Genomic DNA, 62,705 nt, shown 5'->3' with positions numbered 1-62,705 from the left:
TTGAAAATTTTTTCAGGAGATTTCTCCTTTTGAAGATTTGTTCAAGAGATTTTTCATTTCATGAAGATTTATTTAGGAGATTTTTCCTTTTATGAAGATGTGTTCATGGAGATTTGTCCTTTGAAGATTTGTTCAGGGATTTTTCATTTTGAAGATTTGTTCAAGAGATTTTTCCTTCCATGAAGATTTATTTAGGAAATTTTTCCTTCTATGAAGATGTATTCATGAAGATTTGTCCTTTGAAGATTAAAGTGTAGGAGATTTATCCCTTTTTGAAGATTTGATCATGGAGATTTTTCCTTTGAAGATTTTTCCTTTGAAGATTTATTCATGAGATTTTTCCTTTTATGAAGATGTGTTCATGGAGATTTATCCATTGAAGATTGAAGTGTAGAAGATTTATCCCTTTTTGAAGATTTGATCATGGAGATTTGTCCTTTGAAGATTTATTTAGGGGATTTTTCCTTTTATCAAGATGTGTTCATGGAAATTTATCCATTGAAGATTGAAGTGTAGAAGATTTATCCCTTTTCGAAGATTTTTCCTTTTTGAAAATTGTTTTAGGAGATTTATCCTTTTGAAATTTTTTAGGAGATTTGTCCTTTTAAAAATTTGTTTAGGAGATTTATCCTTTGAAAAGTTTGCTAGGAGATTTGTCCATTGAAAATTGAAGTTCAGGAGATTTTTCCTCTTCTAATTTCCTACAAGAAAAACAAAAGTTGATTTCTAGTTAGTTAATTTGTATAACTCATAAACTACCACTCTTTGATCTTTGCATTTGATGACTTTGATATGTATGGACTTATTCTTGTAAGAGCTTGATTCAGAAAAGTTTAGAGTTTACCTGATGAAGCTCTGTGGTGTAAAGGTTTGAATTTACCTGACAGGTTTTGACATGGGTGATCTTACCTGAATGAGGCATAGTTGAATGCCCCTAGTCTACAAATTGAAGCATGATTTTGAAAATCTTGACTTTTGAGGACAAAATGATTTCTTTTTTTTCAAAATTTTTAAGGCATGACCGAATGCCCCCAGTTTAGAAATGGATGCATGATTTTTGGAAATCTTGATTTTTTTTTTCTTCTGAGAAGATGATTATGATAATCTCTTTTTTTGAAAATGAATGAGGTATAGCCAAATGCCCCTAGTTTGCGAATTGATGCATGACTTTTGAAAACCTTGATATTTGAGGAAAAGACGATTTTTTTTTTTTCCCAAAATAGATGAGGTATGGTCGAATGCCCCTAGTTTAGAAAGGGATGCATGATTTTTGGAAATCTTGATTTTTTTTTTTTTTTTTTGAAAAGATGATGATGATGATCTTGATGGGCCAATGGGCTCTATTGGAGTGTCGATTGGCACATCTTGAGCCTTCTCCAATTGTTGCGTTTTCAACCTTTTTTTCTACGACATATGGTAGCATCTAAATTGAAGATTAATGGTGAACGTTGAGTATTTAAAAGATCCATGTCCACCTCCTACAAAAGATTCTTTCCATGAGCTTGTTAGTAATCGGTTATTATAAAAATGTTTTGGGCTAATGCCCCTAGTTTGGACATGCTTGCACAGAAAATTGATGATATGCTTAATGCAAAATAGATGCTCCTAGCTTAAATTCACACAAAGAAATATTTTGATTTTGAGTTTTTGAAAAAAAAAATTTTTGAGTGGTTGTGACCAGGCCTTTAGAAAGGCTACCTATGTACTTCTCTCATAGAAGATTAGGTCCAAACATAGTTTGAAAAAAAAGTTTTGAAAAATTCTTTCTTTTTTTTTTTAAATGATTTTTTTTTTTTTTTTTTTGGAAATGAGTCTCTCTCTTTCTTTCTTTTTTTTTTTTTGAAACAAGCAATTCACTTAGAATGAGATTTTTTGAAATTTTGTCTTTTTCAAATGAACAAAAGGTAATCCTTTGAACAACCTTTTTGATCAATCATAATGTTCAATTGTTAACTCGGTCTCATTGGCTAGAAAGGATTTGAAGTCATTAAAAACATGTAATCAAATTTGCTTCTTCATTTTGAAAATTTTTAGATTAAGTCTTCAAAAACAATCAAAGAAATGAAAGGCTTTGGGATCACATATGTTGGGAACAAGCAAGAATGGGAAAAATCCTAAGTTTGAAGATTTGAAAATTTTTGAGAATTTGAAAATTTGTTCTCTTGAGAGATATTTTCTGTTGGAAGCAAACAAAATGAGTGTTTGGAGCTTGTTTGGAGCTTAGAAAAAAAAAATCAGTCACTTGAGAATTTGTGAAATTTTGTCTTTTAAAGATATCAGCCAGTGGGGCTTGATAATCTTGAGCAATTTTCCTTTTTAATCCAAGAGAAAATATTATTAGAGTTAAATGTGTGCTTTCAATTAGTAGGACTTCAAGGAGGTTTTTATTCAAATGTTGTAATGTAGGCCGGGTTCAGGTTATTAAAAGGAATGATATAAAAGGTTCAAAACCCTTATGATATTTCCCCAAGTATGCAACACTTTAAATTCAAGCATTGGAAGAGTTTTCGAAATCTTTCACCATTGACTCTTGTGCTAAAATGTTTGTCATGTTTATTATCTTCTCATTGATCTTCATTGATTCCTTTCATTTGGTCTTGATTTTTTTAGCTTGACAACTTCCTCTTTTTGGGCTTCTTAGCATCTGATCTTGTGATCAGATCACTCACTCTCATTTTTGTTTTTCTCTTTCTTTTTTTTTGAATTTTTTTTGTTTTGTTTTGTTTTTGCCCTCATTTTTGCCTAGACTGCCCTTTCGGGTTTTCAGCCTAGTAGGCTCTTTTTTTTCTTTTTTTCTTTTTTGCTCTAATTTTTGCCTAGACTGCCCTTTTGGGTTTTCAGCTTAGTGAGCTTTTCTTCTTTTTTTTTTTTTTTTTGGAATTTTATTGGCATTCACTCAACTGTATTTTTTTTGTTCTTTCAATTTGACAGACTTCCATCTTTCTCGAATGAATTTGCATTTCTCCTTGATACCCTCTTATCCTTTCTAATGCACTTTCATTTTTCTTGACTTGACTGAACACACTTTTTTTTATTTATTTATTAAATATATCTTACTTTTTCTTTTCCTCATCTTCCTCAATTTGATTAAATTTCTTCTCTTGATGAATCTTCATTTTTGCCCATCCTTCTCAACTTGAATGATCTTTCGTGGAATCTCATATCTCTTGTGTCTTTTGATGAATCAATATTCTCTCACAACTTGATGAAAATTCTTGCATTCAATTCTCTCTCTTGTTTTTGTTGTTGTTGTTGTTGTTGAAGTCTTTTCTAGCTTGATGGCCTTCTCTTTTTTCTCACAGTTTGATGCTTTCTTAAAATCTTATCTCTCCTTGATGGATTTCCTTCCTTTCTAGCTTGATGGAGTGAATTATCCCTTTTTTTGATGAACTCTCTCTTTTCTGAATTTGATGAACTTTTCATCAATCTCATTGTCTTCATTGAGGACCTTACCAAGTGGTGCTGAATCCATAAGGTCAACACTTCCTCGTCTTGAGATTTAAGCATGCAAACTTAATTTTCCCACTCAAGGTTTAAGTTTTTAGTGGGTTCATTGAAAAACAGGCTAACTGTTTAAAGGCTCAAGTTGGCTAGCAATGGATAATTATTATATTAGGTGTCAAGGAATAATGTGGTTATCGAAGGTGGCCTCCTATCCCTAGTGATGCTTTCTTGTAAGCATAGTGACTTAAACTCTTTTAATAAATTATTCTTGGAATAGAAGTATAAATGCTCCAACAATGTGAAAAATTCTGTAGAGATTGGGATTGAGTGTATATGGTTTGAGAAATTTGGATGAATGGATGAATTTCTTTGATTGCCTTTTAGGACATTTTCTTCTCATATTCTAAATGTTTAGCAAAAGTCCTCACATGAATTGAATGAAGTCAAATCCCTCTTTGGAACAAATTGATTGGTAGAGCAATTAATCATCATGATTTGGAAAAAGTTTTATCAAATGGATCTTCTTGTTTTCTCTTGAAAATATGGCTTCTGAAAAAAATTTGGAGTCTTTGAAAGGGAGGCTTTGGGAAAATCTTGGTGTATTTGAAAGATCAAAAAGGGTTTTTAGAAAAAGGTTACTAAAAAAGCCCAATGCTCCCAATCTAATGAATTGAAATGATTTGAAGGCCTAATGCCCCTAGTCCAAAAGATTTTTTTTTTTTTTTTTTAATTTTTTGAAAATCCCTTCTTTTTTTTCTTTTTTTTTGAAATTTTTTTCTCTCTTTTTTTTTTTTTTTTTTGAATTTTTTATGTACATATGAACAACATGATGAATCAAATGCATCTAACACAACATGGATTTTATTGAGTAAATGACCAACTAGAAAGCAAATGCTAAATAAACAATCAAACGAAAGAGCCAATCTAAAAACTTGTAAGATGAAGTTCAAGCAAAGTCTGGATGGCTGGTCAATGATGGCGGAGTAATGACTTGTTTGTCAATCAGATTTTGAATGGCATGTCGCAGATTGATGCATTTGTCCGTCTGATGGCTAGGTTCTTGATGATATTTGCAGAACTCATGTGACTTGTAACCTTTAGACAATGGGCTTGGAGGAGATTGAGGTTTAAGTAGGCAAAGATGCCCTTCAAGTTTGGGCTTTTCAAACAATTGGCTCATAGGCATGTGGAGTTCATTGAACTTCCTTCAAGGCCTAGAATTGACAGTTGATGATGTTTGGGGAACTACAACATTGATTGCCTCCTCATTGGTGGTGTAGGTTGCAGCTTTCTCAAAAATGAAGCCTTCTTCATTCTTCAACATGCCATTATTGATAGCATCTTTTACTTGAGTACCAGCTATGACCAAGGCTTTGAAGTTCAGAAAGTATTGGGAAAAAAATGCTTGTGGAATATGGGTAACAAATTCTTCACCACCATTTGGATTTGATCTTCTTCACTAGGTCTTGTGATCATTTGGGCTGCCTTGGCTCTCCACTTGGTTATGAAAGTGGAAAAGGACTCCTTCGACTGTTGTTTAGTGGTCTCCAAGTCTCTCCTTATCACATCCGCTTCTATGTTGTACTTGTATTGATTATGAAACTCACGGCAGATGTTATCCCAACTCCTTGCTCTAGCATTGTCTAAGTTAAGGAACCACCTAAGAGCAACTCCAGTCGAAGTATTTTGAAACATTTCAGCAAAAAGTTCTTCAATTGCTCCTAGGGGCTACATGGCCCTTATGTACTTCTTTAAATGGGACTTTGGGTAGTCAATCCCATCAAACTTATCCAAGGTCAACATCTTGAACTTAGGAGGCAATCTCACATTTGGGAAAAGCGAGAGTGATTGGTAATCCAAGAGACCTTCCATCTTGCGGGCCCTTTTGATCATCTCTTCCATCTTATTTACCCTTTCATTAATCTTCTTCTTAGCCTCCAGGATAGTGGGATTTTGATTGGTCTTATTCTCTTCTTGGTCACTCTTCAAGTTTTGAAACTGTTGTACGATAAGGTTCATGTCTTCCCTTAACTGGATTTGACTTGCTACCATAGTGTTCAGTAGCTCTTGCGTGTTCATTGGCTCTTCAGTGTTTGGATGTTCTTCCCTTTTTGCCGTGGTGATAGAGTCTTCGGACTTCTTGTGGCTTGGGCTGTCTTGTAAGTTGAACAAGAATTGTAATGTTGCCACTGTGGAGTGCCTTCTATGCTGACATGCCTCAATACTGTGATGGGCTTAGAACTGGAACTGCTAGCTTGAGTGTCGTCCTTGGATTCTCTTTGAAGTCTTCCTTTTGACCAAATTATCCTCTAAGAACAGGCTTGGTTGGGTCAAACAAAGTTAGGTCCCTATCTACATCAATCTATCAACCAAAAAAACACACACAAAATGCAATGCAATTTTAACATGGACCGGCCTAAGGGTAGGTTCTAAGTCATTACATTGTAGGGTAGGTTTGTTTGTTGTTTTATTGTTTCCCATAGCTAGGACATTACACCTCTCAACTTGTAATGTAATGAACATTACCTTGGTCCAAACGGCATGGTCTATCCTTTATAGTCAACAAGAAATGATCCAGTGACTTTGGGCTATGAGTTGGTGAGTTCACCACTAGGTACCCGAATCTAATGAAGACCGGTGATCCATAGTTACTACCACCATATGTTGAGATGGGTGCATACATATTTGTTGTTTTGATGGCACACATTATGATAGTTAGGGAAAGGACTTAACAACTAACATGGCAACACAAACAAAAAAAATATTATACAAACATTTTAAAACAAAAAAAAAAAAAAAAAAAAAAAAAAAAAAAACAACAATACCATGCAAAATCATGCAAAAGACAAGGGTATATAGTTGGTCACTTAAAGTCTAACATGAAACCTAGCCTTCGACATCCCTAGTGGAGTCACCACTATGGGAGACTGCACTTCTTAAGGGGGTGCTCTCAAAAAAGAGATTTGGGTGCTTATAAGGACACCTCTCTTTTGGGTAGTGGTGTGGAGTCACCACTTATTTTTTATACTAAAAAATAAGAAAAAATAAATACAAATTACATGATCAAAATATTTCAAATGTCATTGATTGAATAAAGACAAGTACAATTTTGGTAAATTAAACCTTATATGGCTTTGGGTTCTAGTTACAATCTATGCAAAAGAATACAAAACTTTGGTTCTAGTTACAATCTACCAAAATTAAAAAGACAAAACACTAATCTACCTATCCAAAAACCCTAAGCTCGAGGGCTAGATTACGAAATAGTAAGGTATTAGGCACTCATTCCGCCCAGACAAAGCCTGGTTTTCTAAACTCTAATGACCAATATACCTTTTTTACATGATATTGAATGATATGTTGAACATACATGATAGACGCCTGACAAAAATTAAATTAAATAAACCTGTCTTGTGGATGTGCCCTCTTTTTAAAGAATATTTAGATCTGTTTTGTAAAAAAATTGATTTGGTTTGTAAAAAAAATCAGATATATTTTTATGTAAAAGAAAGAATAAAATTTTGCTAAAAAGTATCAGATCTATTTTGGTGTAAAATTAAGAAAATGTGATTTTATCAAGAAAAATCAGATTTGTTTTTATGTAAAAGAAATAATAAGATTTTGTTAAAAAGAATCAGATCTGCTTTTATTTAAAGTTAAAAATGAGTGGTTTTTTCAAGAAAAAAAAAATCAAATCTGTTTTTAGAAAAAAAAAAACCAAAAAAAAAAAAAAAGACTTTTTGAAAGAGGATTCACATTCATGAGGTGAATTTATTATGCATGCTTCACATATTAAAAAAACTATAACCTAACTTTCAATCCCTTCTTTTAAATTTCAAACTCTGCAATTGTAACAAAGAAAACTTTTTCTAAAAAAATCAGATCTGTATTTAATGAAAATACACATCAGTTTTGAGATTTTTTTTTTTAAAAAAAATCAAATCTGAAAAATATAGATCAGTTTTGGATTAAAAAAAATCAAATCTGAAAAATACAGATCAGTTTTTGTGTTAGAGGAAATCAGATCTAAAAATACAGATTGGTTTTTTGAATTTTGAAAAAAAATTCAGATCTGTTAATACAGATTAGTTTTTGAATCTTTAAAGAAATTAGATCTGAAAAATGCAAATCAGTTTTTGTTTTCATAAAAGAATTTTGTTAGTCATTGCAGATTTTGAAACTTAAGAAAAAGAATTACAATAAACAATCACCTAAGCACATGTTAAAGAAAATTCTAGCAACGTATTTAAGCATGGTAATTATATATCAAGAACAAAACACAATAAAGACATGCTAAACATATTCATGCATCAAACAATAAAAATTAATGAAAGAAGAAAAGAAAGAAAAATAGAATACCTCTTGCATAAGTGTGCTCTTCCAATGAAAGAATATTTTAGAATTCAAAGAAATTTGTTCACCTCTTTGAAGCCTAAAATACTTTACTTACAACAAAGAAGTTCCTAAAACAAGAGCCTCCGGAACATCTTTAACATAAGGGGAATTGAAAAGTCAGAAGAGAAGAGCCCCTAATTCTGATTTGTTTCCTCTATTTATAGAGGTTGGGATACTTCAATGAGATCAGATACGAATTGGGACGCGTCCTTATCTCTAAAAAATCGAAAAAGATAGGCTTTATCTCAATTAGGGAGTCCCCGGGCCGTGCCAACAATTTGGGCCAATCGGCACTTTTCATGTGCTGATTGGCACTCCAAGAGTGCCGAATGGCCCTCTTGGGTGCCAAGCCCGCATTTGAGTTTTGGTCCAATTTAAACTCATTTTTTGAAGATTTTTGAGCTGAGAATTGTACTTAGATGCATTTTTAATTCGTATTCTAAAAATTAATCCATTTTTCCGGAGATTCAGGTCTTTAAAGTGATCATTATCTTGTAGATAAACGTTCCAAAAGTCTTGACTATCCACAACTTCTTTGTTATCTGATTATCCACTTTATTCCCATGCAAGCAAGTCTATTTTTGACACTGACCAACAACCGATCACAAAATTATTTAATAAATTTTAATTTGTTAGAAAAACATAATTAATTTAAATTAATCATGGGTGGTCGGTTCCACCCAAACAAAATGCATGCAGACTGTGCAAACTTGATTATGTGATATCTTTCAATTTGACGGTCCGATTTGGAAATCGGACACATCGTCGTGACCGTTAGAAATTCAAGATCATTCTTATGATATGCAATGAATGAATTAATGCATTTAATGCAACTCTAAATTTTGGGTATGTGAATGGTCACTCTAGTCATCTTCATTGATTAAATTATAAGTGCAAAATCGAGTGTCTACACTTTAACTTTTTAATGATAAATGGAGGGTAATTTTGGAAATCTACCCTTAATCAAAATGCAAGTTACTAAACAACATTTTTAACATTAATTTAACAGAGTTTAATCAAATGAATATCAAGGGGGAAAGGTGTTTTTTCCTGTTAGGTTTGGGGGGAGTGTCATCTCCTTAAATCTAAAGGAAGGGGGTGTAATTAACCCAATAAAATTAAGTCATTAGTAATAATAAATACTTCTTTTTTAAAAATCAAAATATCAACCGTTTGTAGCTCAATGACATATCCAAGTGTTTCCCATGGAAATGACAATGGTTCAAATCCTTCCACCCCATTGTTGTAAAATTATAAAAAAAAATCAAATCTTTGTTTTTAATTAATAAAAATCTTATATAAGTATTTTGTAAAAAAGCTTGACAATTGTGGATATTTTTAATTTTTTAATAATGAAATTAAATTGATAAAATGCTTTATGCCCCAAAAAAAAAAAAAAAATTATTGGGTAATTCTTATATGCATGTTTAGTAATTATATTTGGTGTTCTTTTTATTTTAACAAATAAGGATGTAAGCTGTCATGTTCACATTCAAATCAAATTTTTTTATTTTTTATTTTTTTTAATAAGAATTGTAAGAGCGCGTTTTGGATCCTTGGCCCAAAGTATGATTGGATCCAAGCCCAATAAGCCCAATACAATGAATTTGTAGAGAGTGGGTTGGAAAAATAGGCTCTAATGAATGACTTAATAGTTAGAATGGATTTTAAAAGATAATCAAACAGAAATGGACTGGATTTGTCTAAGTAAATTTGTCCTCGACACAATCCGAGAATGTATATTTTAGTATATATTGATTGAAAATTGTTACAAATATGGTTCAAGCTGCTACAGTGCTTTCTTTTACAAATTTCCGATCCCTTTCTCTTAGGGTCTCCATTCCATTTTATGTTATCTTCCCCTAGCATCCCCACCCTCCACGTGCAGATCAGATCTCTAGGGTTGGTTCTTGTCCTATCAACACTTTCCTAAAGTCTTTGGGTAGTAGATGGAAGGCTAAAAATTATTGTTCAGGGATCACTTCATCATTAATACAACCAGAGAGTTAGTTGTGGTATATTTAATGCAGTGGTAGCAGTTTTTCCCAAGATATTTGTAGCTTTCCTCTGTCATGTCCCTTCTTGATGTTTATCCTTATCCATGGAACGGTTTGGAATGTTGCTCTTGACCGCAGTACACTTCCTCTTACCTCGACTTTACTCTGCCGAGATGACACTACTCCTCGGACCTTTGCCAGGTGATCCTGATCAGATTTTACCCCTTTACCTACTACCATTGACCCTTATGCAAGCAATTATTCGTCCTCGGATTAGTTACGTCCTCGAATTGTGCTCCTGGCCCAATACATGTGTAGAGATGTACTCCTAGGCTTTTCTCCCCCACAAGAATAATTATAAACTAAGCATTTTACAAGTGCTATATGCCGATCTTTTCTAAAAATTATAAGTAATGATAACTACTTCTACACATTTATACTCTATTAAACAATATAACATCTAAGTAATTTTTATTTTTATAAAAAATATATATAGTAATTATAAGTCGTTAATCTAATTAGGACTGTGCGGAGTTGGATTGGATGGGTTGAGGGAAAATAATTTCAATTAATTTGCCCTTGGTTGGTAGAAAAAACTTCAAATCACCATCAACCCACCAATCATAAAAAATGATGGGTCGAATGAAAATTTGGGTAGTTTTTTAACTCAGGGGATTAGGTTGGTTAATTTTAGTTATGTATCGTATACTAAACTTTAAAATTTCTTTTACCATCCATGGATAAATTTAAGAAGTTGTATTTCCTCAAAATCCTATAAACTAGTGAAGGAAACTATAGGAAGTGATCCATTTTCCCATTGATCAAAGTACACGCATCCTAAATATTTAAACTATGTGTACTTTTTAACATTTTCTAAAATAAAAAATTAAAAATAAAAATAAAAATAAACTTATGAGTACCATAATCATGTCACTGTATATGCTTACAAATATTTTGGAAAGTATCATCCATTTTTCACATTAACATGTATAAATCATGATGCCAACAATATTGAAATAAGTTTTATTTTATATATAGGCGGGTTATGTCAAGTCTAGACATTTTTTGAAATAAAAAAATTAAAAATTAAAAAACTCAACTCGCTATCCAACCTAACCCATCACTTTAATAATTGAATTTACCTAGCCCATTTAACAATCAATTCATATTTGTACGAGACAGTATAGAGCGGAGCAAGTCGAATAGTTTAGGTGAATTGAATGGATTGTCACACAGCCCTAAATCTAATTTTAAAAAATTAATAGAGAATGCAAGGATTTTAAAACCGTGGGGTTTCATCTGTTTTTCTTTTAATTTTTAAACGTGTACTAAAATTTAGGTGTTTGAAGTATACTACTATTAATTTTTCTTATTATTTGGATTTATCATTTTAAAAAAAGAAATACTTTATTGTGATTAATAAGTGGAGTATATTTTGAACCATGACACAAATATTGAGAAGAAGAAGATATATTCTCAATATTGAGAAATGACACAAATATTGAGAAAAAAAGAAAAGAATAAAAAGGGGAGAGGGTGAGTTTAATATGCGCGCACGCGCCTCGTGAGAGTGAGGAAGGTGGACCACCATTGGTAAAGGACAGCCATCTGACACGTGTACGCGAAAAAGGTTAAGGTATCGGTTTGGGATAACGTTTTTCATTCCATCAACTAAATTAAAAGGTGGGGTTCATGTCCGAATATGGCGGTTCTTTTTTACTTTTGACCGCCTCTATTAATAACACCTCCTCCTACTAATTTTGTGTTACTTTTACTTTTTTAAATTTTAAAAAATTTTAAAATTTTAAAATTTTAAACCCAAGAGAAGAGATCTTGATCTTGATTGATACGACCGTGGAGGTGAGGTGATGTTGAGTGTGGGTGACGTAAATTCACACGTGTCAATTTGACAAACCTTTATAGGGAGATCTATAATTGTTGATGTGTACGGATTATGGGATTGAGTTGTATTTTTTTTGTTGAATTGGATTCCAACACGTGTTAAACTTGTACACATGTCTGCATCTGGGCGTCGGGGTGTACGGATTATGGGATTGAGTTGTGGTTTTTTTTGAATTGGATCCAACACGTGTTAAACTTCCACACATGTCTGCATCTGGGTGTCGGGGTGTGTCCGATGCATACACTAAACATGAGGTTTGTCACCAAGTGGCAAAGAAAATGTGTAGCAGTGTAGGCAATGAAGTGGTTTTTTTTTTTTGAGAAGCCACCCCAGAAAGATGGGGTAGGCAATGAAGTGGTAAAATATGTCCATGGTTTTTACTTTTTAAACCATTGTTACGAAATAAAAATAAACCCCAAAAAATACAATAAAATAAAATAAAACTAGAGATCTTAGGTATAATCTATTATGGTCTATGAGATTTTCGAAGTGTTTCATGATTAAAAAATGAGATGGTCTAGGTAATGGTACCACTTTCTTATATTCATAATAGAGTTAGAATTTCGAGTGAAGAGATGCAAGATATACTTAAACCCAGATACTTAAAAATTTGTTAGGGCCTAAACCTTTATATTGTAACTCTAGATTAACCCATGGACAATAATGTTTTTATTAAAGCTACTTGTAAAACAATATATATATATATATATATATTAAAGCTACTCTGTCTCCACTATATATATATATATATATAGTATTATAAATTAGGATTTAGGTTTTCTAAGTTTGTCACAAAAAACCTGCTTATGAAACTATTTTGATTTGAACCTCTTGTCAAGATTATTCATTTTCATTATTCTTCTAGAGGGCGAAAAAGTGTTAATAAAATTTGGCATTTCATTTAGGTAATTAGTTTTGACTTTTTGACAATCATTTTCTCATTTTAAGCAAAACTTTCTCTCTCAAAACAAAGCTTTAAAGGATCAAGAAGAGGAGTAAAGCAATGAGCTGTGTGGGGCTAGAGAATTTGTAATCTTGGCCCACTTTACATTAGGGCCCAAGGCCCACGCCGAGGAGAGGCATTGTCGAGGACATGCAACGGAAGTCCAAATGGCCTAGATATATAACTGAGGACGATTTTGTCCTCAACATCCCAAAGCGCTCCTAGAAGAAAAGGCGAGTATGGTATAGGAGTTGTTTAAGAAAAAGCTAAACACCTCCGCATTGATGGGGAAAGGACCCATGAACAGTGTGGCGACAAAGGATAAGGGAAAGGCTGCCATTACTGCAATTAAGTACTCTGCGCCTGACAAAGTAATATTTTTCAACTTTTACAACCACCCCCAACTACTTTGGGTATGGGCTGATAGGACAAGTATCAGCTCTAGAAAACTGAACCTACACGTGGACGTTGGAGGGAGGGTAAATGCTAGTATAAAAGGAAAAGGAAGCAATCCAGAAGGGGGGGGGGATTGGGACCAGGGCCAAGAACCAGAGCCTCCCAGGCCGTGCCGAGGAGAAAGTCTTCGTGGGCAAGCACGGTTTACCTCTGTGCAATCATCATGAATACCATGACTAACCACTGTCTGGTGACCAAGGCCTAACCTTTTAGCCCACTCTCTACAAATTTATTGTTTGGGCCTTTAACGTTCGAACCCAATATACCAATTTGGGATTGTTACAAATTGAGTCCTTACAATTGGCGCCGTCTGTGGGAAGGCTTGTGCGTTGGCACAGGCAACGGTTAATCATGGTAGGATCAAGCTCCTATCAAACAAGGGTCTACGAAAGCCCCTCCATCATTTCCAGCAGCACGCAATTGTTGTCCTAACTTAGCTCCCACTCAAGGCTGCACTTCGAAGTGCCAGTCCCGCAGGCAGTTCTAGGGGCTTCCAACATCAAGTTTATGCCCCGCACACCTTTGTCGAACAAGGGGCTAATCCTCGCGGGCTCAATTCACCGAATTCCTCTAAGTTTTGGACAGAACCAAGATCTTGCATGGTCCTCGGACTCAAACCTATGGGGAAACCAACTACTTTAAGAAAATCTAAGTTTTTGATAGAACCAAGGTCTTGCATGGTCCTCGGACTCAAACCTATGGGGAAACCAACTATTTTAAGAAAATCTAAGTTTTTGACAGAACCAAGGTCTTGCATGATCCTCGGACTCAAACCTATGGGGAAACCAACTACTTTAAGAAAAACTATAAGTTTTGGACAGAACCAAGGTCTTGCATGGTTTTCGGACTCAAACCTATGGGAAAACCAACTACTTTAAGAAAATCTAAGTTTTGGACAGAACCAAGGTCTTGCATGGTCCTCGGACTCAAACCTATGGGGAAACCAACTACTTTAAGAAAAATTATAAGTTTTGGACAGAACCAAGGTCTTGCATGGTCCTCGGACTCAAACCTATAGAGAAACCAACTACTTTAAGAAAAACTATAAGTTTTGGACAGAACCAAGGTCTTGCATGGTCCTCGGACTCAAACCTATGGGGAAACCAACTACTTTAAGAACAACTATAAGTTTTGGACAGAACCAAGATCTTGCATGGTCCTCGGACTCAAACCTATGGGGAAACCAACTACTTTAAGAAAAACTATAAGTTTTGGACAGAACCAAGGTCTTGCATGGTTCTTGGACTCAAACCTATGGGGAAACCAACTACTTTAAGAACAACTATAAGTTTTGGACAAAACCAAGATCTTGCATGGTTCTCGGACTCAAACCTATGGGGAAACCAACTACTTTAAGAACAATTATAAGTTTTGGACAGAACCAAGGTCTTGTATGGTCCTCAGACTCAAACCTATGGGGAAACCAACTACTTTAAGAAAATCTAAATTTTGGACAAAACCAAGGTCTTGCATGGTCCTTAGACTCAAACTTATGGGGAAACTAGTCATTAGAAGATGGCTTAAGTCCTAGACAGAATGGAAATTCTGCGCGGTCCTTGGATCCCCAGCTCTAAAGAAACTAACACAAACTGAGTGTTTAGACCCGATACAATCATACCTCGGTCCTCGGACCGAATACCAAAAAAAGTTCAGGCTATGAATGTTGTCAGGAACGTGGCAAAGCACCCTAGTGCTCGGCGACCCTCTCAGATAGTTCATTTTAGGTTACCCATCCTCGGGTGATCACCCCATATAGAATACAGAGCATTCAGCTGTTATCTCGGTTAGTCTCATATGGTTAACCTACTTTAAGTCGGCATTATTGTATCCGTTAGTTTTAATAAGTTCAAAGTGATAGCTCTTTGTCAACAAGGGTTTCGACCCTAAGTATTGTTCAAAAGAAAAGGACACCAGCACATCCATTCACCAAATAATTATTGCAGAAAAGAAAGAACACGTAAAATGGGATAAAGTCATCTTTTATTAGACAAAGAAGTAGTACAGCGTATAATAAGGGGCTTAAACAAGCCTATACCAGAAGCTAAATACAGAAGCAAAAAGAAAAACAAAAAGAAAAAAATACAGGGGAACAATGAATCCTTCAAATTTTGCTCTAGCAGCGACTAAACACGTTAGGATGACACCAATGATGGAAGAGAAGAAGAAGCAGAGGCACCTGGGTGGCACCAGTGATGGAAGAGAAGAAGAAGCGGAGGCATCTAGGTGGCACCAGTGATGGAAGAGAGGAAGAAGCGGGGTTGCCTAATCCCCGTACCAGCTTTGACTGCAATCGAGCAAATATCATATTAGCAGCACTCGAGAGAGAGCGAACGGTACCGATGATGAGAAACCTCAGTGCTGTTGCACCAAAAATCTGATGCGACCTCCACCTACTTCGGATTTTGGTTGAAGGAAGAAGAAGCTCCTTTCTTGCCTTATCAAAGGGAAGAAGTGTCTTGAGTCTTTGTCTCCCTTACCCTGACTGGGCCATCTTGAGTCTCAGGGAAACCCAATGCTTTTGGAGAGGGTGTGGTCCCTTTGCCCTCATCCTGGACTTGACCATATCACTCCTTAGGGCTTAGTCACATTGCTAGTGGGGACTTTGAGCACAACTGGAGGGTTAGGGATTTGAAAAGCTTGAAGGGTCTATACGTAAAGGAAATGACCTCCCATCGTGCTTCTTATATGGAGGGCAAGCCTGGCGGCATTTAATCTGTACAAATCTCCAAGAAAAACTACAAACGAGATAAGTCCCGCTCAATTCCCAAAGTAGTCTTCAGCCGTTGGAATTGCGTCGCCTCGTAAAGAGAACTTATTAAAGGCGCGCCTCGTGTACCGAAACTACAGGAGCACGGCGTGGGTAAACCAAAAGAATATCTCACAACTAGGGGCGTGTCCCAGGCAAACAACGAGGCTCCGGCATTGATGAAAGACAAGTCTTGGCAAACCATGACATAGGCCCGACGTCATCAAAACCCTCCTCTCCGTCCGAGGAGCTGGATAGCAGGATTTTGAGGGGTTATTGTAGGGCCAGAGAATTTGTGATCCCGGCCCACTTTACATTAGGGTCCAAGGCCCATGCCGAGGAGAGGCGTTGCCGAGAACATGCAACGGAAGTCCAAATGGCCTAGAGATATAGCTGAGGACGATTTTGTCCTCAACATCCCAAAGCGCTCCTAGAAGAAAAGGCGAGTACGGTATAGGATCGGTTCAAGGAAAAGCTAAACACCTCCGCATTGATGGGGAAAGGACCCTTGAACAGTGTGGCGACAAAGGACAAGGGAAAGGCTGCCATTACTGCAATTAAGTATTCTGCACCTGATAGAGCAATACTTTTCAGTTTTTACAACCACCTTCAACCACTTTGGGTATGGGCTGATAGGACAAGTATCAGCTCTAGAAAGCTGAACCTATACGTGGACGTTGGAGGGAGGGTAAAGGCTAGTATAATAGGAAAAGGAAGCAATCCAGAAAAGGGGGGGGGGGGGGAATGGGACCAGGGCCAAGAACTAGAGCCTCCCAGGCCGTGCTGAGGAGAAAGTCTTCGTGGGCAAGCACGGTTCACCTCTGTGCAATCATCATGAATACTATGATTAACCACTGTCCGGTGACCAAAGCCTAACCTTTTAGCCCACTCTCTACAAATTTATTGTTTGGGCCTTTAACGTTCGAACCCAATATACCAATTTGGGATCGTTACAATTGAGTCCTTACAAGCTGCATATAGACATCAAAGAGTAGCTTAAACGAAATCCTACCCCTATAAATATATATATATATATATATCCTATTTGTTTAATGATTACCAAATTTATTTATAAATAAGTCATAGGTGAAATGTAAAATTTAATCAATGATTCCCACTTTTCTCAACTTCATTATTGCCTAGAATAAAATAAATGAATAATGGAGATGGACATAGGCTTTAGATCAAAACAATTTCATAAATTCTGAACTTTAATTGATAAATTTAAAATCTTGTGACCTAATCTGAAATATAGTGCAAAGGAAAGATTGATATGGTATTTACATTCAACATGTGTTTGCATTAACTTTTTGGTTTAGCTTATTTGTTTATATAGTTTTTAAAAGGTTACCTTTTTATTTTAGGTGCAATTACACTTTTACTCACTTTCAGCAAACCAAAATATTAGTTTTTATTTATTTATTTATTTAAAAAACACTAATCTAAAGCCTATACACACTTAAAATGCATCAACTAAGTTAGGGTTCAACATTAGTATGACGGTATTTATACTTGTCACACATTACACATATGCAGTGTGGACTCGCATGGTATTTGAGACCTATTCAGACTTTAAAAATAATAATAAAATGATGATAAAATTTAGCTACAAATTTCTAGAATATTAAAGATCAATAGCTATGTCATCAATAAATTATTTAAATTGCAAGTTTTTATAATTTACAATTATGTATAAAATATAAGCTTATAAATTATTGTTGGGGGCGTTTTTCCTTCGTTGCCCACATGATGTTAGGGGAGTGAAGACCGAGACTCAACTTTAGGCTTGGAACATGGCCCAAAGGCTATCAACGAAGTATGAAAGGCCCATTTGCTCAAGGTCTAGGTTGCATCCAACAAAGATTATAATAAGGCCCCAAAAATACCTCCTATAAACATAAGCTAGCATAAAAGATGGCCCACCACAACAAGTGCTTAAGTAATAGTCTAGCGGTAAGCAAGAGAAGCGTCCAATGGTAAATGTTTGGAAAATCAATAAATGTATTTGCATAGTAAAAAGTATGCATTTCCTCCTTAATTGATTAATATAAAAGTGGGCCCATTATAACAAGTACACAAGAGGAAAAATGGTCCAACCATGAGCATGATAAACCTCCAGCGGTAGATGCTGATAGATTAATAAGTGTGTTTACATGGTAAAAATCATATGTTTTTCTTATTACTATTAATTCAACATAAGGGAAAACTTCCATAGTATCCAAAGCATTATAGCTTTCATCATAATAACAATAAATAAGGATTAAAGGCTTTATAATTACAAATAAAAAAGGAAAAAATTAGGATGAAATGAAGGGAGAGAGAGACTCCAGCTCAGAGCAGCACATATTGAACTAAGATTTTTGGAATATCTATATACGGGGCATGAATGGTGTAGTGTAGGCTATTTTTGAGTGAGTGGGTATTTAAGCTTGTGGTGGTGTAATGGAGTTAATGTTGAGGCTAAGACTTTAATGGGTAAAGAGTTGTTTGTGACTGATTAGGAAACATTTATGAACTGTGAATAAGTAGAAAAAGAAAGGAAATGTTTGAAGTTAAGTGAGTGTGGTTAAGGGGAATGATTTATGAGCTTGGGGAGAGTTGAACCACAAGAAAATCAGAAATTTCAAATTGGTTGGTTGGTGTCTATTTTAAGGTGCTGAGATTTTTTGAGAAGATGAAATGTGATGTTTATGGGTAAGTGTATATGAGCATTTATGGACTAAATGATAGTTTCTGAACTAAGGGACTGACTTATGGGTTGAAAATGGCATGACGGGTGAGGAATTTTATGATAAGCTTTGTTTTCCTCCATGAGTTGATGGTAGTTCTCTTTTATAGTGAAGCTTAAGAGATTGATTAGCAAAAATCCAAAAATGTATTACTGATCAGAGGCAGGACAATAGACTTAATTATCCTAGGATTTGGCCTAAAATGGGAGATTTGCTTTTGGGGTTGCTATGCTTCTTTGGGCAATGTCACATATGGGTAAAAATCAGCATAATCTTGCATTAAATGCTAAGAGTTCTGAGATTGTGTTAAGCCAATGGGATTAAGGCAAGTATTAAGGAGGAATACTAGTGCTGCAACTAATATTTGAATCCTAGGAAGTAGGATTCAACACCCCAAGCCAGGTGTCAAAGTTTAAGTCCACTTCAGAGGATTCCGATGGAGATCCCTTTATGCCCTCCAAATCACATGTTCCCAAATTTTCCCTTTTAGAATTCATGAGCTTAGTTCATAAACTAATTACATACATTTTTAGTAATAAAAAAAACTATTTGGTTGAGAATTTCATGAGCTTGGAGGTCTTGGTTACGACTTCCTTGAGTTGTGACCAAAGCTTAGGGAAGAAGGGTATTTATTGCCCATTAGCCTTTAGGTGTCAGCCTCTGGTATTGTTCATATTAGAGTTGGCAATCGAACATGTGGCTAGCTCTTAATTTGGTTTGGGAGCTTAGTTGCTTCTCGAGGTGACCTTCAGCGGAAGGCAGAACTGAATGGAGTTCTCCAGTGGAGTCAGTTTGTACACATGAGCTGTTTTGGCTAAGGTTTCATGTTGGGCTTGGCCATGAGGGCTGAGTATTTTGGTGGGCCTTTGACTTGGTGGTTTTCCCCATTTGGGCCTATCATTTTGCTTTCTCATTGTGAGCCCCATAAAATGGACAAAGCTACCATATATTGCCATGAATTTTTATTCCACATAGGCTTTAGTTGTTAGTGGAAATAAAATGAATCTATGAGTTTTAATAAATATTTATGATAGATTTTGGGTATTAATTTCCATGGGCTTTAAATAACAACTTGTATAGTTTCTCATAAATTTGCTATGGATTATTTTGTAAATGATATTTTCTTTGGGGCTTTTAAATAATGACCTCCAATATTTCTTGAGAATAATATTTACCATGAGTTTTAAATAGAGGCAATATTCATGGGTTTCAAATAAAATATGGTAACAACCACTATAGTGGAACAATGTGATATTTTTATGGGTTTTTTCTATAGATAATCATAATATGCTTGTAGGGTGAATAATTATCATGAGTTTTGGAAATAGATATTATGAATGTTGTGATGTAACATAAACAATGAACATGAGTTTATAATATGATATGAAATAAATAAATGTTATGGGTCTACGATAAATAATCATAACTTTCCATGGGCTTTTATAAGATGATTGCCATGGGTTTTGAGAATAGATAATTTATAAATTCCATTAACTTGTAATATTATAGTAATAGGTTTAAGAATCTAAAGTATTGTTTATTATTGGACTTTTAGGTGAAATGAAACTGTATTTTGTCAAGTATTAAAAACCTTTGGTTTTTGATAAAATAGTACCAAGTAGTTAGCTTGGGCTTTTAATTGTGCCAACGTAAGTTGAATTTTTGATATTGTCAATGAGAATTGAGCTTTAATATTGCCAATGAGAATTAGGTTTTAAATATTGCCAGCGAGAATTGGGCTTTCATATTGCCAATGAGAATTGGTCTTTAATGTTGCCAATGAAATTGGGCTTTAAATATTGCCAATGAAAATTGGGTTTTGATGTTGCCAATGAAAATTGGGTTTTGGATAAATAAATTACCATGGGTTCAAAGCATGGACTTTGATTATGGATTTGAATTCCATTGATAAAATTGTCATGGGTTTAAATCATGAGTTTTAATTATGGATTTGAATTTCATTGATAAAATTGTTTTGCCATAGACTTGAATCATGGACTTTTTCAAATATTGCCAAGCATAAGTATTCTTGGGCTTTAAATATAATAGGATGTGTGTATTGGGCTCATAGGACCGATTTTGGGCTTGGCTAAATAATGATAATAAAATTAGATAAAATATGAGTTTTTTGGGCTTTTTGTGATAGTTTATATCATGACCCAATTTAGATAATGAGATATGAAATATTTGTGATTAACATAAGAATAGAGCAAAAAATATTTGAGAAAACCCAATAACTTATTAGTGGTATTTGAAAATAAATAGATGGTACTTTAATAAAATTAGGTGTAAAAAAAAAAAAAAAAGTACCCTAACAATCATATCTGATTGAGACAAAATTTGACATGAGTATTAAGAGCGTAAAGAATATCCAATCCAATTGTTAGATTTTCAAAATATGTATTAATATTAATAATAGTAATGTTGTAACCTTAGGATACAACCAATTTTGTAACTAAACTTTGTTCATAATGAAAAAACTAAAAACTATTCATGTCATGCTAAGATTATCTCCATGTTCTTCTTCAAAAAATAATCATCTCCATTTGCCTCTTTAAAGCTATAGCCAAATTTTAACTAGAAAAACACTTTCCCATTATAGCTAATCATTTTTTCACTTACACCTCTTAACAAAATTTTTATCTTTTCTTTATTTCCATTTTAATTTTGTTTCTTTAAATGGAATGATTTTTAAACAACAATTTGAGTCAAAACAGGTCAATTTTATTTTCTTTTCCCTCCTCATCTCTCCTCTCTCACTCTTTGGCTGTCATCTCTTTCTTTCATAGAATTTATACCAACAAAAATGGCCTTTCATTGCCCAAGTGATCTCACCCCCCCCCCCCCCCCCCCCCACCTCCCCCCCTTCACTCTTTAATCAATCTCATATCAACCAAAAGATCTTCATAGGAAAGACCTCATAATTAATTAATCAACCAATCACCCTTTCACTCAATGACCCAATTACCTAGCTAGTGTCTTAATCACATAGTTGCTTAATCACCCAATCTCTCAGTAGTATTTAGTTACCCAGTTACCCAATCACTCAATTTCTCAGTTACCCACTCATGCAGCTACTCAGTACTTTGTTTTTTTCAATTACACTTAGACCTGATCCTCTTCGTAGAGGTATGTAAGTAGCCTATTCAAGGCTCGGTCCACTTGGACATAATCCTTTTGGCAAAGGTACGTAGACAATATGTTTAAGGCTTCGTCCACACTAATGAACTACTCAATTACTTAGTTGCTCAGTACCCTATTTTCTCTAACTACGCTTGGACTTATCTCTCTTGACAGAGGTATGTCGGCAGCTTGTCTAGGTCCAGACCAATCAACTACACAGTCTCTTAGTTACTCAGGCTGTGTTTGGTTCGTGTAAAAGCATTTCCGGAAAATATTCCATTTTCTGGAAATGCTATTTTCCGGAAAGGAAAATGTTTTCGTGTGTTTGGTTGCATTTCAAAAAAATTTTCGAAAAATATTTTTTGGTGTTTGGTTGTGTTCTTGAAAATACCATAGAAAACACATTTTCTACTTGTTCACATTTTCTCACATTTTCTCGGTTGCCAAACAAATATTACAATATCATTCATTCCTCAATACAAAAACACAGACAAAACCCACAAAAAAAAATCATCAAATCCGGTCAAATTGAGAGAAGAAGGAAGAGAGAGAGGCGTGAAGGCGCGGTGCGGTGCTTCGCGATCGCGATCGGCGCGGTGCTTCGTGAGATCGCAATCGACGATGCGAAGGCATGAAGGCGACATCGCGACGGCGAGATCGACAGCGCGACGGCGTGAAGGCGCAAAGGCGAGATCGACGGCGCGATGGCGCAAGATCGTTCTTTCTCTCTCTCTTCCTCTCTCTCTCTCTGCGCGCGGCTCTTCTTCCTCTCTCCCTCTCACTCAACTCTCTCTCTCTCTGTTTTCCAGAAAATAGTATTTGAAGGTAAAATAGAAACGGAAATCAATTTACACTCCCAACACAATATAACTGAAATGTATTTCCGGAAAATGCATTTTCCATACGCAACCAAACACCCGTAAATACAGAAAAACATTTCCGGAAGTGATTTTCACCCAAAACAAACACACCCTCATATTACTTAGTTTTCTTAAACTAACTCCTTGAATGGTTACCATTCATCTTATTCTTACATAAATGGTAGATTTTACCGTGAACTCAATTAATTGGATGCACTATCATGTGAGAGAACGGAATACCACAACATTATACTCTTTGAGTCCTGAATAATTACTCTTCTTGTAATCCTACATTGATTCTCTTACAAATCACATTTGGTCTTATTCACTTTCTACAAGATAAAATAAAGAAGAAAAAAGAAGAAGCAAAGATTAGGCAGTTATATTCTTTTGGCTTATTTGATTATATGGACAAAGTAAAAGGGGAAAAAATTTTATTTTGGTAGTTTTTGATTTGTTCCAGCAACAGTTTTTATCTGATTCGGATGGGCTCTCTAAGGAAAATTATAAATTATAAATTATTTATTTTCTATTTTCTATTTTATTTCCCTTCTCATTTACTGACCAAATAATGAAGAGACTCAAAGAAGAGATATTTTATCTTTTTTGTGTCCTTTTATAGCAAACCAAACATAATGTTAAAGTCAAGTTTGGGCCTCAGTACCTAGCCCATGATGAAGGAGAAGGACGAACAATAATGGATTTAAATTTATGGTGTTGGTGAATTCCGACACGACCCAAGATGGATTCTGCTTTTCCAGTTTCCGCAGCTAAAATTGTAAAAAGGTAATTCAAAGTAATCAGTAGTAGTGACTAACTGGTGAGTTTCAACTTTCAACTTTCAACCCGTCAGCAATCAATTATCATCCACTAATTGAACTACGAAGTTGTATGGAATTGACTATCGAGTGAATGGTACTGTCAATTAATAATATGATACTATTGGAAAAGTCCACTTGCAAGTTTAATACTTTTTTGGATGCATGACTACATCATGATGAATTTATGACAACTATTAACCAAAAAAAAAAAAGAATTTATGACAACTACACATTTATTATTCATTTCGAACAAAGCAAACCAAATTATTTCTTGGATTTCACTCAAAATTAGTTGAGACAAATCATTTTACGCTACAGAACTATATACAAATCCGTACTGACATCATCAAATTAATGACCATTTTTTGGTTCCACTGGTTGGTTCAAAATTGTGACATCCCCAAAGAGAGAGAGAAAGATGGAAAAGAAAAAGGTTGCGGGTTAAAATAATTTCTCTGGTTATTTTTCCCTTCTGCTTGCAAGTTATGACTTATGACAACAAGTGAGAGGGTGGAAAATTCAAGCCCATGTTATTCTTATTTTGAAGTAATAGTGTAATACTTACTACTAAATCAACTTTAATAATTTTGAGTTAAAAAGAATAAATAAAATGTTGAGTCTATTTTACTGTCTTAAGTGGGTTTTACTTAACTCAATTGGTAAATGTTTTGATAGTCAAATAAGAAATCTAAAGTTTACTTCAATAGAATGAATAGATTAAATTACAATTTTCTCCTCTTTCCTATATATTTACTTAACACATCTCAAAAAAAAAAAAAAAACCTTAAAACACACCATGTTTGATAAGACAAATAGATCCTACGTTTTCAAGTTTCAACTATTTAGCATATTTTCACAACCAAAGAGGCAAAATAATAATAATAATAATAATAATCAATATATATTATAGCATATTATATATAATAAAAGTTGGGCTTAGACGCCATGGTTGCACCAAGTGACTTCACCAAATTGCAGAAATTTTAATAAAATTTTAGATTTTAAGAATAGATATATACATATTTTTTGGATAAATATGACAAATCAAGTAATGAAAGAAAATAGTATTTCATTTACAACTATAATAGTTGTGTCTATCTAAAATGTTATCAACAAAGTCTAAAATCAATAAAATAAAATTACCTAAGGATAGAATTTAAATAAAAAAATAAAGATAAATAAAAGTTGAGCTTAAACGTCGTGGTTGCATCAAGTGGCTTCACCAAATTGCAGAAATTATAATAAAATTTTAGATTTTAAAAATAGATATATACATACTTTTTGGATAAATATGACAAATCAAGTAATGAAAGAAAGTAGTATTTCATTTACAACTATAATAGTTGTGTCTATCTAAAATATTATCAACAAAGCCTAAAATCAATAAAATAAAATTACCTAAGGATAGAATTTAAATAAAAAAAGAGAGATAAAAAAATGTAAAAGAAAAAAAATCGAATTTGCTTTTTTTTTTTCATACGTCTCTTTAAAAAATGTAAAAGGAAAAAAAAGATAAACTTGCATACCAAGCTCCCGCAACTGAGCACATAATAAGTTAGCAAAAAAATTAACGAAACGAAGGATTCAAGCTTATCAATTATTGCTGATCTTAAGGGCCAACCTCTGGAACAGCCAAGCCTAAAATCATAGGCCCCAACACGTAATGTAGCCCAATGATCTCACCAAGGAGGGAACACGTCATCTTTTTCCTAATAATAAAGTAAAAAAAAAAAAAAAAAAGTATTTGACTTTCACTTAGACTATTTCTTTTTGTTCATATCATCTTTTTCACAACCTAAAATTCTCACTATATATACACAGAGTTTTTTAATGTTTCATTATTTCTACTACGTACTTTACAATTATCTGTTATATTCTTCCTTTCTCCCCTCTACCCTACCTACAACCTTGCAGGTAATTTTTTTTTCTTTCATCAAATTGAATAGATTTTGTGTATTTGTTGCCTTTTTATTATATATAATATGATTTTTATCAACAAGTTTTATAGATAGGTTGAAATTCTATGTTTGATCACACTTTTTAGTGTTTTTTTTAAAAGTCAATATAACAAGCAATATATTTGTATTTTTTAATTTCTTATTACATGATTATTTGTTGTTGACATCAATATTTTATAGTGGATTTAATTTGTTATGGCTTTTGTTTGGTGCTTTGTTCCATGTAATCTATATTCTTTAATTAAAAGCAAAATTTGCTTGTTAAACATGAAATTTGATACGAAAGAATCCATCCGTCCAAAATTCTATGTAAGTTTATCTTTACTTAACTCCGTTTTTTTTAAGCTCAAAATTTTGGATATTTTTTCATTAATGAATTGAGGTTTTGGCTTAATTTTGTTTTCAACCATTTCAATTATTGAATTCATTATTTCTTCATGTGTAATATTAATATTTGTGTTTTTTTATGATTAAAAAAAAATAATATATGTGTTCTTAAAGGCTAAAACACAATACAATTACAAACATTACTTTAAGTTAGGATGTTATATTTATTTATTAGTAAGTTAGAATGTTACATTAAGTTAGAGTATTATATTTTTATTTATTATTAATTTAGAATGTTACATATGGATACATATGCTGGTTTAGGGTTGATATAACTTATAACCATTTGAATGAAATCAACACTAAAACAAATGATTTAAATATCAAAATAAGAAATAAAAATTGAATTTCTTTTAAGTGTACAAGTACAATTTATTTTTTAATATTAAATTTTGAATTAATTTTGAATTAATTTTATTTGTTATTAAATTTAATTATATTATCAAAATATTTTTTTATTAAGCCGTGCATCGCACGGGCATAATACTACTATATAAAAAAAACCGAAGCCTCTTACTTTTTTTGCTAAACTCCACAAATTTCCACATCAACATTATTTTTTTTTTTTAAAATCTGATTTTTTTTTTAAGAGAACAATCTGACTATTCTATATTTCTCCCCTACTAATCCAGAAGAACTCTCTCTCTCTCTCTCTTTAAATCTCTAACCTTCCCCCAAATCCTTAACCTCACGTATGCAGACTCTTCCATTAAAAAAAAAAAAAAAAAAATCCTAACGCTAATGTAGAAATAGACCTAATACAGAAACACTCCTTCTCTCACTCTAAATCTCTAACCTCTATGCGCTATGGCGTTCTTGCTAGTAATTAATAATAAAATCAAAAGATAATAACTAGATGTTAGCACAAGTCTTGTCCAGCTCAATTTGTCAAATCATAAAGCATTTGATTTTTCAACTGAAGAATTTTGAAATCTATCTATATATTGGACTCACGGTAATTGATGATCACCAACCAAAAATTCACAATCTCATAATCAAGTCAAACAATTGAGAAGATTCCACCAATTCTAGAAGGGTGTCATTTTGACATATATAGTTTTGGGTTTTGCACACATATCATAAAGGCTATTGGCGTCCTAATAAGTGGCCCCAGATGAGATAACCATAGTTTTTCCTTATTATGGTACTAATCATTAATAATGCATTTTTTTTTTTATATTAGTAATCATATATAGTAATGCATGACATGTAAAATGCATTAAAAAAAAAAAAACTTTATGCACTCTCTTACTATTATATCACTTTTAAATCAGTGACAAATTCAGACATCATCCACGTCATTTACTCAGTTCAACCATACTCCAGATCTAGTCCAACTCAAACATGGTTAGCATGATCAAGCAAGACCTCAATTCATCCGATCAAGAATTTAAGATAATGACGATAAAAATTTAAGATAATAACAACTCATAATATTCGTCAAGCCTCGATGGAACAGGTTTGGCTCAACTACTAATAAAAACATGACAAATGCACTATTATGTGTAATACTCATGATAAATACAAATATCATCTTTTTATTGGTGTTTAAAATTAAACCCTATCGAATCTCAAATTAACCAAAGTCAATGCGTGGTAACACATTGATTATAAGAGAAGTATGAACCTTTTTTTTCCCCCGAAAAAGGAAAAAAACAATAACTTAAATTTTAATTTCATGTGGCTGACACCACATCAATGTCTTTCTAACTTCTCTTTTTGTAGTTATCCTGTCCATTATCCACTTTAGTTATCCAATCAATTAGTTAAGTCGCTTAAATATCAAAATTTTGTAGTTTATACCCTTAGCTTTAGAATGTTGACAGTGTGACCCTTCTATCAAGATCTTTTTTTTTTTTTTTAAGGCCGCTATCAAGATCTATTAAGGTGTAAATAGTTGAGTTTGTCAAAATGGTGTCGTAGAAAAATGATTAAAAGTATCTTAGTAAAAATAAAATATGAGAAAAAAAAATCCCTCTTCTGGCTAGTATTAGTAGAGGGTCACTCAACACCGCAACAAACCAATCAATCCAGGCACACCACACTAACATGCAATACAAGACTACACAAGGTGAGAAAGTATCTCATGCATCCGTCATATGCAACATCTCTCATGCAACAAGTGAATTCCATGCAACTATAAAACCCACATGATATAAAAGAGATGCTTCATATATCAAATGCATAAAATAATTAGTAGCATAAGGTCTTCTTGATTACATTTATAATCATAATCACAACTGTTGTGCCCAAGCATAAAAGCCCTCTATGCCTCAACAACCATGGTTGAAACCCCATGATCACTCCATGACAAAACATTTTCTATTATATAGACAACCATTTTATATAAACAAAAGCTGAGAGAAAGTTTAACAAGAAATCAATTTATATTCTAATTGCATTTCAATTTTGTGTCAAGTTAAGTATCATTCTAACAATCCTATTATTTGATGTCAATTAGTCTTTATATTTGTAATGCCCTTTAATTTCTTGCCAAGTTTCCTTCCAATTATACTTTAATTGTATGTCAATTATGTTTACATGCGGATTTGTTGAAGTGGGCCCGTGTGTGTGGCTTGAATTGCCACAAACCTAAGTCAATTACAAGTAAACCAAATACAACTTGTAATAGGAGCTTAGGAGTCTAAGCCGGTCGCAGAAGTTGACCGAATACAATTGATACAAGGAATCCTATATTGCAGCATAGCAAATATAAATGCTAGTGTGCAGCAATTATAAATTAAAAAAAAAAAAAAAATCCTAAAACTTAGCAGCAGTCGCATAAGAAGAAGAATAATATTTTCTTGTCTTGTGGGTGAGAAAGAGTTATGGTGTATTGAGATTTGGGTTTTATGAGTGTATTCTTGTGCACTGTTGTATCTCCTTATTTTTATAGTGAAATTTCACCGTCGTCACCATAGAGGTAGGCAGTTTGCCGAACCACGTAAATTCTTGTGTTCTTTGTCTGTACTTGTTATTTAATTTCCACTTATTTATTGTTATTGATTTGAGTCCTGAGGTGCTATCTGCACAACAGTAATACTCTTTAATTTCATGCCAAGTTTCCTTCCAATTATACTTTAATTGTATGTCAATTATGTTTACATGCAGATTCATATATAACTTAAAAAAATTATGCTTCTATATAATACTATATATAATAGTATAAATGTGTTTAATCTATTTCTTATTAGGTAGGAATATTACACACACTCTGCACCCTTGCATCATAAGCTAGTATGTGAAATATTTTCAAACATTCATTTTCAAAGCTCAATGAGTATTTGATATTATTGTTATTTGTTAAGCAATAGTGTAACTCTTAGTTCTGATTGAATTTAAATTATTGTTTCCAAGCCTACAAAATTTGTCTCTTAACATTTTTTTTTCTTTTTATATTTGTTTATTAGCATTTTTATTTTTTTTTTTAAAATTTTAATAAGCCTGATCCATTTAGTTAGGCCAACTAGTCACCTATTGAGTTGTTGGACTCACCTTTTTTTTTTTTTAACAAAAAAAAATATAATAATAATAATTTCCAATCGTGAGGATTAGTAAGTAGATTGGAATCTCGTTGGAATAGATAGCAAGAAGAATTAAGGATTGTAATTTTTTTTTTTTTTTTGAAAACATTAAGGATTTGTGGATTGTAATTTTAAGTGTTTGACACTTAGCAACTCTTGGAATTATTGTAATTTGTGGATTTCATTTTCAATTGTAAAATGATTCATTTGTTAACCAATAGTGTAATTCTTAGTTTTGATTGAATTTAAATTATTGTTTCCAAGCCTATAAAATTTGTTTCTTTTTTATATTTGTTTATTAACTTTTTTTAAAATTTTAATATGCTTGATCCATTTAGTTAGGGCAACTAGTTACCTATTGAGTTGTTGAGCTCACCTTTTTTTTTTTTTTTTAGAAAAATAAATAAATAAGTTAGACATGTAAAAAATATTTATATATATTTTTTTAAAGTATGAAAAATACCTTGAAGAAGAAGTAGAATGGGATTTTTTTGGTGGGGGTTAGAGATGAGATTTTTTTTTTTCTTCTATTTCATTTGAAAAAAAGATTTTCTATTTCATGAATAAATTACTTTAAATGAAAATAAAACATGAACAAGTTGGATCCAAGATTAAAGTAAAACCAAATTACAACCAACATTCATTACTTTTCTATTACAAAGTAACTATAATGTCTAAAATTAAAGAAGACTTTACATTCGACTTCCTCGTACCACTAAAATTCCGAGGAAAAGCCTTAAAATTACATCAAAAAAGAATTGTAGTCTCGATATATAAAAGAATCCAAATTATCGCTTTCAAAAAAAAAAAGAAAAACTATTCGCTGCAACCGTGCTTGAATTATTATTATTTTTTAAATGAAAAAAGAAAGGCTGAAACTCACTTGGTTGAATTTCATACATTTCAAATTTCAATCAATTACATATCATTTACTCTATTTAATCCATAAATTTAAATTTTAATATATTAAAAATTTGAATAATTTATAACTAAACTGTCTTCTGATTTCCCATCTTAATAAATCTTTGTCTTTTGATTTGTTGTATGACTTGTATCGTACCCTTTATGGAACGCCATAACATTTTTTTTTTTAAGAAAGATTCAAACTTTAAATATTTTAGAATAATAAAAACTTTCTATTTAAAGTCTCAACTCAAGCATAATGATAATAGGAGGGGGAAAAGCAGTTTTCCTCCTAAAAATTTTTAATAAGAATAATCAATTTTATCATGTTATCCATCTAGTATTAAAAAAATTGTATACGTGACAAAAAAGCCTGACTTGGCCCATTAAAGCCTGACTTGGTCTAAATTAAGGCATGTTAAAAAGTTAAGTTGGCCTAAAATAAATTTAATGGTGTATGAATAGAATGATGAAATTGATGCATTTAAAATTATCAAAGACAAAATTATTATTATTTTTAAAAATTTTGAGAGATGAAATCAAATTTGGACAAAATTTCAAGAATGAAAAGCATATTTCAAAAATAAAACATAAGAATTTAATATACAAACATTGTTAAGATGGAAAAGAAGACTTTTATTCTATTTTTCACTTGCCATTTTTTAGAATATTTTCACTGCTGATTCTCAAAAAAAAAGAAAAAAAAAAAAAGAATATTTTCACTGCTCTTTCTCACAAAACTTCCCTATTTTCATGTTTTTGTTCTCTTTTTTGTTTTAAAGAGATTATCATGCAATTACTTTTCTTGCCATTCCCTATATAGTTAAGATTATTTTATTTTTTGAATCTAACAGAATTTAAATAATTTGACATACTTTTAGATTTGTGATATCTAATATGAACCATGAAATAGATTTATTCAAATATAGAGGATCTTCTTTCTTAAAGCATGAAATATATATATATATATATATATATTTTAATCTAATAAATATGACGTTGCTGGCTACGAATTTGAAGTGTGGTTTGAATAAAAGATGCAATTTGGTGATATTGGGCCAATTAATCAACTCTAATTAAGTTGATTTTAATGCAAACCTTAATAAGATCTAGATGACACGTGACAGGTTTGAAATACCTAGTTGCAATTTGGTGATATTAGGAAAAATGGCCAATTAATCAACTCATCTTGATTTGAAAATTTTAATCTAGACTCAAATAAATATGTTGTCGTCTAATGCAGACTCAAATTTCCAACAACTCCCCCATTATTTTCAAATATTACCCACCCCAAGTCTAGAACAAAGTACAAACTACAAACCGTGGCAATTTTTTTATTTATAATTTTATATTTTATTATTGAGCCTAGTAATATTCATGAATTTGATCTCAGATTGTGCTCAGTCCACTTTGACTATTAAAATTGCCAAATAGGGTAGTTTGGTTGGACACATATCAATCAAACTGTAAAGCTAATATAATTACCTTGTTTGTGGACTTATGGGTGCACGTGTTCGATCCTTCCAAAATAAAAGTGGAAGCAGTTGGAGGGGTCTTTCTCAAAATTTAGAGAGCCAAAAACAAAGTTAAAGAGGGAAGACTTGAGTCAACAAAAGCTAGCAAAAAGTGTGTCTTTTAGACGTGTGTTTGATTTGGCTTATCATTGTATTCTTTAGTCAACCTAAAACCTTATTAGCTGATAAATTTAGGTCTTAGAAGATCCCTAAAATTGATAATTTTTAGTATGAATATTCTTTTTATCTTTGTTTTCATGAAGTGGGAACGTAGGTTCCTGGTGTTTCAATCATGCTCCCACCTGCTCTGATAAATAATTTCCAGATTTTCCTTTACATTCACATATATGAGTCATGATTCATATATAAAAGCCTTTGTATTTTATGATTCCCATGTTTTAGGTTCACACAATGGAAGATTCTAAAAGCTAGCCGTCTAACTCATGCATTGAATCATCTGGACCAATACAATAATGAATGGCCCTATAACTTGGGGATATTTTTCCTCTTGTTCACACTATGAATAAGATTTACGGGATTAAGTTTATCAAAAAAAAAAAAAAAAAAAAAAGATTTACGGGATTAAAGATTTTTAAGAAACTTGCATAAAAGAAAGAAAGAAAGAAAAAAGAAAAAGAAAAAAAAGAAAAGATCTCCAGTTTAGATAAGGTCTCTTATTAGAGCATTTGCATCTCGCTTAATGAAGTTTAACCAAATTTAAGCTAAAACACCAAAGTTTATAACTTGGGTATATTTTTCCTCTTTTTCACACTATGAATAAGATTTACGGGATTAATGAATAAGATTTATGGGATTAATAGTGTGTATTGTTATCATGTTATAATAATTTTTTAATTATAAAATTACTGATTTAAGAAAAAAATGAGTAGAGTTAATAATTGTTCAAGTATTCGATTGGTTATGTAGGTACTTTTTTTTTAGGGGGAAAAGTAGGTACTTATTATATTATTTATGTAGATTGTGATTATGTAGGTGAATAATTAATACAGTGCTAGTGGATTGAGTTTTGTTATTTAGTTTAAAATATTTTAAAAAAACAATGACAACTAGATAAGGAAAACTGTATAAAAATAAAAAAAATGTTATACAAACTCAACAAAATAAAATAGTCATATTTACCTATATTGATAATAAAATAAAATAGTCACATTCTCAGAATAAAATAAAATAAAATAAGCAATTTAAGAAGAAAAAAGAGAGTAAAGTTAGTGATTGTTAAGACATTTGATTGGTTAAGTGTTGTTCAAACATTTGATTGGTTAAGTAGATACTTAATATATTATTTATGTATGAATAAGTGTGGCTAGTTTCTCAAAAAAAAAAAAGTGTGGTTGTGTGAGTAAATAATTAATACAATGCTAGTGGATTGAATTTTGTTATTTAGTTTAAAATATTTTTATAAAAACGATGACAAGTGACAGTTGGATAATGAAAATTGCATAAAAATAAAAATGTCATATAAATTTAACAAAATAAAATAGTCACACTTATCCATATTGACAACTAGTAATAAATTATCATATAATGAATTTAAAATATAAAAACTCGTAAAACAACAAGTTTGATTGCTTGATAGTTTATTCACTCTCCTTCTTCTTACATAGTTTTTTTTTTTTTTTTTTTTACATCATGGTTGCAGGTATAAAGTAGTAGTTTCATGGTACTGAATTAGAATCAACAAGAGCTGGCATGCACGATGTTGATCTCTAATAGAATGGGCTATCCTCTGCCACTGAGAAGAAGATAGGCCTTCATAATTTTTTTTTTAAAAATAAATAAAATAATAATTTAAAAAAAAAAAGAAAAAAAAAAGAAAGAAAAGGAAAGGCAATTATTTTGCAGACAATCTGATGATGCCTTATATCTTAGGTAACGGGCTCATCTGGGAAATTCACATGAAAGATGGTGACATAAAATCTAAACTTAAAGTGCCACATGATTGAAGAAAATACCCAGTCACCTACAAATACTCCTTTCATTGGTTGGCCAAAATTGACCCTTTACCTCCACACACTCTTCTCTCTCTCTCTCTCTCTCTCTCTCTCTCGCGTTTTTATTTTTAAGGAAACAAACAGTCATCGGCAAATTTTTTACTCCCTCGACCCTAACAAGTCCATGTACAAGAGACAAAAACATGTTGGCTACTTTTTGCATTTGTACACCTATAATTTGAATATTTTGCACATATGTTTTTTCTTTCTTTTTTCTTTTGTCATATGGTTACCCTTTGTTATTATTTTATTAAGACAAAATTTGTCTTTCTCTAAAGTTGTTTTCAACTTACAACAAATAGAGATTTAAGGTTTCCTCTCTCTTTTTTTTTTTTTTTTTTTTTTTTTTTTTTTTTGTAGAACATGGCAGAGCATAATTAGAAAATTTGACTCACATGCGCACATGGCATTAACTTGTAATGAACTGTTAAGATGATATTGCCATTAACCTTGTTGTAAATTACTAAATTCTCAAAGGATAGTAGTGATAAATAGTTGGGTATTAAATTTCCAAAGTATAGCCTGTGACAAGAATCATGTGTTATGAAATAGATCTCAACAGTTTGAATCTCCCTAATTTCTTTCTACTTTCTTATGACACAAAAATTTCACAAAAAAAAAAAAAAAAAACCCACAAATCTAATTACACAACAATTTTTACAACATATTTCATAACTATTGATGTGACAAATAGTAATTGGTATATAATAAAAATAACATTAGTTGTGATCCCATGTAACAATAATACTATAATAATTGCAATCAGCCAAATGAACAAATTGTGAAATTTATTGTGTTTGTAGCATTTAGGGCAATCCAACATCTAATTGGACTCGATAAAGCCACTCGACATGAAGCTGTCCAACCCAAAATTTGTCTGATCTAAGCGGTGGTTCAGTTGACGGTGGAGGCAAGGCTCCCAATTCAATCAACATTGGGTTAAGCAATGGTTCTCCCATTTACCGACTCTTCATAGTGATGAAACCCACAGCTTTGGCAAAAATCTCACTAGATCTAACAAGATCTCCATTGATCTAAGAAGGTCTCCACTAGATTTGGTGAGATTTGCTCTATATTTGACGAATCTCTGCCATGCACCATGATCTTGAGGAGGACGACAACTTCGACCGATCTAATTATTGCAAACTCAAAGCTTTTTTGGTTGGGTACTTGTGATTCTAATGGTTGATGGTGTTTTTGAGATCCTAAAACTTGATATAGTTGGGTTGGGTACGGTTTGATGGGCAATCCAACCAAACCTGACTTGTGGACACCCTAAATAGCATTGTCTATGTAACAATGGTTGGGTAATTGGAACTGGTAAACTAAAAAAAAAAAAATTTAGAGCCCATAATTCAATTTTAAATGTCATTAAATAAAAGTAAGGAAGGAGAGAAAAGTATTTAATCTATTTCATAAATTTAAATAGATAAGTTTAGATGTTTTGCAGTTGGTTTTGGAGGTACTATAATTTCCAAAAGTATAAAAGTAGTGCAGCTTTTGTTGTGCCTTTTTTTTTTTTTTTTTTTTTTTTTGTGAGAGTACCTTTGTCTATATATATATATATATTATTTTTTTTTTGGGTTAAGTACCTTTGTCTATATTAAAGATTGGTATTTGTTTGAAATTTTAGGTAATGGTAGATTTTGGTTGATACTGTTGGTAGATATCAAATTTGTAAGAGTACTGCGTTGAACATGAAAAGATAAAGAAAAGAAAAAAACAGACAATAATTTGCTCGAAAAAAAGAAAAAAGAAAAAAGCAGGTGCACAAATGCAATTGATTTAATAACAGTGGCACATCGCGCATGTACACAACTGCCCTTTTCAAAAGCAAACAGTGGTCAATGGGATGCAAAGTGCAAAGTGCAAAGTGCCAACTGCAAAGACAAATCCTCAAAAATAAAAAATAAAAGATAAAAAGGCAGCTGAATGCGTTAAAGTTTCAGTGTAATGAAAGGGCAACTTGGAACCACATTTTTCATTACCTCACCTGCCCACTCCAAGGCTTCCAAAGCAAAGTTCCAACTTCTCTCTCTGTCTCTCTGTGTAGATCATCAAGTAAGAAAAAAAAGCCAAGACCCCATCTCTGTGAATCCATTTGTCTCTGTAACAACATCAAGAAATGAGGTCAGCCATGTCTCTATACTCATTCTCTGGGCCTTTTTTCTTTTCTTTTTTCGTTGATAGCCATGCAAGACTTTTTTTTTTTCTTGTGTGTTTAACTTGGTAATATTTATATATAGATTGATATAGCGTTAAGCAAAGAAACCCATCAATAATCATTTAATAACCAAGTATTTTCTTCATTTCTAGTAGATATGTATTGCAGTTTCGTGTTCAGTTTGCTTTGCTTAGCTCACATAAAACAGAGGTGGTAATATTTGAATTTTCTTTTCTTAATTCCTTCCTCGATTTAAATGCTTAAACATTGGAACTTGTAATTAGACTATCTTTGTGTGCAAAACAATTCAGTATCACCTATAACTATCTTAATTTCTATTAGTTTATTCCTAGTTTCTTGTTTCTCATTTAAGATCTCTCTCTCTTTATTTTTTTATTTTTTGTATTTGTTTTTGGCTTTTTGCTATGTTTGTTTCGCTTCACCTGGGTTAGATAGTAGATAGAGTATGCAAAATCTATTTTTTCTATCATATTTGAAACTCTCCCATGAATTCTAGAAATAGAACTTGCAATTGGACTATTTTTGTGTGTAAATTATTTTGTAGACATTTTCCACCTCAAGTTTATGTTTATCTTTCAGTTCTCTTCAATGTAGAATTCTACTCCTGTAACTGTGTATAAGATTTTATTCTTTTGCAATAGAATTTCATTGGGGGCATGTATAAGCAAGCACAAAGAAATATCTTGCGTGTATCATTTTAATTTCCCTAGCATTGAACCTTTTTTTTTCTAAACTAATTAGCCCAAACCCCTGAAATTTTTTATAGGTATGAAACTTTGAACAGATATTTGGGGCCTACTTAGCCAAAATTGGGATTGGTGCAGTTTCAGAATTGATGGGTTTGTTCCAATTCAGAACTTTGTGTCTTTGTCTCCTCCTTGTCTTTGAGATATGCAGCGCCAGCAATGAATATGTTGGCAAGATATATCCTGGATTTCAAACATCGCATGGTGAATGGGCTGATAATGATGGGCTATTCTTGCTTTCCAACAACTCGGCATTCGCTTTATCCTTTTACACTGCCCTGGATGTCAAATTGTTTCTGCTAGTAGTCATTCACCTGGGTAGTTCCAAAGTGATTTGGACTGCTAACAGAGGCTTGCTGATCGACAATTCTGATAAATTTGTCTTTGACAACCAGGGGAATGTGTTTTTGGAAAGAGGGGATGGTGTAGTTTGGTCTACAAACACAACAGGGAAAAGTGCTAAATTCATGGAGTTGCAGGACTCAGGAAACTTGGTCTTGTTTGCTGAGAATAAACGTGTTCTTTGGCAGAGTTTTAGCCATCCCACTGATACCCTTTTACCTGGCCAGGTGTTCCAGGAAGGAATGAAACTTAAAAGCTTTCCAAACCACAAAAATTTGTCTCATTATCTTGCATTCAATTCAGGTGATGTGGTCTTGTACGCAGGTTATGCAACTCCACAAATTTATTGGTCCATTTCAAATGATAGCAGGAAAACCAATAACAGTGTCAGTGGCAGTGTTAATTCTCTCTCTCTTATTTCCAATACATGGAATTTCTATGATCGAGATGGATCTTTACTTTGGCAATTGGTTTTCTCTGACTATAATGGTACCGATGCCTTGTGGGCTGCTGTTTTAGGCTCTGATGGGTTAATATCATTTTATAATCTTCAAAAGGGAAAGGGTGTCACTTCTGAGGCAACTAAGATACCACAAGAGTCCTGCAGTATTCCTGAGCCTTGTGATCCATATTTTGTGTGCTATTTTGACAACTGGTGCCAATGCCCTACATCTCTTATCTCTGAAAATAATTGCAAACCTCAGACTGTCTCAACCTGTAATAGCTCCCAAAGTTCAGTAGAGCTTTTATATGTTGGTGAGAGGCTTACTTATTTTGCACTTGGATTTGTTCAACCCCTTCTGAAGTCTAATCTAAATGCATGCCAAGAAGCTTGCCTTGCAAGTTGCTCCTGCCTTGTGCTGTTCTATGAAAAAAGTTCTAGGAAATGCTTTCTATTTGATGAGATAGGGAGCCTGCAACGTGCTAGTGAAGGTTCTCCTGGTTATTTTTCATACATGAAGGTCCCAGTTAGTGGTGATGGTAGACCAAGTAATGCCAGAAGAATGGAAAACAAGCATATTTTATCAATTGTATTCATAGCTATTGCAACCGTAGTGGTTGTTCTTGGCCTACTTTATGTGGGATTCTGGTATTACCACAGAAGGAAGGGATTGCTGGAATATTCTGAAGAAATATCAGAAGAAGATAATTTCTTGAATAGTCTTTCTGGGATGCCTGCTCGTTTCAGTTATAGTGATCTCTGTCAAGCAACTAGAAATTTCACTTCAAAGGTTGGTCAGGGAGGGTTTGGATCAGTCTACCTAGGTGTTCTACCAGATGATACCCGCTTGGCTGTGAAAAAATTGGAAGGCATTGGGCAGGGGAAAAAGGAATTTAGAGCTGAAGTTACGATTATTGGCAGTATCCATCATGTCCATCTAGTCAAGCTCAAAGGCTTCTGTGCTGAGGGTTCTCACCGGCTTCTTGTCTATGAGTTCATGGGTAAACAGTCTTTGGATAAATGGATCTTTAAGAACAAAAAAGGGGGTCACTTGTTAGATTGGGATACAAGATTCAACATCGCAGTGGGTACTGCAAAGGGATTAGCTTATCTTCATGAGGAGTGTGAAGTTAAAATTATTCACTGCGATATAAAACCTGAAAATGTTCTTCTTGATGATAATTATGTAGCTAAAGTATCAGATTTTGGTTTGGCCAAGCTAATGAATCGAGAACAAAGCCTTGTGTATACGACATTAAGGGGTACAAGAGGTTACCTTGCACCTGAATGGATCACCAACTATGCCATATCAGAGAAGAGTGATGTATACAGCTATGGCATGGTCTTGCTTGAGATCATTGGAGGAAGGAAGAATTATGATCCAGAAGAGAATTTGGAGAAAGCCTATTTTCCTGTTTATGCCTCAAAATTGTTAGAAGCAGGAAAACTGACAGAAATCTTTGATTCTACGCTAGAGATTGATGAGAACGACGAAAGGGTTTCCACTGCAATCAAAGTAGCATTGTGGTGTATACAGGACGAAATGCATTTAAGGCCGTCGATGACCAAAGTAGTTCAAATGCTTGAAGGTCTTTCCGCCGTACCTTCACCACCAACCTTCTCTCAGCTTAGTTCTCACTCAAGTTTCTACAAATGGAGCACTGAAGAGGCATCTTCTTCAGGACTGCTTGATTTTAGTGATGTACTCATGTCAGACGTTCGGCTATCAGGCCCAAGATAGGAAGCAATTTTTACTTTACTTTCTTTCTAAATGTGGAAAGTTCTATCTTAGGCTTTCATCTTGTTGCTATTATATGTTACAACATTTTGTATACTGAATAGATATCAAAATGAATGGCCAATGCCATTCAAAGCATTTGTTTCCTTAGGAAATGGATATCCATTAATAACAGTGAATAGCCATTCCCATACCTGAGCAAATGCTTCGAGGAGTTGTTACATTAGTCCTTGTAGTAAAGGGTTTGAATGCTTGTTTTGCTAGCACCTCAGGTAGGTAACCTATGATACCCACTATCAAAAAATAAATAAATAAAAGGTTGGTAACCTATGATACCCATCAGGCTTACTATCTGGTGGGACTATTTTAATGTACACATCATGAACTAGTAAAGAACACTAATTCTCCATAAATATTTATTGCCTCATCTGTGTAACCTGGGGCTAAAGCTGATGATGCCCTCCTTATCCTAAACATCATATCAATCAAAAGTCAGTTAGCTAAAGATAGACTCGAATAACTATAAACTATTTGTGTTGCTGGAAAAAAATTTCAGCCTGAAATATGGTCTAAGTTAAATCAATAAAGAATTTGAAGATTAGGACGCATGAAGTAATCAATCCGAATATATATATATATGCAAAGTGAAGAGAAAATTCAATTAGGTTCTAAATTAGATTTCAATTGTTATCATGTGTCACATGTCTTATTTAAGTATTTTTTTTATAAAAGTTTTTTGTTCTAGATGAGTTAATAAGGTGCAAAAAACGAAGAGTTTAATATGAATAAATCATCAAAAACTCAATTTAAAAAAGAAAAGAGTAAACTCATGTGTATATTTAAAAGAAATTAAAATAAAATAAATAAAAGAGAGAGAGTATAATTTTAGTTCAACTAAAATATGGATAAATGATTTTTTTTTTTTTTTTTTTTGATGGGAATATGGATAAATGATGGGAAATAGCATGTTGAATTTGTAAATACAAGGCCATTAATTGACTTATTTGCAGTCTAATGCAAATTCTGGTTAAGACCAGATAGGTAACTTTGGGCTGTAATGCAAACTATGGGCTCCCAATAGTTTGCAAGAATAATTCTTTGTTGAGCACATTGACCATTTGGCCCAAAATTTCAATGCAAAGGTCAAATTTCACTTTACAACATACCAGAGAAATTCAAAAATATTGGTCGCCTACCAATAATTTCCTCATATCATGAATTGCATAACATAATCATTCTTAACACTTAACATATGTCCTGACTGTTCCTCTGCTAGACCCCAAATTTTCCATTAATTGATTTCATGTTTCTGGCCAGCAGAATCAGCTATTTTCTGCTAGTGCTTTTATACTTTTCATTTTATGACACAAACATGTTGAACATGAACCCACTCAAATTCTAGAGTGAACTTTGACTCTTTTTTCTTTTTGGTAAGTTCTTTCTTTCTAAAATTCTTCCCGATTCGATTCCAAGTCCTATAATGATGATAAAAGCTTTATCAATTAAATCGACCGACAATCACAATTACGTGGTCTTTCTTTGTTGGCCAGTGAACATGCATATCACAATTAACTTTGTGGCCAATTCTTACATTTTGGCAATAGGAATTTATATTTCTTTATTGTCTTTTTTAAATTTGAGTAAAAATATGTTATATTAGGTTTTTAAGTTAAATTTAAACAAGTATTTGTATTACATTTAATTATTCTTATAAAAGACTAATATTTTTTCACTATTTATCAATACAACCCTACATTAAAATTTAATTGGAGAAATTTAGTGTATTATACCCATGTAAATGTACCTAAGTTTTGTTATTTAATCTTTAGATACTTCAATGAAAATGGTGAGGTTAGGGTTTTTATAAGCCACTTTTAAAGAAAACACTCCTCGGTCTCCAATCTCAATGCTAAAAAAAAAAAAAAAAAAAAAAAAAAAAGTGGGCAAACTTGATAAAGGGTTTCGAATTCAAACCCTTACTTTAATTTTAGTGTCAAAATCAGTTTCGTTCTCTAGTACAGTAATTTTTAGGTTCTTCCTATATAATCTTTGTTTGTACGAAAAGTAGTGGGCAAGTCTTTGATCTTTATAAGACACGTTGAATGGTTGGAAAAGAAGGTACAAAATGGCGGGGGCCTAAGGAATTTACTAAAGTGATGACTGATTCTCGAAACTTCAAATACAAGTGAAAAAAAAAGGTGTGTTACGGACTTTGAATACCTTAAAAAATGTGAGAGTCTGCATTTGAACCTTGAAGGTCTGGATAAAAATAAGGTCGGTTAACGTGTGCTTTAAGGGTACACATTAATTATCTATTTTTAAAAATATTTTCTTGAAAATTGAAAAAGTTGTCAATACTTTTTTAATTCTCGAGAAATTTTTTTTCAAAAATAGTTAATCATTATTGTGCCCTTAGGGCACACATTAGCAAAATCCATAAAAATATGTATTCATAATATTACTTATATTTCTCTTGTCCAACTTTTTGCACCAAAAAAAAAAGGAAAAAAAAAAAAAAAAAAAGAAAGAAGAAGAAGGAGAAGATCTAGCTGCTATAGCATCCTTGCGACTTGAATATTATTATATAAGGATACACATGCAAAAGACAACTAAGCTTTGAAAATGGAAAATGGAAATAGCAAAATTTGAATTCTCTACTCGGAGAGTGTTACTAGATTCCATGAGAAAAGAAATCCAATGATAATAGTCTTTTGGTGAATAATGATAGTTGGAACCCATATTTCCATATTATTGTCACTTATTGTCAATGCAACTTTGCAAGCACAATTTCGCCAAATTTGGCAAAGAATGGTATTTTGTGAGAGAGAGAGAGAGTATTTGGGTTTGGGTAAGTGTATGGCTGTACCTTGAATAGGATAATGTCGCAAACTTTAGATGAAGAGAGATCTAAGTTCAAGCTAGTTGACATATACATTGAGTATATTGACACTAAATTAAATTTTGGGTCATTATCAATGAATTAAAAATTAGCATGGTATGCTGGGACCAAGAAGGTGGTGGGTTGGTAGAGGCAAATTCCAATTTGCACGTTGTTTACATGATTAGCACTCCTTGTAAGGAGCACTCGGACAAGAATGTCAATAATTGTGTGCGCTAGTTATCCAATCAAGAACTGCTCCACAATTAGGTGAGATAAGATGTTAGGCTCTATTCTAGAAATTTTGGGTTACTAACTGCTCCACAATTATGTAATCCAAAATACTCTTTTCAATGATATTCAAGGAAAGGGTATTTTTAAAAAAATTCATGAAATTAGAGCAACTCTCACTCTTGGATGAAATGATAAAAGAAATACATTTAGAAAAGCTCTTCTCGACAAATGTAATTTGGTTTATTATTCTAAGTAGTTATTCTATATTAGATAATTTTTTTTTTTTTGGATCACAGATAATGAAGAACTTGTTATTCCTAACCCTTGGATTTATATAACATGAGCAACACAATCAAAGTTTTTCCCATTCTTTTATTAAATGATTTTGTTGTGAAAGGAGCTGTTCTTTTTTTTTTTTTCTTTTTTGGCCTCCCTGTGACCACGATTTTTCAACTACCCATTTTTTGGTGAAAACAATCAGTCTTTGAATTTTATGTCCTTCGATCAAAATGATTAAAAAAAAAAACGAAAAACGAAAAAAGAAAATCTCTTTTATCTTTGAATTAAAAAAAAAAAAAAAAAAATCCTTTTGACTTTAAGAAGCATCTAGTATTGGTGCTCTTTTTCTTAATTAGATTACCCTCTCAACAAAATGCTAGTCCTTATGCTATGGTTGAGGGTCTCACATCTTATTCTTTAGGCTAGCTTGTTTCTCAAGATGCAACAGTCCTAACAAGATGACAGACATCAAGGGTCTTATTGTCAAAGGGAACTCTCTCCCATACGGGTTCTCTTTATAAGAATTCTTAAAAAAAGCAAAGTTTGGCTTCAATAGGAAGATGGACATGCATTCCCTAATGACTCATTTAACTCAACTAATGTCTTGTACAATAACAAGAACAAATGTCATTTTTATATTAGTGGTTGAAGTCCAAAGCTCCAAACACAAACTTTGTCTTTAAAATAACTTCTTATCTTCCATTTAGACAAACAATCCAATAATAAATAAGCGTTTTCAAACGCATATGGAATAAGTAAATAATTTAATTGGACAATAACATTTTGGAAAATGCTAAGGGCACATAATTTTATACAACTTTGTCCATAACTTGCAACATGACAAGTTGTGAGTGAGATGTGGTGGTGGGTCTATACCTCTATCACTCACGATTCATCATGCAATGAGTTTTGGCTAAAGATGTGTAAAACTATGTGGTCCTAGCATTGCTCTAGGACTCTCGGCTCATATTGTAGTTATTTTAAGTAGGCTCGCTCTAGGCCTAGGCCTAAGGCGCTACTTATCCGATTAATTTATTGAGGCAAAAATACCATTTTGATCCTTATAATCTTGGAGTCATTGTCAATTTAGTTCTTACATTTTGTTAGCAATCAATTTGGCTATGGTTATTTTCAACTTTTAGTTAACTTAAGTCAATTTATATTAGTGAATTGACGACTGAAACTAAATTGACTATAAGTTAAAAATAACAGTTGTTCAAAATAATAATAATAATAAGGACTAAATTGATAATGAACCCAAAATGTATTAACCAAAATAGTATTTTGGCACCCCGCTACCCGCTTATATTTCTATATTATATGTATTAATTTATTCTCTATATTTCTAAAATTCTATATTATATTTAGAATATGTTTAGTAGTAAAAGTTACATAAAGGGTCTGAAGTCTCTCACTACCTGAACTTGTTAAGAAAAAAAAAGTTCCAAAGTTTTAGATGACAAATATATATATATATATATATATAGATATATATTTTTTCATCAGAAAAAAATGTAGGTGTGTTTTGCGTTCTTTCTCCCCACCTCCGAGAATGTCCCAAAATATTAAGTCAATTGAAATTATGCCCAATTGAAATCCTAAACGGTTACATTTGCAAAAAAAATTATGAGTGTGTTGAATAATTATTAACAATCAATTTTCTTAATAACTTGTAAAAGAGATGTTAATAAAACCTAAATACAAAAACTTAATTAGCAATTTTGCATCCAAAAAGAAATAAAAAGAATAATGTTTTTAAATAACATAAAAAGTTGAATAATTAATATTTAAATAATTAACTAAATTCATCGCCCTAAACTTCAAATTGCACTGTAACCTAACACCCAACACCAGAATTCGGGTCCTAGCTGTGAGAGACTCATCACCCATTTACTATTTGTTCATCTGCTTTGAATTACAGAGTGTCTTTTTTTTTTCCTCCTCCTGCTCCTGCTCGGCTAATCAAAATGGATAACTGATTATTGATCCATTCAAAGTAGAAGCAAAATCCAATGTATCATCCTATGAGAAGTACCTGGATTTAAATAACCCTAATTGTTGTAAGGAAAAATAAAAATAAAATCAAGCAGCTTCAAGTTTCAACATAATCAAACAATTATTTATTTATTTATTTATTTATAGCAAGAAGCTATAAATTTTATTAAGAAACATTAGCCAAATTGGCTTAAATTACGTAGAGATGTGTGAAAAGACATTTTCCATTCACACAAATACACATGTAACATGAATTGTATGTCTAATAAGAATGTAAACTAGTTGCATTTGGCATTGGCTTAAAAAACCAGCTTATTTTTAATATTATTCAGTTTATTTTTGCTACTATTCATAAGTCTAATTATACTTTTTGATACTATTCATGAGTTTCACTATATTAATTCAGCTACCTTTTAGTTTTATTTATAGTATTTCCAACAAAAAATTTTCAGTTTTAACTAAATAAATTGTTTCCAATGGTACATTAACTAAATATTAAACCATTGAAGTACCACTTGAGGCACAAAATTGATTCTCAGAATGCTCGCCAACTAATGAAACTAGGACGTGGATCTTGTTGACATTAAGTTTTGTCTAAAACTTGAAATTAATGTCGCATCTATTACTATCTTCGAGTGGTTTGTCATAACTCATAAGTCTCATTGTAAATTTTTTCTTAATTATTTATTTATTTATCTTTATCTAATAATAATATAATATATTTTATTACTAAGCGGTGTATATTTTTAGAGGTGATATGACTTTATTTCATGTTTTGTATTACATTTTTTTTTTAATTAATTACAAAGACTAGTTTCTTAAAAGAAAAATTACAAAGACAGTAAACTTAAGAATCTATGTATTACTTAACTTTTTTATAATTGAGGTGTTTATTATTATTATTATTATTATCATTTGATACGGAAAGAAACACGAAAAAAAGATATTAGAAATTATGTTCTTGACTTATACTGCCTCTTTAGTCTTTACCAATTGTATGTTTTGATTCTAAAACCAAGCTCAATTTTCTTACCAACAAATACCAACTCCTTAAGTGGAAGTGGCGGCCATTGACAACAAAGGGAATTTACTAGGTTATGTATAGCTATAGGCCTAGTATGTTGACGATTTTTAAGTGAGAAAAAATACCAATCATATTAGGTTAATTTAACCGCTAAAGATAGAATACATAGGGTATCATAGGAATGGCAATCTTTCCAATAAAATTCTAACTCATACTTGGACCCGATCATATCAAATTCAATCATATTCAACCTGACTAGTTAAGCAGACTAAACAAAAGTAATAAAAACATCGGGTAAAAGAAATTTTTTGCTTACTTCCGTGTACATGTATTGAAAAGTGATACAAACGCGACACATGTTTTAAAATGGTCACGATGTCTTGTAGAATTTTTACTTTTTATTTTTGTTTGTTTGTTGGTTGAGATTTTTTTTTTTTTTAAATGGGTTTTTTAGTTTTTTTTTTTTTTTTTTTTTTTTTTAATTAAAAAAAAAAAGAGAAAAAGAGAGAATAGAAAACATAATAAAGTAACTGATGAATAGCTGCCTAGCTGAATCTAAGAAAGAGCATCTTTATCGATTTTACGGATGAATACTTTAACAGCTCAAAGCATGTTCGGTGCTAATAAAGAAACAGTTTGGAACTGCATTATAAACTATTTTCATAACCTGGCTACTCAACTTTTCTATCTCACTCTGTATTTCTCTCTCTACCTGCACAGAAAGAGAGAGAGAGAGAGAGAGAGACGATTCTTCTTACAGTCCAAAACATGAAGAAAAAGCCAAGAACCCATCTTTGCTAATCCCCTTGTTTCTGACTTTCTGTTACTGAATCAAGGAATGAGGTCAGTCATGTCTCTATCTCCACTCCTTTTCTGGTTCTGGGTCATTTTCTTTTTCCCTTCATTCATGGCTAAGCAAGCATCTTTTGTTGTTTTGCCACTCATTTCAAATTATTCTTACCGTTAACAAAGAAAACCTATCAACGCTCACCAAGGAATTCCTTGTTTTAGTTGTTTCTTACTCTCTTTACTTTGCTTCACACAAATAAGATACACTTGGGAATATCTTATTTTTCTTTTCTTAACTCTGTCTCACTTTGATTTCTACACATAGATCTTGTCATTGGACTCTTTTGTGCAATTGTACAATTCTTTCTACAAATTCATAATTATCTTTCAGCTTTTTGAGTAGAAAATTTTCATCTTGTATCTGGGTGGCAAACTCTTTTTCCCAGTTACATAATTGAGTTTTAGAGACTATAGAGCATTAGCAAAATTCAAATTCCTTGTTTAATACTTTTTTATTGGTTTTCCTGGCTAAATTTGGCCAAACATCAGAATTGTTTTTACTGGTTGCCAGTTTTGCTAGGAATTATGGGTTTGCTCAAATTTAGAACCTTGTTTCTTAGTTTCCTACTTGTGTTTGAGATCTGCATGGCCAGCACTCAACAGTTTGGCCGGATTTATCCTGGTTTCCGAGCGTCTCAGATGGAATATATTGATAGTAAAGGTATATTTCTGATATCCAACAACTCGAAATTCGCTTTGGGTTTCTACACTAGTGTGGATGTCACATTGTTTCTACTAGTTGTCATTCACATGCCTAGTTCCAAAGTAGTTTGGACTGCTAATAGAGGCTTATTGGTTCAAAATACTGCTAACTTTGTGTTTGGAGAAGATGGGAACGTTTACTTGGAACATGGGGATGGTGTAGTTTGGTCTACAAACACTACAGGGAAAACAGCTACAGCCATAGAAATGGGCGATACGGGAAATTTGGTATTGCTTGGGGCCAGTGGAAGTATTCTATGGCAAAGTTTTAGCCATCCTACTGATACCCTTTTGCCTGGCCAGGAATTCTTTTATGGAATGCAGCTCAAAAGTTTTCCCAACAGCAATAACTTGTCTCACTATCTTGAATTCAGATCAGGCGATTTGGTCTTGTCAGCGGGGTTTCAAACGCCACAAATTTATTGGTCCATAACAAATGACAGGCGCAAAACCAATAACTCCGTCATCGGCAAGGTTCTTTCTGTGACTCTGGTGTCCAATTTCTGGAATTTCTATGATCAAAATAAAACCTTACTTTGGCAGTTTGTCATCTCCAACAGTCCTGGATGGAATCCCTTCTGGGCTGCTGTTTTAGGCTCCAATGGGTTAATCTCATTCTATAATCTTCAAAAGGGGAAACCAGTGACTGCCGAGGCAATTACAATACCACAAAGCGCTTGTAGCGCACCTGAGCCATGTGGCCCGTACTATGTGTGCTATTTTGACAACAGATGCCAATGCCCTTCGCCTCTCAGCTCTCACTCTAATTGCAAGCCTCAGATTAATTCAAACTGTAACAACTCCAAGAGTTCGGTACAGCTTCTATATGTTGGCGAACAGCTCAACTATTTTGCACTTGACTTTGTTACACCCTCATTGAAATCCAATCTAGATGCTTGCAAAGAAGCATGCCTTGGAAATTGCTCTTGCCTTTCGTTGTTCTTTGAAAACAGCTCTGGAAGTTGCTTTCTGTTTGATCAGATAGGAAGTTTACAACGGTCTAATGTGGGTTCTGCTGGTTATATTTCGTATATAAAAGTGGTAAGTCCTGCAAGTGAAGAAATTGGAAATGGAGGGAATAACATTATGTTACCCATGGTCATAGTTGCAACAGTGATTGTTTTCTTTAGTCTAATTTATGCAGTATACTGGTACCAACATAAAAAGAAAATATTACTCAAATATCCTTTTGGCAATTCAGAAGAGGATGATTTCTTGGACAATCTTCCTGGAATGCCTTTTCGTTTTTGTTATGGTGATCTTTGTAGAGCAACCAAAAACTTCTCTACAAAAGTTGGGCAAGGAGGGTTTGGCTCAGTCTACATAGGTGTGCTCCCAGATGGTACAGAAGTGGCTGTGAAAAGGTTGGAGAGTGCTGGACAGGGGAAAAAAGAATTTAAAGCTGAAGTTACTACCATCGGCAGTATCCGTCATGTGCATCTGGTCAAGCTCAAAGGCTTCTGTGTTGAAGGGCCCCACAGGCTTCTTGTATATGAGTACATGCGTAAAGGGTCATTGGATAAATGGATCTTCAACAAGAATGAAGAGGGAAATTTGTTGGATTGGGATACAAGATTTAATATTGCTTTGGGTACAGCAAAGGGGTTGGCTTATCTCCATGAGGAGTGTGAAGTGAAGATTGTCCACTGTGATATAAAACCTGAAAATGTTCTTCTTGATGATAATTTTATAGCAAAAGTTTCAGACTTTGGTTTGGCTAAGCTTATGAACCGGGAACAAAGCATTGTGTACACAACATTGAGGGGTACAAGAGGATACCTTGCACCAGAATGGATTACCAACTTTGCCATATCAGAGAAGAGTGATGTGTACAGCTATGGTATGGTCTTGCTTGAGATTATTGGAGGAAGGAAAAATTATGATTCACGACATAATTCAGAGAAAGCCCATTTCCCTTCTTATGCCTCCAAGATGTTGGAAGAGGGAAAACTGAAAGAAATCCTTGATACAGAGCTAGAGATTGATGAAAAAGATGAGCGGGTTGTCACAGCTATCAAAGTTGCTATGTGGTGTATACAAGATGAGATGCATTTAAGGCCACCAATGGCAAAAGTAGTCCAAATGCTTCAAGGTCTTTGTGATGTGCCTCCGCCTCCACCTCCAACCTCATCTCAGTTGGGTTCTCTATCAGGCATCTTTAAATGGAACAGTTATGGGGCTACTGCATCAGGTGTGAATGATTACTCAAGTGATGTAGCCATTTCAGATATTCGCTTATCAGGTCCAAGATGATAGAAGAAATTTTTGTCCCAGAGGATTTCATTTTAACCTATGTATAATGAAGTATTGATGATCCGTATGTATTGGTATTTAAATAGCAATATTTTCTTGTCTCTTCTTGGTTTCTGACTAGTTTTGAAACTTTTGTAATGAATTATTGCCCTTGTTTGTTCACCTTTCAATTTTAAGAAGAGAATAACAGGTTATTAATTTCACATGCACAATGAAGCTCAAGTTAGTCTTGATTTTACCTTGAATTCTGCTAAGAATGTTCCTGGAAACTCCTCTAGTTGACATGAAACTTTCTTATTTGTTTAGTTTCGAGTTTGAGATATATAATGAATTTACATCAGCAACTTGGCTGGTACATATGATTGATATCCAGTAATGAACTGAGGTCAGCGATACAAGTGCAAAGTTGACACAACTGAAAAATATTCTTCAAATGAAATGAAACTAAAGAGAAATAAACTATGAGAAAGAAGAAGAAAATTTGTGCAGTATGATGCAAGTTTTCAATCAAATACAAAATAGTAGGGGTCAACTTGTGACACATTTACTCACGTAGAGGATTGAAACGTGCTAGATTAAGAAATGGGAGTTGGCCTAGCATTGTCAAAGAGATTCACGTTGTTAGAATGTAAAAATTAATCTCCATTGTCACTTTCATAGTAGTAAATTATCAGAGATTTGGGCTGTCATGATTCACATATTACTAGAGATTCTAGCGTGGCAGCAAAGTCGGCCAAGTTTTAATATATATGCTAGACTTGACTTTCGCATGTCATGTACACGATAGAGATTAAAATGAAATAAAACAGTGATATACTCTCACAAGCAAAGGTTTTTTAACTGTGAAACGTTCTGACCACAATATATGTGAACACATAAGAAGAAAGTGCAGCTGACTGAAGAATCTTATGGTATATGACTATATATATAATAGTTTTGATTCATCTTACTTCCTCTCTTCTCCCAATTCAAGGGAAAGCCCAAGATCCATTCATCTCTTTCAGAGTCAACTGAATACAGAATGAGGTCAGTCATATGAATCCTTGTAATGTGTTATGAGTCATCCCTTCTCCTCATTAATGGCTATGCAATATGTTTTTGATCTGCTTCTAGTTTTCTATATTGCTAGGCCCAGAAAGTCCATCATCAAGAATTCTCTTCAGTCTAGTTTATCCGTAGTAGGTTTTTTGTTATATTTGTTGCTTCACATACACGAAATACATCTGCATCTTCTTCTTTTATCTGTCCACTTCAGATACCAGACCAGACTTTCTACAAACTTTGTGTTCTGTATTTAGAAATTCATAGGTTATTCCTTCAACAATATATCTTTTTGTTTAAGGAATGTATATGTACCTTGTTTTATTCATAATCAATGCTTAAATTTACGGGCAAATATTAGATTTTACCCTCTCTGCCTAACTCATTCCTTGTATTGAACTGATGTTTCAAATTTGGTTCACCCAAATACATGAAATTGTTAGTGGTATCAAATTTCAAGACTTTGGTGGTCTTGTTGGCCAAATTCAGTGAATTGGTGCAGCTTCACAAGTAATGGATTTATTACAATTTAGAACATTGTGTTTCTATTTCATCCTTATGTTGCAAACTTGCATTGCCATCACTCAAAATATTGGTCAGATATATCCAGGATTCAAAACGTCTCAGATGGTTTATGTTGAGAACTATGGGCTATTCCTCTTATCCAACAACTCAGTTTTTGCCTTTGGCTTTAAGAACAGCCAGGATGTCACAATGTTTGCACTAGTGGTTATTCACATAAACAGTTACAAAGTGGTTTGGACTGCCAACACGGGCTCAATGGTCACCGGGTCTGATAATTTTGTATTTGGCAATGATGGGAATGTTTACTTGGAAAGCACGAATGGTGTGATTTGGTCTACAAACACGATAGGAGAAAGAGCTACAGCCATGGAATTGCAGGACTCTGGAAACTTGGCATTGCTTGGTGACAATGGAAGAATTCTTTGGCAGAGTTTTAGCCATCCTACTGATACCCTTTTACTCAACCAGGAATTCTTTGAAGGAATGCAACTAAAAAGTGCTCCCAACCGCAATAACTTGTCTCAATATCTTGAAATCAAGTCAGGAAACTTGGTATTGTATGCTGGATACAAAACTCCACAAATCTATTGGTCTATTGCAAATGACAGCAGGATAAGTAGTAACAATGTCAGTGGCAAGGTTTACTCTGCATCTTTGATGTCCAATTCATGGAATTTCTATGATCAAAGGGGGGCCTTACTTTGGCAGTTTACATTCTCCAATCATTTTGAACCGAATGCCATGTGGGCTGCTGTATTAGGCTCCGATGGCTCAATCTCATTCTATAATTTTCAAATGGGAAAATCTGTTACTCCTGAGGCAAATAGAATACCACAAAGTTCCTGCAGCATTCCTGAGCCTTGTAACCCATATTATGTCTGCTATTTGAGCAAACAATGCCAATGCCCTTCTGTTCTCAGTTTACAACTTAATTGCAAGCCTCAGATTATCTCAACTTGCAATAGCTCCAAGGCTCAGGAGACCTTTTATATGTTGGTGAGAAGCTTGATTATTTTGCACTTGGGTTTGTCACACCCTTTTTGAAATCTGATATAAATGCTTGCAAACAAGCTTGCCTTCAAAACTGCTTATGCCTAGTGCTATTCTTTGAAAGCAGTTCTGGGAATTGCTTTCTGTTTGACCAGATAGGAAGTTTGCAAAGCACAAGTTCTGCTGGTTATGTCTCTTATGTGAAGGTCTTAAGTAATGGTTCTAATGGAGATGGAAGGCAAAGTCCTGCAAGAGGAAAAAGCAGAGAAGTAAGCCACATTCTAATCATTGTAATCATTGTCACCGCAACAATTCTAGTTATTGTTGGTCTAATCTTTTTAGCATTTTACTATGACCGTAAAAATAAGATATTGCTGGAACCTTCCCAAGCCGATTTAGAAGATGACACTCTTTTGGATAGTCTTTCTGGGATGCCTGTTCGCTTCAGCTATAGTGATCTTCATGAAGCAACTAATAACTTCTCTATAAAACTTGGTGAAGGAGGGTTTTGTTCTGTCTACCTAGGTGTGTTTCCCGATGGTACTCTATTGGCTGTGAAACAACTGGAGGCCATTGGGAAGGGAATGAAAGAGTTTAGAGCTGAAGTTGGTCTAATTGGGAGTATCCATCATGTCCATCTGGTCCAGCTCAAAGGCTTCTGTGCTGAAGGGCCTCACCGGCTACTTGGATATGAGTACTTGGGCAAAGGATCTTTGGACAGATGGATTTTCAAGAACAATGAAGGTGATCACATGTTGGATTGGAATACAAGATTCAACATTGCAGTTGGTACAGCAAAGGGGTTGGCTTATCTCCATGAGGAGTGTGAAGTGAAAATTGTCCACTGTGATATAAAGCCTGAAAATGTACTACTTGATGATAATTTTTCAGCCAAAGTTTCAGACTTTGGTTTGGCTAAGCTTATGGATAGGGAGCAAAGTCTTGTATGCACACAGCTAAGGGGTACAAGGTTACCTTGCACCAGAATGGATCTTTGACCATGCCATATCAGAGAAGAGTGATGTATATAGCTATGGAATGCTCTTGCTTGAGATCATTGGAGGAAGGAAAAATTATGATCCAAGGCAAAGTTCAGACAAAGTCTATCTTCCTGCTTATGCCTTCAAGATGAGAGAAGAAGAAAAACTAAAAGAAATTCTTGATCCAAAGCTAGAAACTGATGAAAACGATGAAAGGTTATCACTGCTATCAAAGTTGCACTATGGTGCATACAAGAAGATATGCATTTGAGGCCTGCAATGACTAAAGTAGTTCAAATGCTTGAAGGCCATTGTTCTGTACCTCAGCCTCCAACTTCCTCTAAGTTGGATTCTCGTTCAAGTTTTGCCAAAAGCAACAGTGAAGCGAGTAATTCCACATCAAGAATGATTCACTATTATAGTGATGCGCACCTGTCATCTGTTTAGCTATCAGGACCAAGATAATAGTGATAGAAGTGATTGTAATAGACTTACAGTTACAGTTGAAATAAACCCAAAGGAATGCCCTATCATAGTTTTGCAATGCCTTTGTGTCTATTTCTAACAAGTAATACTAAGTACACAATAATTTTCACAACAGGTAACATGTCTTATTGCGATTAGAGCAATATCACTTTCACTTGGGTGTACTGTTATCAGTGATACTATTTTATTATACATCAATCCGAACAGGTCACATTAACAGTTATGAAAAATAGTGTCCCTAAACTAATTGTTTTTTGTTTAGAAATGATGTAGGTCCTATGAGGTCTGTATTGAAAGCTTCCTAGCCAGTAGTCAAGAATTCTTATCAACATATCATGACCATTTGTTCTGCCATGTGCTCATTAATATAACCTGCAAAATGAAATTCAAGGACAATATGATTTAAGTATTCCCTGAATATTTCGGTAAGGATTGAAATTGATTTATTTATTTGGGATCAGAACCTCAAAAGTTACAGCAATTATACTGAAGTTTATTTTTTCTCACTGTTTTTCTTTTCCTTAAAAAAAAAAATTTTCTGTTTTTTTTGGTCTTAAATGGAATGTAGAGAAAAATGAAAGCACGATATTTTTATTTTATTTTATTTTATTTACATTGGACGCTACTCTATAGGTATTGTAAAATAGATCCTGTTAGAGCATTTCTTAATAAAGTATAAAATATTTTAGGAAAGTTTTAAACATCAACTTTTATTAGAAATATAAAAGAACTATTAAAAAAATCAGTTTTTTTTTCTCATAAAAAATTAAAAAAAAAAATTCCTAAACTAATACTCCTAAGTTATGTTTGGTATTGGCTTAAAAAGTTAGTTTTTTTTTACTATTTAGTTTTTTTCATTTTGCTATTATTCAGTATATTTTTACTACTATTTATAAGTTTTATTACATTTTTTAATATTATTCATGAGTCTTACTATACTATTTTAACTACTTTTAGCGGAAAATAGTGACATACACAGTACACATGCGGGTCAAAATTTGTTTCCGTAGGCATTCTAGACTCTCCAATATATTTTAAGTCCATCCGCTATCTAATTTTGCCAGTGATTTTATTTATTTATTTTTTCACTGTGTTCTCCCATCTTTTTGTTTCTCTCTCTTTTGTGTTTAATATATGCTATGCATCTTCTTTTATTAAAAAAAGAAAAAAAAACTATTAAATATGCACCAAGAACATGCCAAATATACATAGAAAATTTCCATCATAGTGGACAAATCCAATCAGTCTACTATAAAATATAATTAACTGAAGATTACAACACCTAGATTTTATTTCTAAAACTAAAGATTACAGCATTTTTTTCATAAGGGTGGTGCTAGGAATATACAAATTTTACTACACAAATAATTTAAAAATTAATGTATCACTAATTACTAACAAATAATTCATTTATTATGTTGTTTCTTTTGGGAGAACCCATTTATTATGTTGTTAAATCAACTAATTACATTCATTATCACATCAGTTTGGAGACTTCATTGCCACATCAGTTGCCAATCACAAGCAAATAATTTACACAATGATTTATTATATTGTTAATATTTACCTTTTTTAATTATAATATATTTATCTTCTTGATAATGAAGAGTTTAGGAACCTGGTTTTGACCCTTGGAAGTGGGAAGCCACACTAATATCAATGGCGCAATTTTGGTGAGGAAAGCTAAACATCCAATTAAATTCTAGTGGAAATTACACTTTACCACTAAACTATGTACCTGGTTGCACTTTACACCCTAAACTATTCGAACGCATTCTTTGCACCTAAACTATCACACTTTGCACCTCGGTGTTACTTTTGCTGTTATGTTTAATGGGGTGTTACTTTTGCTGTCATGTTTAACGAAATGCTATTGCACATGACAAGCACATGCATTTTGCTTGGTGGACAAACTTAAAAGAATAAAACACCTTGCTTCCAAAATTAATTAAAACAAAACCCAATTTTTTTCACACCTCTCTCCCCCTCTCTCGTGTAGCCTCTTCCCCAAATCCAATTTGAAAATTGCTTCAGCTTCCAATAGATTTCAAGCAGCAATCTGTTTGCATATCTGAGAAGTCTTGTCTTGTTGAAACAAAGAAGGAAGAAGGATAAGTTAGTTGATGAAAAGTTTCTAGCTGTACGCTTGACTTTTGGAAAAGATAATGGTTGCCCAAATAGAAGACTAACTGATTTTATCTTGCATGATGAAAATGGTGTCCCACAACCCCTTGAGATGTTGGAAGTTGATGACATGTTTATCTCTAGTCTTATATTGCCTCTTGAAGAAAGTTCAGAGAAAGAAAAGGAAAAGGTAATCAGATGTGAGGGCTTTGGACAGTTAGAATCATGGGACTTCTCTGGCTATGAAGATGGTTCTCTAGTGATATGGCTTTTTATTGATATTGCTGATTATCATTGCCTTAGACCTGCCAGTAGCTACACAAGTATTAGTCTCTATTTGATTGCTGAGAAATTGGATGTGAAATTAATTGTAAATCAAATGATATCAAGAAATGCCTTAACTAACACCATTGTTTGGCTGCCGAGAGAAACAAAGCAAAGAATAAGAGTGTTGTTTTACGTTTCTGTCTATACTGCTCTAAATCATCAATGAAGTTCTTAGCGTCTGTTTGGTTCCAGAGAAAATAAAAGGAAAAAAAAAAAGAAAAAGAGTTGATGAATAGTATGTGTCACATCCCAAACCCGATACCCGAATTGTGACCATGATCGGCATGCTAATATTAAGCTTTAACCTGATATTAACAAGAACTAACTAAACTCTTATAAACAAAAATCTTCCCTCTTTCTTTTCATTCTTATTTCTTTACTTCTTGATATAAATTTTTACTTGATATTCAGAGCATCTACATTGTACTTCAAGGGATAACACAATCCACCAGTTATTCAAATTCTAAATTTCACATAATACATCTCTTAATACTTTAAGGTGCACAACTTTCATTAGATCTTAAAATACACAATACTACAAAGCTAAACATCAAATTGCTAATTTGAGATCTATGCTTTTAAAACTAAAACCAATTCCTTCCAAAACTCGACTAAGGCTCCCTCTATTCCAAAATAAAACCTGTTAACTAAAAGAGTGGAAGGGGTGAGCTACGCAACTCAGTAAAGGTAAAATACATGAGAATTTAATAAGAATGCATGTAAATCAAATCATTTCATTTTATGATTATTCAAATAGGAGAACATCTTTTCATGCACAGTATTTTATACTTTTTATAATTATAATTTATATACTTTTCATAGAAAATAATTGCTCTCCTTTTTCTTATCAGAATAATATTACAAAACCTTTTCAGACTGAATTTCTTTCATTTCTTACAAAGTCACAAAAAATAATATTGATTGTTTAAAATCATATACATACATACATACATACATACATATATATATATATATATATATATTCTCATTACAAAATAATCATTTTGACTTAAATCAGATAATTGATAACTTCGTCTTAAATTAGAACCATCTTGACAAATAAGAAAACTTTTCTTTATAAACTTCTTCTCATAAATATTATAACTTTCATAGTCATAAAACTTAACGTTTCTTAAAGAATAGATATTTGATAACTTTTTAACATAAGCTTTATCTTTAAAGCACAACAGAACTTCAAAAACTTTTATCTTTAAAGAACAATTTTTCTTTATAATTTTTAAATTGCTTAATAGCTCATTCATGATATATATTAGTCAGTCTAATTGTAAGTCTGTCACAATTTTGGGAGACTTCCAGCACATTGTGCTAAGCATCAAGCATTCCCCACAATACTAGGAAATCCCAGGATCATATCAGAAAGTATCATCCCTTTTAGTGTGATCATATCATCAACCATAGGGGTCAGTTGACATCCTCCACAAGTTGATCGTTCCCAATGAGGGCGGGTACAGCAGAGACCTTACCACTTATAATAGCTAATCAAAATCTCCATGGAAATACCAGTACTATAACTCCTACTAGCTGAATTCAGATCATAACAATGGAATAACCGAAAACTATATTTTTCTAATAACTATACTTTTATATAAATATTTCATAACAAGAGCATATTCACTTCATTCTTAAATATTATGTTTGTGATATAAGTAATAGCATCAATATGTTTAAATCATATACATAAGGTTTCGAAGCTCACGAACATATTTTTGTCTGAAACATGATTATATGTTATATCTTTAATAAAAAACTTTTTAATGCATAATACACTTTAAAATAACCTCATGACTTATCAAATGCCCATATAACTTATCCCTTACCTGAAAGTAGAGGAACCGAGAGCCTAAAGTTGAAGGAGATCAGACCTAGGGGTTGGTAACACCCAAACCAAATATCAAAGCTTATTATTATCAATTTTGCCTTAGAATAAACTTACACATTTGTCTCAAAACTTATCTCTTAAAATCAAGGAAATCCTAATCCCACCTCAACGAGGTTCCCCAAACACAAGATACATTCATCAAATACCATGATATACCAAATCATAGAGAAACCATTATTTTAATGTTCATATTCAGATAGACAATAGATAAAAGAATTAGATTTTCCCCGTACCCTAGGCACGGGTTCTTGGAGTGATAGAGCTAGAATCACTCTAGCTTTAAGTTGGAAACAAGAGCTTGAGAAGAATTGAAAGAAACTTCCTTGTTGCTATTGGACCTGTAGGTGTGAGAGGGAAAGGAGAGTTAAGAGTTTTTCTTTCTTTTGATGTTGGACCCGTGGGTATGAGAGGGAGAGAGTTTCTTGATAGTTCTAGTTGATTTGAGAGAATAGAAATAAGAATGAGGTGAAGCTCATTTGTTGCATGGCTGGCTAGGTGTTGGTCTTTGGAGTTTAAGAAGATAACATGTGTCAACATGCATGACACTTTGGCTTTACATGTGTTAAATTTCACTTGGTTGCATGAGTAAGTGGAATTACAACCATATCCTTCCTTTGACTACCTACTTACAACTTTAACCATGTTATAACATCTCATGCATTATACCTAATTAAAACACCAACTATGTATCTAATAACTTAAACCACTTAATATAGTTTTGTAAATACTTAGTATACATTCATAATACAATTAGTCATTCAATTATTTATAATCTTTACAATTCTTATTCAATGGTATTATATAATAATATGCTTATTAAATATTCTTATATTAATTATAGAAAGGAAGTGGCTTAAAATAATAATTAACCACTCAACACATAGTTTAACTATAAAATTGGGTCAGGATGTTACAGTATGGACTTGACATGATATTTTCGTTTCCAGAAAAAGTTGAAAGCTCAACAAACTCTGCCAAAATCTCACATTGGAATCAACTAAGAACTAAAAACAAATTGTATATAATTTTATTTTAATACTTTTTTTGGTACTTTCAAAAGCTCAATTAAGTGTTATTCTATCATATGTACATTTTCTTTTACGTTTTTGTCTATATTGCATAGAATCATTAATGAAGTTCTTAGCATCTATTTGGTTGTAGAGAAAATGGGAAGAAAATAAAAGTTTCAGCTCAACAAACTCGGCCAAACCCATTTCTTTGAAAAGGCCCATGCTTGTGTAGAAGTCTATAAAAGGCTGTCAAGATCTTCCTTGACTCCACTCTGGATGAATTGCTTGCTGGAGTTGTTCATTCAATGAGCGGAAACAAACACTTTTTTCCCCAAATATTTTGAACAGCTAAAAAGGGTTGTGAAAAAAATTGTGTTTTGTTTTAATTGATTTTGAAGTAGGGTGTTTTGGTCTTTTAAGTTTGTTCCACCTAAGCAAGATGCATGTGCTTGTGTGATAAGTGTGATAATTTAGGGTGCAAAGTGTGCATTCAAATAGTTTATGGTGTAAAGTGTAATCTGGTGCATAGTTTAGAGTAGTAAAGTGTAATTTCTCAAAAATTCTATGATATTGACATATTAAACTGAGGATTTTGCCAAAATAGCGAGCTTTTTTGCATTGATGCTCTCAACACAAATAATGACCTAGGATAGTTTACAAGGATCCACGTTGAAATTGATGTGGATTTTCCATTTGTTTTTTTAATAATAATTTGATTGTTGAGAGAGAAGGATTTAAACCCTGAATGTCTTATTTAGAAACATCTGATAGTTATGTGGATTTACCATTAAGGACTACCAATCAATTGAACTATAAAACCCTTAGTGATGTGGATTTACCATTAATAACGCATATTCAAAAGTTTGTAGCTCAACAATATTGCTCATTTTTTTCCCAAGAAAAGAATTTAGATTTGACTTTCTCCCCATTTGTAGTAAGACCCAAAAAATAAAATTATATGGTTTTTTAATCACTTAGATTTTTTTTTTTTTAATTAAAAGAATACTAGAAATATTTGTACATAACATAATGCCGAGTCTGAGTACTAACTTTGGACGTATTATATAATTGTGTCCTACTGTTCATGTCTGTTGTTTTATTAGTGTGTATAATTTTTTTTTTTATTAAATTTTTTACTTGATTTTTTATCCTTTCAATTTCTACTATGATTATAGAACACGTATTTTCGGTCATAAATATAGATAAAATTAAACTTCTCAACAAAATGAAAGATTATTTATAATTGTCCATTTGATTTCATACGTATTTTTGGAAAGTTATTGTGAAATTTAATACATAATAAATTGAGGGTTAAAAAAAATGATCCATTCAAATGTATTAAGAAACAATTATTTAATGCATTAATAAATGTCATGGTTTTGTCCTTGCACTAGTCTATCAAAAACACACAAATATTTATAATCAACTTATGAAAAATGTTGTGGGTTCCAGTAACTCAACTAATAAAGTTTCTAATTGTTGAATAAAAGATCTAGGGTTTAATCCCTACCTTCACCAAAAATCGATTGGTGTCTTGGTATGATGATAAAGAGCTATCATCAGAAGCGGACGCCATCGATTGAAACTCTCTAAAAAAAAAAACTTATGAAAAACGTTTCCATTATTTAAAAAAAAAAAAAAAAAAAAAAAAAAAAAAAACTTATGAAAAACGTGTTACAAATAGACTGAGACAGATTAAGTTGGCTAATGGCTCATAACTGGGGATATCAAAGATTTCCTAACTCAGATATATGTTAGTGCAGGTTTGGTATGCAATAAAAGATCTTATAATAGAACTATTATATATGTGTATAACAACTATTTGTTTATTTATTTATTTTAGAAACAAACACACATACAAGGGAGAGGGAAATGAGTTCTAACACAAAAGTATATTATAAACTCTTATCAAAATTCATGGTAACTTTTAAGGGAGGGTGAGGCAAGTTGTTCATTGGTGAAATAACATGGAGAGGGAAAGGGGTTAGTAATTCTTGTTTTTCAAAAGCTATGTAGTATAACTTAATACCCATTGCTAAAGTTATTCGTCTCTCATTACTCACACAAGGCACATCATAAACTTGTCTCTCATTGCCCATTTTTCTTTTTCCTTTTTGAGAAACAAACACACACACACACACGAGGGAGAGGGAAAGGGGTTAGTGATGGCAACAGGTCGGGTTCGGGGCGGGTTTCTTTATGCCCGAACCTGCCCTGCGAGCCCACTCCCATTACCCTAACCCACCTGGTTTAATAAACGGGTTTTTTAAAACTCCCAAACCCGCCCTGTCAAGCCCCGTAGGCCCCGTCCCATCATGCGCAACCCAAAATTACAAACACAAACACAAATCCTAACACAAACATAAACACAGAAGTCACAAACACAAAAATTTTAGATTTATGATTTTCCCTTTCAAAATCACAAACACAAACACAGAAATCCTAACACAAACATAAACACAAAAATTTCAGATTTATGATTTTCCCTTTCAAAATCACAAACATAAACACAAATCCTAACACAAACACAAACACAAACATAGAAAACACAAACATAAACATAAACTCACATTTAACAATGAAATAAATTGTAAATAATATTCATCAGTCAAATTAAAAAAAAAAAAAAAAAAGTAAAATCTTGAGATTCATAGCTTTAGCAATGAGAGATAAAAAAATGAACCTAAAGAAAAAAATATGGAGAACGGGGTGGAGACACATGGATTAAGGAGTGGCCGAGTGAGGTAGTGAGGCCATGAGACTGAGCGAACACAGTCGTGAGGTTGAGCGATGTGGTGGGGCCGTGAAGCTGAGCGAGGCCGTGAGGGGGGCATCCGAGTGTGGCCAAGAGTGGGTGGCCGATGGCAGTGCGTGAGAGTGAGAGTGAGAGCTTGAGAGAGAAAGAGAGAGGGGCACCTGAGTTCAGATTAGGTTTAGGGTTTGGAAGGAAGATTATAGGATATACACACACACACTCTTAAAGCATTTATATAAATTTAATACATTTGGGTCGGGTTCAGGGCGGGTTTTTATAATACCCACACTTGACCCACACCCACTACAAGTTGGACTATAAAAACCCAAACCCGACCTTAATGTTTTGTGGGTCGGGTCGGGTCGAGTACCCACAGGTCGGATTATATTTGTCATCCTTAAAAGGGGTTCTAATACAAATGTACACCACAAATTTCACTCAAATTATTTGTTTATCTGGATCGTCATAATAGGGAATTTATTCCTTAATAATATCTATTTCTTAAATTGAGGAATAGTTATTCGTCTCTCGAAAGATTGTACTAATAGCTATTCTTTGGTGCAGGTAATAGCAACTTTTAAAATAAATATATTTCCTTTTCTTAAAAAAATCAATATATTTTAAAAAAATACAAACTTTCTAAATGAATTATCTTTTAAAATTTTTTCAAATATATAACCAATGTTATTAATTTCGTTTGTTTCACCCAAAACAACTGAAAATTTTCATTTTGATTAATTAACTAGTACGAATCACCTTTCAATTCCATCTTATTCTAAATTCTAGCTAATTCTAGCCCAAACTATTAAATATGAATAGTTATTCTATTACAACATATTTTATTTTATTTTTTTAAATACTACCATCAAGGCACCATTTGTTAGTTGCCAGTTGCCACTCAGCGGTTTAGATGTTTCATCACTTCTTGTGCAGGACTTGCATTTAGTTTGAAAGATGAGATACCTCTTAGAGTGAATGTTTTATTATTATAAAATAAGGACTTTGGAGTAATGAAAAATTTACAAAATATTGTACAAGTGGCGAGATGACTAATGGTTAACAGTAGATGATAAGGTAATGTTAATGGGGCCCATAAAAAAAAAAAAAAAAACCTACCGACTCATCTGCTACAAAAATTACTGTCTTTATCATCATCATTTTTATTATTAATCCTGATTTCCAAAG

The 62,705-nt window shown here is 33.0% G+C and overlaps 2 protein-coding genes and 1 pseudogene across 2 annotated transcripts; all 3 read left to right on the top strand.

Moving 5' to 3' along the window:
• The first annotated feature begins 35,655 nt into the window (after window positions 1-35,655).
• Window positions 35,656-39,361, top strand: LOC126725698 (G-type lectin S-receptor-like serine/threonine-protein kinase SD2-5). Its single transcript, XM_050430533.1, has 2 exons — window positions 35,656-35,845; window positions 36,667-39,361. Exon 2 carries the CDS (start codon window positions 36,736-36,738, stop codon window positions 39,169-39,171), a length of 2,436 nt encoding a protein of 811 aa, XP_050286490.1. The 5' UTR covers window positions 35,656-35,845; window positions 36,667-36,735; the 3' UTR covers window positions 39,172-39,361.
• A 6,805-nt stretch (window positions 39,362-46,166) lies between these two features.
• Window positions 46,167-49,544, top strand: LOC126725697 (G-type lectin S-receptor-like serine/threonine-protein kinase SD2-5). Its single transcript, XM_050430532.1, has one exon. It carries the CDS (start codon window positions 46,953-46,955, stop codon window positions 49,380-49,382), a length of 2,430 nt encoding a protein of 809 aa, XP_050286489.1. The 5' UTR covers window positions 46,167-46,952; the 3' UTR covers window positions 49,383-49,544.
• Window positions 49,545-50,267: 723 nt separating this feature from the next.
• Window positions 50,268-53,518, top strand: LOC126725696 (G-type lectin S-receptor-like serine/threonine-protein kinase SD2-5; annotated as a pseudogene).
• The last annotated feature ends 9,187 nt before the right edge of the window (window positions 53,519-62,705 follow it).

Source organism: Quercus robur, chromosome 5 (genome assembly GCF_932294415.1).
Source record: "Quercus robur chromosome 5, dhQueRobu3.1, whole genome shotgun sequence".
NCBI classification, from domain to species: domain Eukaryota; kingdom Viridiplantae; phylum Streptophyta; class Magnoliopsida; order Fagales; family Fagaceae; genus Quercus; species Quercus robur.
This window is presented reverse-complemented; position numbering and strand designations above follow the sequence as displayed.

Bases quoted from the DNA above. Each gene is read 5' to 3' on its own strand.
- LOC126725698 (XM_050430533.1), top strand. From the start codon at position 36,736: ATGGGTTTGTTCCAATTCAGAACTTTGTGTCTTTGTCTCCTCCTTGTC.
- LOC126725697 (XM_050430532.1), top strand. From the start codon at position 46,953: ATGGGTTTGCTCAAATTTAGAACCTTGTTTCTTAGTTTCCTACTTGTG.